General features: G+C 40.8%; 1 protein-coding gene and 1 non-coding gene across 4 annotated transcripts in view; one reads left to right on the forward strand and one right to left on the reverse strand.

Moving 5' to 3' along the window:
* The first annotated feature begins 8,566 nt into the window (after positions 1-8,566).
* Positions 8,567-37,580, forward strand: rgp1 (GP1 homolog, RAB6A GEF complex partner 1). 3 transcript variants are annotated; one of them, XM_043687137.2, is made up of 8 exons: positions 8,568-8,805; positions 17,469-17,605; positions 18,881-18,964; positions 28,201-28,350; positions 29,156-29,302; positions 33,806-33,933; positions 35,020-35,197; positions 35,726-37,580. In XM_043687137.2, exons 1-8 carry the CDS (start codon positions 8,690-8,692, stop codon positions 35,947-35,949), a joined length of 1,164 nt encoding a protein of 387 aa, XP_043543072.1. In that variant the 5' UTR covers positions 8,568-8,689; the 3' UTR covers positions 35,950-37,580. The 3 variants fall into 3 exon arrangements, with proteins under 3 accessions (XP_043543080.1, XP_043543072.1, XP_087845832.1); XM_087989706.1 differs by lacking the exon at positions 8,568-8,805 and adding an exon at positions 17,154-17,346; XM_043687145.2 differs by lacking the exon at positions 28,201-28,350 and having other exon boundaries at positions 8,567-8,805.
* A 24,096-nt stretch (positions 37,581-61,676) lies between these two features.
* Positions 61,677-72,089, reverse strand: part of LOC122554896 (uncharacterized) — a 13,233-nt gene continuing 2,820 nt past the window's right edge. Inside the window, exons 2-3 of the transcript XR_015759109.1 lie at positions 66,319-66,427; positions 61,677-62,391 (exon numbers count right to left, since the gene is read on the reverse strand). This is a non-coding gene — a transcript (uncharacterized LOC122554896). The remainder of the gene's footprint in view (positions 62,392-66,318; positions 66,428-72,089) is intronic.

Consider the following 72,089-nt stretch of genomic DNA (forward strand, 5'->3'; position numbering starts at 1 on the left):
CAACAAAATTTGAAATTGTTACTGACTATACGTGTTAATTTTAAATTCCAATCTGCCTTATTGTGGACAGTATCCAGAAATATGTGAAGATATTTTGGTTTGGTCCTCATTAAGCTATTTGCAAACATTTTTATAACAAATAGAAGCATTAAATAATTGAATCACCTAATTTTAACTGAGGTACTATTGCAGTTGGTTAATTTAAATTGCATAATGGATATGTGCCTATCCTACTTATAGTTTGTTACAAATAATTGACAATGCTTAATATCTGACTGTATCTGTTAACAGCAGGTGATAGTCTGTCTGACCTATAATCTACTCAAATGTATCTTCAAAATAAATAAAATGACCACCAGTGAACTGGTGTGTGTCACAGACCTTATTGTCCTTAAACAAATAAATGGTGAACATTATTACTACCATTTGTCTTTTGATGTTGAGCTGATGTTTGCAGATCCTATTCTCAATGGTTGGATAAAATGTCCTTGAGAACAGCAGATGACTGTCAAATGAAATTAGCACAGAATTAGCTAATTTAATCAACACGTTGAGATAATCCAGTAAATATTATGCATAAATTCTTGAAAACTGACGAATTATTTCTAAATTCCCTAGTGTTGAACAATTGATCCACTATTATATATCCACCAATGCAGCAGTTCATTGTAGGTCACTTTCAATTTAAACAGGGGGCATCATGAGCTTGCTACTGTTAAATTCATAAAACTTTCAGTAATAGATTTATTGATTAAATGTTAGCAAATTGACGGTGAAATTGATTACCTAGCAATAACCTCATAGAAGTTCAGATGGAATAAATCATGAAAGTACTTTATAATTCTATTTAGAGATTGAATCAATGCTTAGATATAATAGTCATGATTTGGAGATGCCGGTGTTGGACTGGGGTGTACAAAGTTAAAAATCTCACAAAACCAGGTTATAGTCCAACAGGTTTAATTGGAAGCACACTAGCTTTCAGAGCGTCGCTCCTTCATCAGGTGGTAGTGGAGGGCTCAATCCTAACACACAGAATTTATAGCAAATTTATACTGTGATGTAACTAGATATAATAGTTAATTTGTATGATCATTTTCAGCTTTTATGCTCTCCCTGCTGCCAATTTGACCACTATCAGAGTTATATAGTGTTATTGACACTGAAGAATTAACAGAGATATCGTAATAATACCATTTTTCAAAGAATCTTATTAAAAGCATTGAGTTTACTGCCCACAAATCTTTTCACAATCTATTTGGCGTTAATTATAACCTAATTATCACAAGTACAGTTGATTGAGATAAAGGTAAAATTGTCACAGACCCAAAGTCTTGTTAGAGAGAGAGATAACAGGTAATGAAGTTAACCTGAGGTAGGGTATGAGGTTGAGAAGACAGAACTTCATGATAACCTCAGCCAGAGCAGGAATTAAACCTGTACTATTAACATCACAAGCCAGCCAACTAGGCTAACCGACACCACTATAATTGCATGCGATAATGCACAAATTTTTGGTTCACTGTTGCTTTTGCATCAACTTGGTCTAGAATTTGCCAGTGTGGGGCATCTCTCGGCATGCCCCTTTACTAGAGTTTTCTTTTTCTTCAACTATCCACTCGAGATTTTATAACACAAATTGATGTAACACTAACAACAAGTTGGTAACTGTTTGGCAAAGTCAATGGGGAATCTGGGACAGTGATGAATGATACGAGCAAAAGTCTATTGAGTTAACTAATTAGATTTAAGATTGAAAGAAAGAAAGAAACAGAAACAACTGGGAAGGAAACAGAGAATAAGTAAAATTAGGCAAAGAGGGAAAACAAAACTCAGGGACGTTAAGAGAATGAAAGAAAGATTGAGTTGAGATGTAAAATATCCTATTGGACTTTACCAAAGGAGAGCAGGTAAGTTATCCTGGTCAATATTTATCCCTCAAAAATAGATTTGAGTCATTATCACATTGCTGTTTGTGAAACCTTACTGTGTGCAAGTTGATTGCCATCTTTCCAACATTATAATAGTGGCTACACATAGAAAGTTATCCTTTCCAAATATTTTACTCTGGAAAGATTTGAAGACTCAAATGTGGGTCTTACTTTCTTTTAATGGGTAGTTAAATTGAAAAGTTTTCACTGCATTTTAAACATTAGGCTGAGGTTCGTGAGAAGGATTCTGGGTAATGCAAGATGGAGGATGGGAAAAAAAATTGTGGCTATAAGAGCTGTTCCTTTTTTTGAGGTATTTAAGGAGTTGGAGGTAATTTCCTCAAATTCCAAGAGCGGCAATTACTGTTTTATATGCTGTTGCATTGTTTTGGAACTTTGGGGATAAAAGATCAAAACAACAGCACTTTTAAAAGCAGGAAAAAGGCAGCAACCACATGGTCAGTGAGGGAGAGAGAGAAAGAAACCTACACTGCTACCTGACACAGCAGTGAATCCGCACAAGGCAGTAGGAGTATACTTAAAAGGGAGGGTAAAAATGGGACTTGAGATAGCTTTGGTAAATAGGTTAAGGAGAATCCAAAGGGATTTTATAATCACTTAAGGACTAAAGGGTAACAAGGGAGAGAATAGGGTCCCTCAAAGATCGGCAAGGCAGCCTATGTATGGAGCCACAGGAGATGGGGGAGATACTAATTGAGTATTATGCATCAGTGTTTACTGTTTAGTGTTTCCTTCCCAGGACATGGAAGATATAGAATGTAGGGAAATAGATGGTGACATCTGGAAAAGTGTCCATATTACAGAGGAGGAGGTGCTGGATGTCTTGAAACGCAAAAAAGTGGATAAATCCCCAAGACTTGAACAGGTGTACCCTGGAACTCTGTGGGAAGCTAGGGAAGTGAATGCTGGGCCCCTTGCTGAGATATTTGTATCATCGATAGTCACAGGTGAGGTGCCGGAGTTTGGCTAATGTGGTGCCAATATTTAAGAAAGGTGGTAAGGAAAAGCCAGGGAACTATAGACCGGTGAGCCTGACTTCAGTGTTGGAGGGAATTGAGGGACTAAAATTATATGTATTTGGAAAGGCAAGGACTAATTCAGGATAGTAAACGTGGCTTTGTGCACGGGAAATCATGTCTCATGAATTTAAATTTTTTGAAGAAGTAACAAAGAGGATTGATGGGGACAGAGAAGTTGATATGGTCTGTATGGACTTCAGTAGGGCATTCAACAAGGTTCCTCATGGGATACTAGTTAGCAAGGTTAGATCTCATGGAATACAGGAAGAACTAGCCATTTGGATACAAAACTGGTTCGAAGGTAAAGATAGAGGGTAGTGGTGGAGGGTTGCTTTTCAGACTGGAGACCTGTGACCAGTGGTGTGCCACAAGAATCTGTGCAGGGTCCACTACTTTTCGTCATTTATATAAATGATTTGGATGTGAATACAGGAGGTATGGTTCATAAGTTTGCAGATATAGTAGACAGCAAAGAAGATTACCTCGGAGTACAATGGGATCTTGATCAAATAGGCCAATGGGCTGAGGAGTGGCAGATGGATTTTAATTTAGATAAATGTGAGCTGCTGCATTTTATAAAAGCAAATCAGAGCAGAAATTATATACTTAATGGTAAGATCCTGAGTTGCTAAACAAAGAGACCTTGGACTGAAGGTTCATAATTCCTTGAAAGTAGATTGTGAAGGCAGTGTTTGGTATGCTTTCCATTATTGGTCAGGGCATTGAGTACAGGAGTTGAGAGGTTACGTTATGGCTGTACAGGACATTGGTTAGGCCACTTTTGGAATATTGCGTGCAATTCTGGTCTCTTCCCTATCGGAAGGATGTTGTGAAACTTGAAAGGATTCGGAAAAGGTTTCCAATGATGCTGCCAGGGTTGGAGGATATAAGCTATAGGGAGAGGCTAAATAGGCTGGGGCTGTTTTCCCTGGAGCGTCGGAGGCTGAGGGGTGACCTTATAGAGGTTTATAAAATCATGAGGGCATGGCTTGGACAAGTTGGCAAGGTCTATTCCCTGGGGTGGGGGAATCCAGAACTAGAGGGCATAAGTTTAGGGTGAGAGGGGAAAGATATAAAAGGTACCTAACGAGCAACATTTTCACACAGAGGATGGTCGCATATTGAATGAGTTACCAGTGGAAGTATTGGAGGTACAATTACAGCACTTAAAAGGCATGTGGATCAGTATATAAATAAGTAGGGTTTGGAGGGATATGGGCCAAGTGCTGGCAAATAGGACTAGATTAAGTTTGGATATCTGGTTGGTATGAACAAGTTGGACTGAAGGGTCTATTTCTGTGCTGTGCATCTCTATGACTCTGTGACTATTGCCATGAAATAGTGCTCCACGTGCCTGTTCCCATTGTGCAGAAGGCAGTAAGACATATTTGTTTGCATATGTATAAAGTATTTGAAACTAATAGATAGCTATTTGGATATACATTAAGTCAATTAAGCTAATAAATTTGATATGTGTTTAAAAGCACATGTCCTCTTGTATTTATTGTGATCAGATCTTCAAGAACTCATTAGGTGCTTTCAGCCTAACAATACACACTCAGAGTCTGTTGGAAATACATCTCCATTGACCATTTTAGCCCGACAGCCAACAGCTCCAAAGGATGCTAACTGATTGGAGACAGGATTCATCCCTTCCTCTCCCCTCCCTTCCCTTCGCCTCAGTTCCCCTCACTGAGGTGGATATTGCACCTCAGAGTCACCACCCATTTTGATTCCCCTTCCCACTCTCTTTCCAATATGACCATCCTTGGTCTCCTCCATTGCCACAACGAACTACACCGCAAATTGAAGGAACAATACCTCATCTGCCACTTTGGCAGCCGACAGCCCGGAAGACTCAACATTGAGTTCTCTAATTTTCAAGTAACCTCCCTTCCCAGCCCTTCCCCCTCCCTTCCACTCCTCCCTGCCACCAACCGAATTCATTCCTCCCGTTGACCAACCAGGTCAGAGCTTCGACTTGTCTTCATCTATCCCCACTTCACCATCCTGCCCCCGTCACCCCCTTTGTCTGCAGCTCCCCCTATACCCAACCCCAGTCCTGAAGAAAGGTTACACCCGAAATATCGACTTCTCCACCTCCTGCCTGTCTACTTCAGAGAGCTTAAGGACAACAGATCCAGCATCACTAGTCACAAAGCCGGTCAGAAATTACAGCCAGAAAATATCTTCAGGTTTTGTGTCCTAGGACAGAATTTAAGATTTAGAGAATTTAAAATTTAAGAAACACCTAATAGGGTGTTTGCATGGAGAGGAGCCTGTCAAATGTATTCAGTATAGAACCCCAGGGTTGATTTGTCATTTAATGGTAATAGTAGATGTTATGAAGATGTGGGTGTACCTTTAAAAGAGTTAAAAGCAGCAGAACTACAGGACAAAGCACCAAGTGTTCTCAATAAGGCAACAATGTATGTAATACTGTTTCGAACAACTCAATTAGTTCATTGCCTGGAGACAAAAATTCGAAGTTGGCCAATTAATTTAAATTAGCCCCGAAAAAATACTAATTTCCAATCAAGTTTGAATTGATTATATTGACAATCTTAAAAGCCAATGACACAATCTGATGCTCTGGGGTATAAACCAGGGAAAATTGAACAGTTGAGATGAGAACTGCCAAGTCCTAGCATATAACAGACTGCTTGGAAAAAATCTCTCTCTTAAAAGTACTTTTCGATCAGTAACCTGGGACGCAGAAATTCCTAACAAGGAGAACAGAAGACACAGGAAGATCTGAAGACAAGAACCTACAGCTGCCTGGTTTTGTAATGAGTGTTGTTTTGTAAATTTTAATTGTGAGTTTTATCAGACTAGTATTATAGAAGGGAAGGTAAAAGGTAGGTTAGAGTAAGGACCTGTACATAGTTATTAGCTAATTATTCTCTGTTATACTTTAGGAAATAAAATTGTTAATTTTTACTTTAAATCATTCTTGGCCATCGAATTTTTACAGATTACTGCAAAGGATAAATCTTTTCTGTGCGGCTAATTTTAAATTAAGCAGGAGAGTTTACCCCGTGTCGTAACATCGAGCAGAAGATTTGCTATGCCATGAAGCTGTAGATTATGATGGCTCAAGGCACCTCATGGGCACCCAATTTTGAATTGATGGATCTATTTGAAATCTGTCTCTTTAACACAGTACACCACACAAAATGCTGGAGGGTGTCTTGATATGAAGATGTGTGATGATTACTCTTTCTCATACGACCATGGATGGATGATTCTGTAACAGGCAGATTGGTGAGTATGAAATGACGTAGATTTTTCCCTAAAGTTTGTTCTCTCACTACTTGCCACATACCTGGTCTAGCAGTGTTGTCCCTTAGGATTCAACCTGCTCAGTCAGTAGTGGTACTGCTGAGATATTCTTTGTGTGATGGACATCAAGGTCCTCACCCAGAGTACATTGAACTGTCTTTTCATGGAAAAATACTGATGCCTCAGCTGGCTGGGGTGGGGTGGGGGGAATGCTGGGGTTGAACACCTCATGTGGAAGTGGGACCCTTGAGGGAAGCAAACAAATACCTTCTCTCAAACATTCCTGCCCTAAAAGGGTGACCGACTGATTTTTCCCTCAACCTTAAAGTCTACCTGCCTGACTTAAGCAGCCTCAGTTTGAGCAAGGGTTGGCAGGCTTTTACTAAACAGAGAGCAGTGTGTTGAATGAACTATCTGTGAATATGGTGGATGCAGTACAGTTACAATGTTTAAAAGACATTTGGAAAGGTTTGGAGGGATATAGACCAAGTGCACGCAAATGGGATTAGTTTAGTTTGGGAACATAGTCAGCGTTGACTGGTTGGACCGAAGGGTTTGATTCCATGCTGTATTACTTAATGGCTGCCCTTGTTTTCACGTGCTACCTCCAAGTCCTCTGTTCTTCCAGTCTCCTTCTTGTCGACTTTGGATTCCAGCATCTGCTGGGTTTTGTTTGTCTCTCCCTGACACTCCACTCCTGATGTTACCCATTCCAGCTCCCTGGAATGCCACAGTAAACCAGGCAGCATCAGGAGGTACAGAAGCCAACATTTTGGGTGTAACTCTTCTTCAGGACTTGGGGTGAGTGTGGGGGGAGCTGCAGATAAAGGGGGAGGTGGGGCAGGGTGGTGAAGTAGAGATAGGTGAAGAAAGGTAGAGGGTACAACCTGTTTGGTCAATGGGAAGAATGAATACAGTTGGTGGCAGGAAGGAGGGGAGGTGTTGGGAAGGGAGTTGGGAGATGGGGAGGTTGGTTATTTGAAATTGGAGAACTCTACGTTGAGTCCTCCAGGCTGTAGGGTGCCCAGGTAGAAGTCAAGGTGTTGTTCCTCCAATAGGAACTGTGTTTTTTTGTGGCAATGGAGGAAGCCAAGGATGGTCATGTCAGAAAGGGACTGGTAAGGGGAATTGAAATCGGCAGTGACTGGGAAGTCAGGTCGTTCCCTTGTGGAGCCGGCTACAATGCGAACCATTCCCTAAGTTTATGTTTGGTCTCCCCGATGTAGAGAAGACCACATCTTCATCTATCCCCATTTCACCACCCATCCCCCACCTCCTTTATCTGCAGCACCCCGCCCCCAACCATTCCCAGTCCTGAAGAAGGGTTGAACTGAATTGAATTTATTGTCACGTGTACCGAGGGACAGTGAAAAGCTTTGTCTTGCGAGATTACAGGCAGAACACATAGTTAAGTAGCATAGATAGTAAATAATAGGTAAACAGCAGCAAAAACAAAAACCCAGGTACAGGCAAATGTTAAGAGTTTGTGAGTCCATTCAGTATTCTAACAACAGTAGGGTAGCAACTGTTTTGAAACCAGCTGGTGTGTGTGTTCAGGCTTCTGTACCTTCTCCCTGATGGTAGAGGTTGTAGAAAAACATTGCCAGAAAGAATAGATCTTTGAGAATGCTGGTGGCCTTTCCTTGACAGTGGGCCTGGTAGATGGATTCTATAGATGGGAAGTTGGCCTTTGTGATTGTCTGAGCCAAGTTCACCATTCTCTGTAACCGTCTCCGATCTTGAATGTTACAGTTGCCATACCAGGTAGTGATGCATCCAGACAGAATGCTCTTGATAGCGCACCTATAAAAATTGGCAAGGGTATTCGCCGTCATGCCAAATTTTATCAGCTGCCTGAGGAAGAAGAGACGTTGTTGTGCCTTTGTAACCAGAGTGTCCACATGAAGGGTTATCCTTAAACGTCAACTTCTGCACCTCCTGATGTTGCCTAGATTGCTGTGTTCTTCCAGCCTCCTGCATGTTTACTTGGATTTCAGCATCTGTGTTTTTTTTGCCCCAAAACTCCACTCGAGGGATTACCCATTCCAGTCTCCCCGAAACGCCACTCCAGGGTTTACCCATTCCAGCCTCCCCGAGACTCCACTCCAGGGTTTACCCATTCCAGCCTCCCCAAAACTCCACTCCAGGGTTTACCCATTCCAGCCTCCCTGCAACTCCACTCCAGGGTTTACTCATTCCAGCCTCCCCGAAACTCCACTCCAGGGTCTGCCCATTCCAGCCTTCCCGAAACTCCACCCCAGGTTTTACCAGTTGTCGCAACCCTACAGAATCCAGCCAATGCGCATGTGCAACGTCAATGACTTTACGTTGTCGCTTCTCCAGCGGATGTTTACAGAGTATGATTTATTTTAATGGAGGTTAAATGGATTGTGCTGCGGAAATTAATTTTAAAGAATTAATAGCGAAGATCTCAAGATGATTGAGGTGGTGGCAAAACTCCTGCGGGGCCCGGTGTTTCTGACCGGCGAAGTAATGGAGTGCGTTATAACTTTCATCAATCCCATCACCGCCCGCTCCACCTCTGCCAGCAGGTAAAGATCAGCGCGAGCGCCATTACCTCTGCCTGGCCGTCACCAGGCAACCAGCCCGTCACCCTGGTAACCAGGTGGCCCGGGCTGTTGGTCACCCGGGTCGCCAGGTAGTCCGGGCTGTTGGTCACCCTGGTAACCAGGTGGCCCGGGCTGTTGGTCATCCTGGTAACCAGGTGGCCCGGGCTGTTGGTCACTCGGGTCGCCGGGTGGCCCGGGCTGTTGGCCATCCTGGTAACTAGATGTCCCCGGCTGCTGGTAACCAGGTGGCCCGGGCTGTTGGCCACCGTAGTACCAGTCGATAGTAATGTTGTAAGCATCACTAGAATTTCCTCCCTAAATGTTTCTGCCTCTCTATCTCCTTAAACACATACCTTGAAACCTTACTTTAAAGGAAAAATTCAGCATGTCTGGCAACTCATGCAGAGAGAGGTCACAGTTAACATTTTGTTCTGAAGAAGGGTCCTTGAACCCAAAACGTTAACTGATTTCTTCCCACAGATGTAGCAAGACTTGCTGAGTTTTTGCAGCAATTTCTGATTTTGTTTCTGATTTCGTTTGGTCCCCAACCCTTAAAATCTTTTCTTTTATCCAGGCATTTGCCTGATCACTTTGCATGGCTCAATTTCAAACCTTGCTCCATATTCCTTGAAATGCCTTGACAAGTTTTAATGTGTTCATGTCTCCTGAGGTTCCCGTCTCCCCAAAGGCCAGTTTTCAGCCAATTTCCTTCGCTCTTCATAATATTGAGAAATAGCTGAAGTCTATGGACCGTATCACCATTTTGTCAATACTGCTGAAGGCATGTCTTCCAGAACTAGATGTATCCCAAGCCAAACTGTTCCAGTACAGCTACAATGCTGCCATCTATCCTACATGTGGAAAAAATGATTAGTTAGCCACAAAAAGGTAAAGTAAATCAAACCTAGCTAATTGCTGCCTCATTAACCTCCTCTCAATCATCAAAGTAATGGAAAGAGTCCACACTGATGTCAAGTGGCACTTGAACAACAATAACTGACACGGTTTGTGTTTCTCCAGGGCCACTTGGCTCCTGACTTTATTACAGTCTTGGTTCTAATATGGTCAAAAGAGTTGAACATGAGGGAGCGGGAAGTCACTGCTATTTACGTAAATACATTATTTGATTGAATGTGATACAAGCAGCCCCTAGCAAAATTTCCTGGCAAATAATCATTTCAGGAGAAAGCAGCCACTTTACTGGCACCCATCCACCAGCTTAAGCATTCATTTCCTCAATCCCCAATGCTTTCTGGTAGCTGTATATATGATACACACCATGCACTGCATGATCTCATAAGGCTCAATAGTGTTTTCCAAACCTATAACCTGTGCTACTTGGAAGGAGAAGGGCTGCAAATGCATGGTAGCATCATCACCTGCAAGTTCCCCTGCAAACCACATACCATTCTGGCTTGAGAACTATATTGACATTCCCATATGAGATGGAATGCATCCTTCAAAAAGGCAGGTTCTCAAGGATCAGTTAGGGATGAGTAACAAATGTCCATTGTCCTATGAAATAATTTTGAAAAAAAGTTTAAGGACAAGTTTGTCATGTTTTCTTGTCAGCTGGTCAAGGTTACTGATTTGTATGTGGTGCCAGATTGATCTGTAAAGTATATATGTGTAAGACATAACTAGAGAGAAAAAAAACAGACCAATGTTTTATGAAGATAAACTGAATTGTGAAACACCATGCATGCAGAAAATAATCTTTTATTTGGGTTTGGTAAGCTCAGTTGTCTGATGGCTGGTTTGTGATGCAGAGTGATGTCAACAGCATAGGTTCGGTTCTACACGGTGTGATTAGCTTGAACAATCTCCTTCTCAACTTTTCCCCTTGCTGGAGGTGACCCAAAAATTATGCTAACACTAAGTTGTGTCTGTCTTCTCTCACCAATCTCCATCTACTATTACTAAGCCAATTTAGGATCAATTATTCCATGTTACCCTGGATACCACATGCTTTGTCTGTCTTTTATGTGGGACATTGAGAGGTTTTGCTGAAATTTACATAAGCTACACTACTCTTTTCTACACCCTTGGTCACATCTTCTGAAAAATTCAATCAACTTTGTTAGGCATTATCTCTGATTGTCACTGGTTATCCCTGATCAAGTTAAGATTAATTCTCACCTTCAGAATTTTCTCCAATAGTTCCCCTACCACTGTTATGAGATTCACTGGTCTGTAATTCCCTGTTTTATCCCTATTGCCTTCTTGAAAAGTGGAACCATATTAGCTCTCCTCTAGTGCTCTGGCACCTCCCCTGTGGCCAGTGAGGGATTAAAAGTTTGGGTCAGAACCTCCTAGTTTCCTCCTTCATTTCCCACAACATCCAGATCCGGGGATTTGACCACTTTTTAAAACACTCCAATACCTCTTCAATTCTTATGTAAATCTGCTCAAGAACCTGACGGTTCCTGCTCCAGAATTCTGTATCTATATTTGTCTCCTCTAAAAGGTGTCTGCATTTTAAATTATATCTGCCTTATGCCTGTCCATGTTGCCCATCATTCTATGTCCATCTGGTGCCTGCTACTGTTTATCACCTTCCTATTCATATACCCATCCAGATGCCTTTTAAATGTTGTAATTATACCAGCTTCCACCACTTCCTCTGGCAGCTCATTCCATACATGCACCACCCTCATAAGTCCCTTTTAATTTTTCCCCTAACCCTAAAACTATGCCCTCTAGTTCTGGACACCCCCCAGCCCAGGGCAAAAAACCTTGTCTATTTACCCTATCCATGCCCGTCATGATTTTATAAATCTCTATAAGGTCACCCCTCAGCCTCCAACTCTCCAGGGAAAACAGCCCCAATCTATTCAGCCTCTTCCTGCAGCTAAAATCCTCCAACCCTGGTAACATCCTTGTAAATCTTTTACGATCCCTTTCAAGTTTCATAACATCCTTCCGATAGGAGGGAGACCACAATTGCACACAATATTCCAAAAGAGACCTAACCAATGTTCTGTACAGCAGCAACATGACCTCACAACTTCTATACTCAATGCTCTGTCTGTTAAAGGAAAACATACCAAACTCTTCCTTCACTATCCTATATATCTGTAACTTCATTTTCAAGAAGCTATGAACATGCACTCCAACATCTCTTTGTTCTGCAACACTCCCCAGGACCTTACCATTAAGTGTATGAGTCCTGCTGTAATTTGCCTTTCCAAAATGCAGCACTCACATTTATCTAAATTAAATGCCATCTGTCACTCCTCAGCCCATTGGCCCATCTGGTCAAGATCTGTTGTAGTCTGAGATAACCTTCTTTGCTGTCCAGTATACCTCCAATTTTGGTGTCATTTGCAAACTTACTAATTATAGCTCCTGTATTCACATCAAAATCATTTATATAAATGAAAAAAAGCAATGGACCCAGCATTGATCCTTGTGGCACACCACTGGTCACAGGCCTCCAGTCTGAAAAGCAACCCTACACCACCATCCTTTGTCTTCTACCTTCAGACGAGTTCTGTTTCCAAATGGCTAATTCTCCCTGTATTCCATGAGATCTAACCTTGCTAACCGGTCACCCATTCGGAACCTTGTCGAACGCCTTACTGAAGTCCATATAGATCACATCCACTGCTCTGCCCTCATCAATCTTCTTTGTTACTTCTTCAGAAAAACTCTATCAAGTTTGTGAGACTTGATTTCCCATGCACAAAGCCATGTTGACTATTCCTAATCAGTCCTGTCTTTCCAAATGCATGTAAATCCTACCTCAGGATTCCCCCCAACAACTTGCCCACCACTGATGTCAGGCTCACTGGTCTATAATTCCATGGCTTTTCCTTACCTCCTTTCTTAAATAGTGGCACAACATTAGCCAACCTCCAGTCTTCTAGCACCTCACCTGTGACTATCAATGATACAAATATTTCAGCAAGGGGCCCAGCAATCATTTCCCTAGCTTCCCACAGAGTTCTATGGTACACCAGAACAGGTCCTGGGGATTTTTATGCATTTTAAGACAACCAGCACCACCTCCTCTGTAATATGGACATTTTTCAAGATGTCACCATCTATATCTTCCATGTCCTTCTGCACAGTAAACACTAATGCAAAATACTCGTTTAGTATCTCCCCTATCTCTTGTGGTTCCACACATAAGCTGTCTTGCTGATCTTTGAGGGGCCCTATTCTCTCCCTAGTTACCCTTTTGTCCTTAATGTCTTTGTAAAAATCCTTTGGATTCTCCTTAACCCTATTTACCAAAGCTATTTCATGGCCCCGTTTTGCCCTCCTGATTTCCCTCATACTCCTTTATGCTTTTCTAAGGATTGACTCAATTTCTGCTGTCTATACCTGACATATGCTTACTGCTACTTCTTAAGCATAACCTCAATTTCTCGAGTCATCCAGCATTCCCTCTGCCTACCAGCCTTGCCTTTCACCCTAACAGGAAGATACTATCTCTGGACTCTCATTATCTCATTTTTGAAGGCTCCCCATTTTCCAGCCGTCCCGTTACCTGTGTTACGAAGTTATAGGTGTGTACTGTACCTTTAAGAGAGACTGGCAGCTGGCACGCCCTTAAAGAGGCACAGAGTGTGCTGCAAGGATTTAAAATGTAACATTTGACTGTGAAACCAATAGTGCAACTGAGTTGCCATGGTACACAACAAATTGGAATTTGGCCAATCAGTTTAAATTATGCCATAAGATACCAAAATCCAATTGAATTTGAATTTCCTGTTTTGATGACCTCAAACCAATGAAATGATCTGATGTTTTTGGGTATAAAACCTGATATTTTGAACAGTTAGAAGGAGAACTGCCAAGGCACCAACAAACAGACTGCTACCAGAACAGTTCTCTGAAAGATAGCTGTCTACAAGAAATTTGTGCAGCAGAACACCAACGTCGATCTAGGGGAAATCTACAGAGAAAGTTCAACATCCGAAGATTATACCTGGGTTTGAAATCGATTTTTGCTGTAAATTTGAGGGAATTTATCAAACCAGTATTGTAGAGTGGGAAGTAAAAGATAGGTTTCAGAGAAAGGAGTTGTAAATAGTTGTTTAATGTTCTCTTTTGGACTTAAAGAATAAAATTGTTAATTTTTACTTTAAATAGTAACCTCTGGCGATAGTCCTTTGCCTGTCAAAATTTAACAGATTATGGCGCGAGGTGAGCTTCTGTGTCGGGTTTAAAAATTAGCAGAGGGTCTTACCCCGTGTTCTAACACCTGTGAAAATCTGACCCCAATACAATCCCAATAAGGTGATCATCCCTTTACTATTTCTCAATTCCACCCAAGTAATTTCCCTGGATGTATTCCCAGGAATATCCTCCCTAAGTACAGCCTTATCAGAGACACTACTCACCCTCCTCTCTCGCCCCTCTTTCTATCCTTCCTGTAGCATATGTATATTCTGGAACATTAAGCTGGCAGTCCTGTCCATTCCTGAGCCACATTTCTGTAATTGCAAAGATATTCCAATCCCATGTTCCTAACCATGCCCTGAGTTCCTCTGCCTTCCCTGTTAGGCCTCTTGCATTGAAATAAATGTGGTTTAATCTATCAGTCCTACCTTGTTCTGCTTTGTTCCTGCCTGTCCTGACTGTTTGACTCACTCCTTTTCCCAACTGTACCAGTCTCAGGTTGATCTCTTTCCTCACTATTTCCGTAGGTCTTACTCTCCCACCTTACTAGTTTAAAGTCTCCCTACCAGTATACTAGTCCCCTTCCAATTCAGGTGCAATCCATCCTCTTTGTAGAATAGAGTAGCTTTTATTTGTCATTTCTACCATATGCAACTGATATAGTTTTTACGAGACAGCGTTCCTGCAGTACCGAGGGTGCTATGTGACAGCACAAACTACACAATCGTATACAGCACAAACTACACAATCGTATCGTGCAGAAGAAGTGCAAAATGCTTAAGTTACAGTTTAACAGAAGATTGATGAATAATAGACATTTTTCTAGCTGCAATACAAAAAAAAAATCAGAAGGGAAAGAGTCCAATTATACTGTGTTAAGGAGCCTGATGGCTTGGAGAAGAAAATGTTGCACAGTCTAGCCGTGAGAGACCAAATGCTCCTGTATCCTCTGCCAAATGGCAGGAAGGAGAAGAGTTTGAGTGAGGGGTATGGAGGGAAGAGAGACCCCGATGATCTCCACTGTCCTCAGTATCCATTGTAAGGTCTTGTGATCCGAGATGGTAAAATTCCTGAACCAGGCAGTGATGCAGCAACTCAGTGTACTCTCAGTGAGCTCTCTGTAGAATGTGGTGAGGATGGGGGCATGGGAGGTGGGCTTTCCTTAGCCTGAGCAGAAAATAGAGAAACTGCTGGGCTTTTTGGCTATGGAGTTAGTGTTGAGGGTCCAGGTGATATTCTCTGCCAGGTGTATGCCAAGAAATTTGGTGCTCTTCATTATCTCCACGGGGGACCCATCTATGTCTAGTGGAGAGTATTCGCTCCGTGCTGTCCTAAAGTCAACAACCATCTCTTTTGTCTTGTCCATGTTCAGAGACAAGTTGTTGGCTCTGTACCAGTCCGTTAGTCGCTGCACCTCCTCTGTATGCTGACTAGTCATTCCTGCCGATGAGACCCACTACAGTCGTATCATCAGCAAACTTGATGTGATTCAGCCCACGCATGGCTGCACAGTTTTGTGTCAGCAGGATGAACAGAGTGGACTGAGCACACAGCGCTGGGGAACCCCTGTGCTCAGCGTGATGGTGTTGGAGATGTTGTTCCAAATTAGGACTGACTGAGGTCTCTCAATCTGAAAGTCCCAGATCCAGTTACATAGGCATTTAAGCCCAGCAGATTTAACTTTCCAATCAAGTCACTTCTACCCCAGAAGAGATCTCCAAAAATGTGAACCCTCCTCCCCCTGCATTAGCTCCTCAACCATGCATTATCTTGCTCTATCCTCTTATCTGCATTATCTGCTCTACCCTCACTAGCTCATAGCACCGGGAGTAATTCAGGTATTACTACCCTTGAGCACCTCCTTTTTAAATTCCTGCCTAACTTTCTATATTCTACCCAAAGAATCCTATCCTTTTCCCTTCCTGTATCGTGAGTTCCAATGTTTACAACGAACATTTGCAGTTCCCCTCCCTTTTGAGAGCATTCTGCACCCACTCCAAGATATCCTTGATCCTGGCATCAGGGAGGCAACACATCAATCTGATTTTTTGCTGCCGGCCACTGAAACGTCTGTCTGTGTCTCTGACTAGACAGTCCCCTAGCATAATTGATTGTTTGGAAGCCAATGTACCCTTCATTACATTAGAGCCATTCTCGGTGCTAGAAACTGTTTGTGCTACATTCCCCTGAGAGTCCATCGCACTCTACATTTTCCAAAACAGCATACTTGCTTGAGATGTGGATAGCTACAGGAGACTCCGGCACTATCGGCTTACCTCTCCTACCTTTCCTGGAGTTAATCCAACTACATGACCGTATCTGTGGCTTTTCTCCCTTCCTATAACTGCCATCCATCACATCCCTTGCTCCTGTAAATTCCTTATTGTCTCTAATACCGCTCCACCTGATCCATGCGATATGATAGGATTCGCAACCAAAGACACTTCCTGCAGACATAATCATCAGTAACATGGAAACTCTCCCTAAACTCCCACATCTGACAGGAAGAGCACATCACTCTACTAAAGGCCAGCTTCGCTCGTTCACAATCTACAGACCCAGAAAATAGCAAAGTCTTGTTGCTCTAAAAGGACACTGCTCCAGGCTAACTTAATACTTATGATTTTATATTTTTAAAATTTAATCAAAGAGGGCCGAAGGGTCTGTAATGCGCTGTAATGATCTATGCTTTAAAAGACCGATCTCGCTCTACCATATACCTTCTGAAAATGTAGAGAAGTTGGTGGGGATCATTTGAGTTTATAATTTTTGTCAACATAATTTCCATTGGGCATGAACCTGTGTTACCTAACTACCCATTATTGGAACTAGTTGAACATGTAACTTTCTTTTGGTTAGCCTGTAATTGTGAAGTTGCTGTGATACATTCTTATCATTATTGTTTCAAAGATGCAGCTTGGAATACCTGCTGCTGTTTGTAACATAAAGCAGAAATCACACAGCATTTCTTAGATAGATTTCGTCTCATCAGTTGAGTGTATTTATTGGCTATTACAGTATCACTTCGAAATCATGTTATACTTAAACAGAGGAGTACCTAATACTAATTGTGAAATCTGTATAAGATCTATATATACTCAGCCTAGACAAAGGAAAGTCTGATTTATACTGGGATTGAATCATGTACAAAGTTCAGTGATTCTTGCTCGTGATTCATGTCTTTTTTTTCATGGTTTCAGGAATGGTATGACCTTGAACCCTAGGTTATGGAATGTAATATTAGCTGTCTTTATTCTTCAAACTCCGAAGTATTAGAGCTAATTTTGGAAACTTATAACTATTTGCCTGCTGAACTAATATTAAACTGACCAGGATTTGGAAAGCAGTTTGTAAAATATACCAAAGTAGTGCTAAAGCATTATTTTCTAAGCAGTGAGTGCATTTTGATTCTTCTGATTATCCTTAAAGTTTAATTGAACTTTACAACTTGTTAACTAGACTCCCTAAAGTATTTTACAACTTGAGCCTCAGGTTTTTTTTCTTTTCTTTATCAGTGAGATGTTGGCATGGGCAAGTGCTCAGATACATTGCCAGTTTCATACCAGTGAAAGTCGTGTTGCATTGCCTCCCTCTGAAGATACAAAGCATGATGTGCAGGCAGAGAATGAAACAGTGTTTGTTCCAAACAGAGGTAGGATTATTTTTGAGCTTCCTTCTGTTCTTGATACAAGAAGATCTGAGTTTTTTTTCTGTTTTTCAGATTTCAAATATTTTAAAATGTGGCAATGTATTATGACATGTTTACCATCTTGCAATTTTCCATATTTGAAAGTTTATGTTGAAGAGCTCACCATTAGAGTCATGGCGTCATACAACATGGAAATAGACCCTTCGATCCAAATAGCCCATGCTGACCAAATTCCTCAAACTAAGATTGAGCTGCTTTTGTCATATCACTCCCTTTTCCCCATGCAAAGCTATTTCTAAGATTCTGATTGAGGACGTGGCTGAAGAGCTTCAGCGCAGAGGAGATGGCCTGAGGGGTGCAGTGAGAGAGGGACTCACTGAGATCCTTGTAGAGTGAGGAAGAGAGCTTCTTCAAGGAAGGCATCCTTGCAAGAGGATTCGCAGTAGGTTAAAATCAACTAGGAGAAAGTGAGGACTGCAGATGCTGGAGATCAGAGCTGATTTGGCTGTGGTAGCGAGTCTGTTTGAGGACGTGGCTGAAAAACCGACTCACTACCGCAGCCAAATCAGCTCTGATCTCCAGCATCTGCAGTCCTCACTTTCTCCTATTTCTAAGATTCTCCCTACTATGAACTTTACTGTATCTACTGGTAGTTTCTAGCCTATTCTCTCCTTAAAAGTTATTCCTTTCTGAGCTTCTGTTATCTATGATTTCTTCCCCAGCCTCCAACACTGGAGGAAGAACACCTCATCTTCCGTCTTAGGACTCTCCAGCCACATGGAATCAATGTTGATTTCTCCAGTTTCCTCATTCTCCCCCCGCCCCCGGTTTCCTCATTCACCCCCCCCCACCCCGTTTCCTCATTCACCCCCCCCCCCCCCCCAAACCTTATCACAGATCCAACTCAGCACCACCCTCTTGAGCTGTCCTACTTGTCCATCTTCCTTCCTACCTATCCGCTCTACCCTCCACTCACACCTATTACCATCATCTCCCACCTTCATCTACCTATTGCATTCCTAGCTACCTTCCCTCACAAGCCCCTCCCCCTCCCATTTATCTCTCAGACTCCTTGGGGCCCGCCCACATCCCTGATGAAGAGCTTATGCACAAAATGTCGACTCTGCTGCTCCCCGGAAGCTGTCTGATCAGCTGTGCTTTTTCAGTGCCACATTTTAAAGAATTGTAGTCTCGTCAGCAAAGAATTTGCTTTCTTCCGTTTTTTAGTAATCAATTAAATATTTAGCACAATTATTCCAACTATTCATTTGTTTTCAGGTGAGCGAGGGAAATGTATTCTAGCTACTCCACCCAAGATACTCTTCTGTGACTTGCAACTTGATCCTGGTGAATCAAAGTCCTGTAAGTGCTTGTATATTGGTAATATGATCTAGATAAACTCTTAAATAAATAATTAACATTTCAGAAAAATATCCAATCCTTTGAACAGTTTGTTTGCATACTGTTAACTAGTTGACAAAATTTCAATGTATTGCATCATTTTATATCAAAGAGAATGTGTTCCTTTTCAGCGGAGTTGTGATCATTAGACAGATAACTTTATTTTCTGCCAGCATACCTCCTGGGATGTACTTGTGGTAAATACTGAGTGAGTATGGAGAAGCCAAAGAGTGAGGAATCGGGAAGATATATTGGTACTGAGTTTACTTTACCTGGAAGACATGGAAACAAAGCTGAGTTCAGGATTGTATTGGGTTAAAAGGCCTATAAAATTGTCAGAAATAGCAGTAATTCTGAGGATTGGGAACTTTATAGAATACAACAAAGGAGGCTAAGAAACTGGTAAGGAGACAATATAATATGAATATATTCTAGTAAAAAACATAAAAATGGACTGCAAATACTGTTTTTACCGTATGTAAAAAAAAACTTTTGGTTAAAACAAATGAGTCCACTACAGGTAGAGTCAGGAGAATTTATGATGGGAAATAGAGGAATGGCAGAGAAGCTAAATAATTACTTTGTGTCTGTTTTTGCTGCGAAAGATACCAAAAATCTCCCAAAACTAGCGAGCCAAATGGCTAAGAAGAGTGAGGAGTTGCAGGAAATTAACGTCAGTAAGAAGACTATACTGGAAATATTAATAGGGCTGAAAGTTGATAAATGCCTAGAATCAGATGGTTTGAGAGTATTGAAGGTGGTAGATATCAATACAGTCGACTTATTGGTGATTTTATTCCAAAATTCTACAGGTTCTGGAATTGTTCCTGCAGATTGAAACATATAGATGTCATTCCACTATTTAAGAAGGGAGTGAGAGAGAAAATAGGGAACTACAGACCTTTTAGCCTTATATTGGTAATAGGAAAAATGTTGGAATCTGTTATAAAGAAGGGGTAAATAGGTCGATAATGATTTTTCTGCTGTATCTAGTCAGCATGGACTTGCAAATGGGAAATCCTCTGACAAGCTTGAGAGGTTTTTGAAAGTGATACTAACAATTCAAAAAGGAGTGCAGATGGACATAATTTTCTTGGAATTTGAGAATGTCTTCAAATTGTGCCCCACAGGAGGCTGGTGAGGAAAAAAACAATAAATGCATGGTGTCACAATGCAGGTTCTGTTAAAAAAAAATTTACTCTGCCCTTGTTATTTACCCCTAAACATAAGAACTCGGAGCAGGAGTAGGCCAACCGGCCCTTTGAACCTGCTCTGCCAGTCAGTAAGATCATGACTAGTCTTTACACTGGACTCAGCTCCACTTATCCTTTTTCACCATATCCCTTAATTCCTTTATTTTTCAAAAAAGGTATCTACCTTAGCTTTAAAAGTGATTACTGAAGTAGCGTCAATTACTTCCCTGGGCAAGGAATTCCATAGATTAACAACCCTCTGGGTAAAAAAGTTCCTACTTAGTTCAGTTCTAAACCAGATTCCTCTAATCTTGAGGTCGTGCCCTCTTGACCTAGTTTCACCTACTAGTGGAAACATCATATCTACTTCTATTGTATTGATTCCCTTCATAACTTTGTTTCTATAACCTCCCCCTCATTCTTCTGAAGTTCAAACTGATGACACCTCAGACCAAAGGCTTTCGTGTTTTCGAAATAGCTTGTATACTGAAAGGGGGGTGGCCAGTCCTGGCAGCTGAGGCTTTTGGGGCAGCTTAGCAGTTGTGTGTGTGAAGAAAGGCTGCTGGAATCAGTCACAGTTGAGACTGCAACTTCTCTCTTTCCTTCGGCCCTTCTAACTTTGACCTGTAAGCCTCTGTTTCACTTTTACTGTTTTTAAGGGTTTTGTTTATTGGGACTGTTGCATGTATTTTTCGGAACAGTATAATTAAGCCGGGTTTGGGTAGGATAAGTTAGGCGGTATTCTGTTTTCAGTTCTTTGTTTAGATTAGATTACTTACAGTGTGGAAACAGGCCCTTCGGCCCAACAAGTCCACACCGACCCGCCGAAGCGAAACCCACCCATGCCCCTACATTTACCCCTTACCTAACACTACGGGCAATTTAGCATGGCCAATTCACCTGAACTGCACATCTTTGGACTGTGGGAGGAAACCAGAGCACCCGGAGGAAACCCACGCAGACACGGGGAGAACGTGCAAACTCCACACAGTCAGTCGCCTGAGGCGGGAATTGAACCCGGGTCTCAGGCGCTGTGAGGCAGCAGTGCTAACCACTGTGCCACCGTGCCGCCCACTGTGTTTCATTTAGCAATTTTGTAAATTAATCTTGTTTGATTAAAACCTGGCAGATGACCCAACTAATTTACACCGGGAATATCTACTATACACCTAGCTAAAGAAACAGCAAAGTTACGGTCTGGGCTACCTGCTTAAAAAAATGTTTTGAGGGGTCTGGCCTAGTCCATATCATATTGGAGGCTCTTTGTGGAATTTAATCAGCAAGTGGTGGGTGTTAGTGTCTTTTATTTCGGGTGTTGATCTGGTTGGTTTAAACAATAGCTCAAATAGCATTGGCAGTTTCGGTCATCAGGGAGTTTCTGGAGATGGAATTTGTGACTTTGATGGTTTTACAAAAAGTGAATAAGACCAAGCTATGGGAATTAATAGACAAGTTGAGGTTGATTTTACCTCCTAATGTGAGAAGAAATGTGATGATTTCAGCAGTGGCTCAGCATTTAAATTTGCTGGAAACACCATCGGGATCTGTAGAGATGGCAAGAATTCATTTGCAAATGAAGCAGCTTAAGTTAGAGGTGAGAGAGAAGGAAAGGGCGGCAGAAATGAAACCATTTGAGTTACAATTAAAAGCAGAAGAGAAAGAAAAATAGAGACAGTTTGAACTTCAGACATGGACACTTAAAAATGGAAGTCAGCATAAAATGTTGGAGATGCAGGCTGAAGGCAAGTTTAGTATGGAAAAACAGAGAATTAAAATGGCATGGTTAGCAGCTGAAGTGGATGATAATTATGAGTTGGTCCATAAACCACGGTTTGACCTCCAGAATCAATTTCAATCCATGAGGGATAGAAGTTGGGGAAAAGAAATCCTCACATAGAAAGGGTGTGGTAGATCTCAGTGAAGATCATAAGGAGAACTTACCACAGGGTGAAAAGGAAATCTTTGAGGGGGACAAAGAAGTTAAAAAGCTCTGATGTTTTCATTGCAATAAAGTAGTCCCCATGAAATCAGTGTTGTTGGGCTAGAAAAAGCACAGGAAAGCCAGACATGGGAAAGCAGGATCACCTTGGAAATTTTGTTAGCATGGTAACAGAAAGCTGCATCAGAGTGTACAAACTGATCAGAGGTTGATTAAGGAGGAAGTGCCAGATCTGCTTAAATGTACCTGCAAAGGTAAACTTTATTCACGTAGGCCAGGAGTAGCAAGTGAAGTGGTTACAATATTAAGGGACACAGGATCCTCTCAATCTGTGATGCTGAAGGATGAGGAGCTATGTACTCCTGAAGGACTATTGCCAGAAAAGGTATTGGTAGCAGGAATGCATGGTGAGACAAAAAGTGCTCAATTATGTAAAGTGAGACTAAAGTATCCAGAAAAGAGTGGAGAATTTGTGATAGGAGTACTGGACAAATCTCAGCTCCAAGAATATAATTGTCCATGCGGATGATATAGCTGATTAACCAGTAGGCACGCTGCCTACTCCAGTTGAATAGTCATTGGAGAAGCAGGCAACTGAAGCAATGCAGGATGTTATTCCGGGAATCTTCCCTGATTGTGTATTAGGAGGTCACAGAGTCACAAGCTGAAGCAGGAGAGATCAAAGGGCACAGATAAGGAAGCTGAAGTATCATCCAGAATTGCAGGGAGTGCTGGAAACATGGCATCAAACACTAATGACCATGTTGAGGGCTTATAGTCAGGATTATCCAGATGATTGGGATAAGGGAGTTCTGTTTGTGCTTTTGCGATCAGAGACACCAAATTCAGTCCATTTGAATTAGTTTTTGGGCATGAAGTAAGAGGACCATTAAAATTGATTAAGGAGAAATGAGTAAGTCAGAATTCAGAGACCAAACATTTGGACTATGTGTCAAATTTGAGAGAACTATTAAATAGAGCTGAGGAATTGGTTGGCTCGACAGCATTTAAAAGTATCGCAGCATGTAATGAAATAGGAAGTGGATAAGAAATCAAAAGTTCGCAATTTTGCTATTGGGGGTAAGGGATTAGTGATACTTCCAGTAATAGGTGAACTTTCAAAAGCAAGGTTTAGTGGACCTTATTAAATCAAAAGGAAATTGAATGAGGTGAACTACTTGATAAGGACTCTAGATAGGAAGAAATCTCAAGTGTATCCTGTGAATATGCTCAAAAGATATTTTGACAGGAAAGGAAAGCAAGAAGAGATGATGTTAATGATTACAGCACAGAAGGAAGAACCAAATTCAGAGGATTCTGAATTGGACATTCCTCAAATTAAATTGTCAAACATTGGGATAGATTATTGGGTTGCCTTTCTGAGAAAAATCAAAATGATCTGAAAGTTATTACTATCACATGGGGAGATATGCAGAAATAAACCAGGAAGTACTAACTGAATTGTGCATGGTATAGATATAGGAGATGCTGTTCTGATTAAGCGACATCCTTGTAGGCATAACCCTCTAAAATTGACACAGGTTCAGCAGGAGATAGATTGCATGCTCCAAGATGGTATCGTCAAAGTGAGTTACCGTGACTGGAGTTCATCCATAGTCATGGTGCCAAAGATGGTACCCAATGGTTATGTGTGGACCATCGCATAGTCAATGCAGTTACAAAGATTGATGCATTGGAAGACTTTTGAAAAGGTGGAACAAGCAACTTGCATTTCTAAGTTGGATTAATCAGAGGCTACTGGCAGGTACTTCTGTCAGAAAGAGCAAAGGCAATTTCAGCTTTCATAACGCCAAATGGTCTGTATCAGTTTAATGTCTTGCCATTTGGTATGAAAAATGCTCCAGTCACATTTCAGAGACTAACTAATAAGGTCATTGCCAGATTACCCAACTGTTTTGTGTACACTGATGACCTGGTGATTTTTAATCACTCATGGAAGGAACATTTAAAATATCTATCGGACTTGTTTGATTGACTACAGAAGGCAAGCTTGATGGTAAATGTGAATTTGCTAAAGCTCAAGTCACCTTTCTGTGCCGTGTTATTCGACCTGGACAGGTGACCCCACAGGATGCAAAACTGAAAGTAATTGGGGAATTTCCCACACCCTCGACAAAAAGAGCTGCACTATGGTTCCTGGGATTGAGTGTATTTTATCGAAAGTTTATGCTGAATTTTAGCAGTGTGGCAGCTCCACTCACTGTCTCACTAAAGAAAGGCAAGAAGTTTCAATGGACAGCAGACTGTCAGAGGGCGTTTGACAGCCTGAAGACTGTGTTAACCACTGCCCTGGTATTAGACACACCTGATTACACAAAGCTCCAGTCACTGTAACTCACTTTCGAGGTGGCTATCAATGACAGCAATGTGGGTGTCAGTGCTGCGCCCCTGCAGGAAGATGACAAGAAGATAGAAAGACCTATCTGGTATTTCCCCAGGAAGTTGAATGTTCATCAGCAGAAATGTTCGACAGTTGAGAAAGAGACTTTGAGCTTGGTGTTGACACTACAATATTTCAGTGTTTATATTACCGGCAACGCATCTGAGGCAATTGTAAACACTGATCATAACCCATTGAAATTTGTGGAGAAATTCAAGGACAAAGATGCCAGACTGCTTAGGTGGAACTTGTTATTGCAGCCATTCAATTTGACAATTGCGCATGTGGCAGGACGAGAAAATGTGATTGCCGATGAATTTTCGAGACTCAAATGATATACGGGGGCGTTCAGTGGTGGGAGTACCATAGTCTGAATCCGCATATAGTTGGGCATGTTTGCATGTGTATAGTCAGTGTACTGTAAACGTATACTAACTAAATTTTTTTCAGGGGTTTTAAAAATGAGGCCATCGTTGGATATTGATGGTTAATTTTTTTTAAACGGGAGGTCTCACAATTCTGGTTCTATTACAAGGTTACTATGCCCTTGATTTTTTTTCAGAGGGATTGTAAAACAATCCAGGCTCCGAAAAGGCTGAGTTGATGCAGAGATGAATGGCTTATTTTGGCCCTTGTTGTTTACCCCATAGGAGATGACACCTCAGGCCAAAGGCTTTCATGTTTTAGAAATAGCTTGTATATTGAAAGGGGAGCGCCAGTCCTGGCAGCTGAGGGTTTTGGGGCAGTTTAGCAGTTGTGTGTGTGAGGAAAGGCTGCTGGAGTCAGTCAAAGTCGAGACTGGAACTTCACTTTCCCCTTCTGCCCTTCCAACTTTGACGTGTAAGCCTCTGTTTTATTTTTACTCTGTGTTTAAGGGGTTTGTTAATTGGGACTATTGTACATATTTAAAGAACAGCATAATTAAGCCAGGTTTGGCTAGGATAAGTTAGGTGGTACTCTGTTTTCGGTTCTTTGTGTTTCATTCTGTAATTTTGTAAATAAATCTTATTTGTTTAAAACCTGGCAGACGACCCAACTAATTTACACTGGGAATATCCACTATACACCTAGCTAAAGAAATAGCAAAGTTACGGTCTGGGCTACCTGCCTAAGAAATGTTTTGAGAGGTCTGGCCTAGTCGTCCATAACAATGGGATAGGAGGTAATGTACTGGCATGGATTAATTATTAGCTAATTGACAGAAAATGGAATAGAAATAAATGGGTCATTCTGACTTCGGCTAGTGTAAACTGCAAAGATCAAGACCAAAGATGATAATTCCAAATTTGTGGATGATGCAAAGCTAAGTAGGAAGTGTAATAAACACAGAATGCTCGAGAAACTCAGCAGGTCTGACAGCATCTGTGGAGAGAGAAAAACAGAGTTACATTCAGCCAACTGAGTGGAATTCAAGTGGGAATATTTGTTGAGGAAGATGACATGCAGCTTCAAGAGGATTCAGGAAGACTTAGTGAATAACTAAAAACATGACAGCTGAAATATAGGTGATAAATGTGAGGTTATGCAATTTGGTAGGACAATAGATGTGCAGCATATTTCTTAAACAATAAGCTGGAAAGTATATGTATACAAAGAGCCTTAGGTGTCCCTGTTGATAAATCACCAAAGGCTAACATGCACACACAGCAGACTAATGGAATGTTAGCCTTTGTTCCATGATAATTTGAGCTCAGAAGTAGTGAAATCCTGCTACAATTATTTAGGAGCTTGTTTATTCTACACCTGGAGTACTGTGTGAGCTTTTGTTCTCCTTATCTTATGAAAAATATTATTGTCGTAGAGTAAGCACAATGAAGATTCACTAGACTTGTTCCCAGGATGGCAGAACTGTCCCATGATGAGAGATTGGGCAAAGTAGGCATGTATTCTCTAGAATTTTGTAGAATGAACAATGATTTAATTGAAACTTACAAAATACTTAAAAGGAGATTAGGGTAGATACAACCTAGGTTAGGTTGTGGAGTCTAGAATGGGGGACACATTTTTAAACTAAGGGGTGATGTCATTTAGTTCTGAGATGAGGAGAGATTTTGGGAACCTTTTAAAGTCTCTGCCACAAAAGGCTGTGGAAGCTCAGTCTTTGCATACGTTTAAGGTAGAGATTTCGGATTAACAGTGGCAGATAGGTTTATGGTGATAAGATGGATACAAGGCACTGACGCATTTGATCAGCCACAATTATATTGAATGGCAGGACAGGTTTAAAGTACTGAATGGCTTACTCCTGTGCCTATATCCTTTATGTTCGTATATTACTTGGAGGCCGTGAAGTGCTGATTGTATAATTGCCGTTATAAGGTGCCATTAGCAATTGGTATAATGTGACATAGGAATTACATGGGACAATGGGGATCGGTAATTGTGCTTAATTGAAATTGGGGATATTAAGGGCTTTGGAGGCTGTGTACATGGGCAGTTGACACTGTGGGTCATGGGGTGGGTTAAGGGCATAGGTTGGCATGGGACTATGAGTGGCCCAGAGAGCATTGTAGTAGCATTGGTTGGCATGGAGATTGCAGGGAACGTGACGATGAATAAAGGACATTAAATAGCATGTGTTGGCATGGGTATGGTATGGACAGTCATGGAGTAAAAACAGGAGGGATATTTTAATGTTTTAATCAACCAGAATCCACCTCAATTGCTCCTGGTTATCTGCTCATCTCCCAAACTAATCCATTGCTGAAGATGACCATTTTTAAAGATCGGGGCCTTGCTCTTGCAGGTGTGTAGTCTCATTCCTTAAGTATTAATTACTGGAGATCTCTTTAAAAATAGTAAATTTTCTTCAGTCTCTTGCAAATCAATTCTATTTTTTCATTACTTCTGTTTTAGTTTCTGTAAATCCATTTTAAATTGAATTAAATATTCTAATTTAGGCTTCCTGGTTTAGATTCTGCATGGCCCAGTGACGACTCTTCAACAAAAGTGTAGCTATATCCACTGTTCATGTAGGTATTGATTCCTTGTTAGAGCGAGGGCATCATACTACTTTTGGCTGTTTGACAACTGCAAATCACAGTGTAAAGGCCCTCAGAAACACAGGAGACATGTGAAAGCATAATGGACAGCAAATTCCACAACTGCAAAATCAGAGTTAAAATGGATGTCTGTAGCATCTGATTAAAAAGAATTTCACATAATATGTCATTTTTAATAATTCCTTCATGAGATAAGGACTAGACCAGCATTTATTGTTCAATTCTAATTCCTCAAAGAATTGTTAATGGTCAGTTACATAACTGTGAGTCTAATGTCAGTGACGCTAGACCAGAGGAGAACAGCAGTTTTCTTTCCTGTAAAAGCATTAGTGAACCAGATTGATTTTTATGACAGTTGATAGTGGTTGCGTGATTACCATTAGGCTAGACTTTTATTCTAGTTTTTTTTAAAATTCAAGTTTCACCATCTGCCATGGTGGGGATTGGAACCAGAACATGAGCCTGAGGTTCTGGATTGCTAGTCCAGTGACACTACCACTTCCTCTCCCAAACTCTGTTTGTTGGCTAATCAAAATTTAGATACAAAAATTCATAGAAGTGCTTGAAATATAGCAATAGTTAATATTAGCAGTGTTTATATTCCATTTTACAATGTGATTTTCTGAACTGATATATGATTTCATTTTGCTGGAAACTTTCAGATTCTTACTGTGAACCTGTACCACTTGATGGTCCACCTTCATTCCGTGGTCAGTCAGTGAAGTATGTTTATAAATTGACAATAGGCTGTCAAAGGGTCAATTCTGCAATCAAACTCTTGCGGGTTCCTTTTCGTGTTTTTGTTGTTTATGGTAAGTCTGTGGTAACGGTAGCTTAACTTTCAGGAACTGCATATATAATGATGTTTAACTCCACAGTCAGTGCAATATCTGTAATTGAAAGTTAAAATGCTGTATTTGGGACAAGAGACTTTTTAATTATTTTCCTTTAAATTGGTGTTAAGTTACTCGATGGCATTGTTGATGATCTAGTCCTAGCTTCTATAAGAATAGGCATCTGATGACACAAGATTTTCCCCACTTTTTTTTCGTCATGGTGTTTCATGTTGAACCAGTTAGATCGATTAAAAATGACCATCCATAATCTGAACATAATTAGAGATAATTTACATTTTGGATAAGAAATTATGAGCTTACATATTAGCTTGTTAATAGAAATTAGAGAAAAATTAACTTTACAGCAAAGAAGTAAAATTTTTCTTGAAGTGGAAATCGGTGTTGAAGATTGAACTTTGAGGAAAATTGAGTTCCAGTATTTGGTGTACTCAAGCTTCATTAGGATCTAGTCATTTTAAGCATGGAGGAATTGTAGAATCTAGCTACCAATCTAAAAGAAGCTATATTTCTAAAAAAAAACTCTGTATTAATTTCCGAAATTGAGCAGAAATTGGCTGGTATTGGGCCATTATAGATGTTCCCCGATTTTTAATCCTATTGACATTGTGCAAATCAGATGACTGATTTGATTGGTGCTGTCCAGTTTCTACAAGGAAGTGGTAGTGAAAATTTAGCAGCAATATGGATGTGAGCGTTTGAAAAAAACTAGTTTCTATTCATGAATTTATTTTGTAATGAATTGTAATTTTTACTGAATCAGGGTTGGAAGATTACCAGTTTCCTCCAGATGAAGCTGTTGCTCCCACAAATCCATTTTTGGATGAAGATGAAAACATTAAAAAAGACACTCGATTAGTAGACCTGGCAACAGAAATGCTGATGACCAGCACATCTCGCCGTAGTCTGCGTGAGTATCGGCGTTGGAGCTTCTGTTTCTTCCGGGTATAATACCATTCAAATGTAGACCTTCTCCAACCTATTAATGAAATTATTGAATTTCTCTCCACTGGATGAATGGTGTCACTAAGGTAAGGAAGGAGAAGATGATTGCAATAGTTTAAAATAATAGGTATTTTTGTGTTAAGAAAGCAACTTATTCAGGTAATTTTGTTCTGCTAAACTTCTCAAATTAAAGTTTGTCCTGAACAATTCCACTTTAAATGGATTCTTTCTTGAGCAATACTTTCCCTATTATTTTGTGACTGCATAATGTGGATGCAGCATCAAAGGATTTTAAAAAAATTATTCAGAAGAAATAATTTTCTTCCAGATGCGGCTGCATCTGGAATATTGTGTGCAGTTTTGGTCGCCATACTATAGGAAGGACGTGGAGGCACTGGAACGGGTGCAGAGGAGGTTTACCAGGATGTTGCCTGGTATGGAAGGAAGATCGTATGAGGAAAGACTGAGACACTTGGGGCTGTTTTCATTAGAGAAGAGAAGGTTTAGGGGTGACTTGATTGAGGTGTACAAGATGATTAGGGGGTTAGATAGGGTTGACAGTGTGAACCTTTTCCCGCGTATGGAGTCGGGTATTACAAGGGGGCATAGCTTTAAATTAAGGGGGGGTAGATATAGGACTGAAGTTAGGGGTAGGTTCTTCACTCAGCGAGTCGTAAGTTCATGGAATGCCCTGCCAGTAGCAGTGGTGGACTCTCCCTCTTTATGGGCATTTAAGCGGGCATTGGATAGGTATATGGAGGATAGTGGGTTAGTATAGGTTGGGTGGGCTTGGATCGACGCAACATCGAGGGCCAAAGGGCCTGTACTGCGCTGTATTCTTCTATGTTCTATGTTCTAAATGGGCATTACTGGCTGGGTCAGCACTTTTGACCCATCCCTCGTAGCTCTTGAAAAATTGGTGGTGAGCTGGCTTCTCGAAATGCTACAGTTCATTTGCTGTAGGTAGACCACATTGCCATTAGGCAGGAAATTCTAGGATTTGACCCAATGACACTGAAGGAATGACTATATATATTTCTAGGTTAGAATGGTGTGTGACTTGGAGGGAAACTTGCAGTTGGTGGTGTTTGGATTATCCTGTTGCCCTTGTCCTTCTAGATGAAAGTGCTTGTGGGTTTGGAAGGTATTGTCGAAGGAACTTTGGTGAATTCCTGTAATGCATCTTGTAGATGATGCACACTTTTGCTACTGAGAGTCAATGGGGGAGGGAGTGAATGTTTGTGGATGTGATATCAATCAAGTGGGATGTTTTGTCATGAATGGTATAAACTTTCTTGAGTGTTGTTGGAGTTGTACTCTGCAGGCAAGCAGGTAGTATTCTGTTATACTGCTGAGCTGTGCATGTAGATAGTGGGCAAGCTTTGAGGAGTCAGGAAGTGAGGTACATGCTGCAGTATTCTTAGACCTGCTCTTGTAACCACAGTACATCTATGACAAGTTCTGTTCCGTCTTTGGTCAGCGGTATCCCTCAGGATGTTGCTAGTGAGGGTTTGGTGATGGTGCTACCGTTGAATGTCTAGGCATAATGGTTAGACTTTCTTTTGTTGGAGATGGCCATTGCTTGGTGGTTGTATGGCATGAATGTCACTTGTCAGCCCAAGCCTGGATATTATCCTTGTCTGGCCGTGGGCTGTTTCTGTATCTGAATATTCCAGATGGTGCTAAATGTTCTGCAGTTGTCAGCAAACATCCCACGGTGGCTCAGTAGTTAACATTGCTGCCTCACAGCACCAGGGTCCCAGGTTCAATTCCAGCCTTGGACGACTGTGTCTGTGTGGAGTTTGTACATTCTCCCCATGTCTGTGTGCATTTCCTCTGGGTGCTCTGGTTTCCTCCCACAGTCCAAAGGTGTGCAGGTCAGGTAAATTGGCCAAGCAAAATTGCCCATAGTGCTATGTGCATTAGTCAGAGGGAAATGGGTCTGGGTGGGTTACTCGTCGGAGGGTTGTTGTGGACTGGTTGGGCCAAAGGGCCTGTTTCCACACTGTAGGGAATCTAATCTAATGTAATCTAAATCCCCATGTTGGAGGAAAGATAATTTATTGAAGCAGCTGAAGGTGGTTAAACAAAGTGCACTCCCCTGAGGAACTCCAGCAGAGATTCCTAGAGCTGAGGAAACTGACCTCAACCACCACAAGCATCTTCCTTTTTACCAGGGATGATGCCAACCAGTGGAGAAATTCCCTCAGTTTGCATTGACTCCAGTTTTGTTAGGGCTGCTTGAAGCCTCACACTATCAAATGTGGCTTTGATGTCAAGGGCAGTAACTCTCATCGTGCTTCTAGAATTTACTTCTTTTCTCCAAGTCTGTAATGAGATCAGGAACTAAGTGACCCTAGCAAAATGTAAATTGAGTGTCACTGAACATTATTGCTAAGCCAGTGCTGCTTGATAGCATTATTGATCACTTTAGTGATACTCGAGAAGACACTAATGGGGCAGTAATCGGCTGGTTGGATTTGTCCTTTTTAATGCTGCGCAATTTTCAACATCGTCGGTTAGATGATAGTGTTGTAACTGTACTGGAACAGCTTGGCTGTTGAGCACAAGATCTGGAGCACAAGCCATTGGTACTATTGCCAGAATGTTGTGAAGGTCCATAGCCTTTGCAGTATCCAGTGCCTCCAACTATTTCTTGATATCACATCTTGATATCAAGATATCTTGATATCTTGAATCGAATTGGCTGAAGACTGATATGTGATGCTGGAGACCTCTGAAAGAGGCCCAGAAAGATTATCATCCTTCCGCAGTGAATTGTTTAATTGTTTAACACCATTCATGACTAGATGTGGGAGAACTGCAGAGCTTAGTTCTGATATGTTGATTGTGGAATCCCTTGACTCTAGCTATCACTAGCTGCTTTTGTTGTTTGGTAAGTAAGTAGTTCTGTTTTGTGGCTTCACAAGGCTGACACCTCATTTTTATGCTTGGTGCTGCTCCTGCTGTGACCTTCTGCACTCGTCTTTGAACTGGTGTTGGTCTCTTAGCATATCGCCTAATCAGTATGGACAAGCTGAATCATGAGGTTGCAGATTGTGTTGGGGTACAATTCGGTTGCTGCTGATGACCCACAGCACATCGTGAAAGCCTAGACTAGAGTTGCTAGATCTGATGGAAATCTATCCCATTTAGCATGGTGCCACGAGGGTATTCTTTATAGTGAAGACAGGACTTTGTTGACGGTCATTTTTACTAATACTGTCATAGACAGGGTAAGACATATTGGTGAGGATGAAGTCAAGTATGTTTAATTTGCTTGTAGTTCTGATCCTGCTTCAGTGAAATAACATATAATGCCAGAGCATAGGGTTACTCGCTTAAACTGCTTTAGCACTTTAACCATATCTTTTCGTTTTCTTCCGTAGCCAATATCTCCCTCACAGTAAACAACTGCACCATATAACAACAAAAGTGATTTTGCTAGATTGATGGAGAAACAAGTGAACAATCCGTAATAACCAATAACAAAGAATCAATAAATCATTGTTAAGAAAGACAATCTCAATTTGAAACATAAACTCTGCTCTCTACACAGATGATACCTGACCCGTTGAGTATTTCCAGCATTTATACTTGTGTTTCAGAAACTTTGATTAAGTTGATTATAGTTGTAAAGGCAAAAAGGATCTTTTAAAAACCAGGATTGTGGAAAGGATTACTGCACTTGCTATAAGTGCTGTTTATACTGCTGTTTGTTGAAGAATAGTGGGGAAAGTCTAATTGCAGACAAGCTAAAGCCAAGGGGCATGTGTGAATGGGGATTTGGCCAGCATCAAGGAGTTGGTGGATTTGGGAAATGGTGACCTGTTGTTGATGGAAAAAGCCTTCTGCCTGTCAACAACTATGTGATTGGCTCCCAAGTAGCTCAACAGTTTGTGGGTGTGAATATTTAGTGTGAGCCATTGGACCTCTGAAAAGGAAGTAGCTAAAATTTATTCTGCCATAATGAAACACCTTAAGCCTGACGAAAGCCAGTTTACTTTTCCCCATTAATTACTGTAAGCTGTGATTCTTAACCAATAAGTCTGAGATCTGTATAAATGTGAACCTATCTCTCTGTGCCTCCTGCAAGCAAGGAGAAGGAAAATTTGAGGAGTAGCAAGTCAAAAACTAACACATCCTGTTGACAGGAACCATTTGATCTGCCCACCCAAAATTTTCTTCTGCCCATAACACTCATATTTTTAATCTGTTTTTCTCTGTGTGTGGGGTTAGAATTTTAACTGATCAAATTATAGATAGACATTTTTTAAATTATAGGTATTTTTAAAAATACTCTAAATATTTATTGCATTCTAAAGAATTTTAAAAAAGAAGGTAATGAGTCTTTGCTTTTTTCCTGTTAAATGATCAAACTTCAGAGTTTAAATTTATTATTATCATGGTAATATTGTGCTTCTACTTAAATTTTTTTTATTAATATTGCTTTGTGTATTCTATTCAGATTTGTATAACATTACTAATATGCGAGGGAAGGTAGGGAAGTTTTGCATCTTCAAAACCATCTATAAAATTGGAGAAGATGTAGTGGGCACATTTGATTTCTCTGAAGGAGATATTCCATGTTTGCAGGTCAGTGTATTTTATTCTTGCTAATCTTGGTATTTTAACCACTGTAAATTTGTGGTCCATTGTTATAAAAGTATTTTGATATTGTCTTAAGTGTGAAATTAAAACAGCTAATGCAAATTCAATTATATGTATATATAATATATACGAGCTAGTTGCTGGCAAACTGGGGGAAAACAAATTAAGTCCTGGGATGAGTTAAATTATCTGATGCAGTCGGTGCAAGAGTTAGTGATTAAAATGAGCTTTAGCACCCCTGAGATAAACAATGTGGAGAGAAGAGAAAATGATTTGGATTGGCTATTCCACATGGCTTTTCAACACAGTCCAAAGTTTCTTTTTGCAACATATCCATAATGTTAGCCAAAGCTGAGATCCATTGACAAGTCTCCGTAACTTTCCTGATGAAGGACTCCTGCCCAAAACATCGATTTTCTTGTAATTCGGATGCTGCTTGACCTGCTGTGCATTTCCAGCGCCATTCTAATCTTGACTCTTAATCTCCAGCATCTGCAGTCCCCACTTTCGCCTATGCCTCCATAACTGAACCTAGTCAGCAATTGTTCAGTCACTTGAGCAAGGTACTGATGGATTATCAATATCCCTGACACAGTACCTCATGAAACATTTGTACCTTCAGGATAAATTTTTATAATTCTCTAATTGGAGTGATACTGCTGGATCAGTGCATAAATCTGATGCTTCTTATGAATATGGACAGAAGTTAATCCAAATGTATTTATCATCCTCCACAGATGAACTATTTTGCATGGGAAAAAACTGAAACTATCAGATCAAAGAGAGCAATCAAGGCACAGACATGTCTTTCAGTAATTTTTCATGATGCTTCTACAGGATGATGTTTTTTTTACGCTTTATTCATCCCTTCTTTTACCTTTCAATATTAAATAGTAACAACTTGCAGATAGATGTGACTACAGGGTTTAGAATCCACCAGTGCAAAAGCATGAGATGCCAGTTAGGAGGTTTCAGTGTAGAACATTTACTATTTATGGGAATTAAAATTTATAAAGTTATCTATTTATTTTGTACTCAGTCATTTGACTCTGCATCTGTCCTTATTTGCAGTTTTCAGTATCTTTACAAACTGAAGAACATGTACAGGAAGAATACCAGAGAAAACCAGGGCAGCCTGCTTCCCTTAGCACACATGCTCGACACCAGGAGTCATGTTTGCATACTGCTAAGACTCACTTCAGTTTACCTATTCCACTCAGTGCCACACCCAGCTTTATCACCACTGTAGGTAAGCATTTCTTTGTTTTTGTGGTTGTGGCACTCATTTGGACTGGTAATGCCATGAGATAACCTGTCTTGTGTATTTATGGAAACCAGAACAGCACTGTGGGTGCACCTAAATTTTATGGGGACTACTACAACTCAAGAAGGCACCTTACCACTACCACCTCAAAGGCACTTATGTGGGCAACAAATGCTTGTCTAGCCAGCAATACTCGCATTGTGTGAGATTTTTTTCAAACGTCCACATTTCTGTTCTGGAAATAAATCAAATGGTAATGTTCATCAGGAGCATTGCAAGTAAGCCCTAATCAGAGTACTTACTCATATTGCCTGTTTTCTCCCTTCATACAGTGATTAGATGATCTAATAAATTTGGTTCCCACTACCTTGAAATGCAAATTGCTGGGCATTATTCAAATCTATACGCCACAACAAGTAATCTTAATATTTAAGTTTTTTTATACAATGATTTTAAGATTGTAAACAATGTTTTTTTTTAATATAGTGATTAATGCATACGTTTTAATTTCAGTATCCTTAAAGTGGCGCTTGCATTTTGAGTTTGTCACAGCTCGTGACCCAGTGGAACCACCTACCGTACTTGAGAACCAATCAGAAATAATTACTTGGACTGGGGCAGGGAAGATAGATGTGGATACATTCAGCTGGGATCTGCCCATTAAAGTGCTTCCAACCAATCCTGTACTTGCATCCTATGTCTCACAGTTTGCATCTTCTAACTCCATCACTATTTGAACCAAGTTAATTTCACTTCAGTTGTGGAATGTTCTTTGAAAAATGTTCAACCACTGAATTTAAGTTTAAATTTTAATAGCAGTAATGATACAACAATAACAAATGGAAAAATCAAGAAATAATATTGTCATTGCTACTGGTAACATCAATTTTTGTACTGCTAATGAGGGGTTACTGGAATATATCACAAAGTGAGACATCAGAACATTGTTCAGAAGCGAGCAGTATTATTTTATGGAACTAGTATTTCAAGAGCAGGATTTCCAGTGACTAAAATTTGTTCTATTAACTACATTGAAAGACGTCAGTGGAGAAAAACAAGTGCACTTTCATATTTTCTTCTACTTTTTAAAAAACTGACAATTTCAAAGTTCTTGAATTGAAAACTGCTTGATCTGAAGATTCTTTCTCAAGTATTTTGTATGTACAGAGTGATTTTATGGTTTTTGAACTACAATGGGTAAACTCTAAGGGCCAGCAAGAAAAATCATTGTTGTGGATTTTCTGATTAGTTGTGGACTTTAATGTCATTTGTTTGAAACCCATGAAGCAAGGGTTCTGGGACTTCACAATTTATTTTAGTTTACAGCTGTATAACTTTCAACTCACACTCAAGATTGATAGCATGCTGTTCTTGAGAATTGTACATTTTATGTTCAAAGTACACTTATATTTACTGAATTATAACACACCAGTAAAGAAATTGTTGTTAATTAATATGCCCATTACCCAGCTAGTATCCACAATGCTTCCATTACATTTATGTACTATTGCTTAAATACTCAGCATAAGCTATTGTTCAATCTGGCGTTGGCACCGGGCGAAATGTTGGACACTGGCAGTTAAAACTCTTGCCGCTGCTGACAAGCCTCTTGTTACTAGATCTTGATCATTTTTCTTTTATTTTTTAAAGAAAATGTCAAATTATATATTTCTCAGCTTCTTTCACAAATAATTTCCAGGAGAAGCAAACTGATAAATTCTGAGAAACTTGGCAGAAAATATTTGCTTTAATGTGTCTTGTTTTATATGAATGAAACAAATTCACTTTTTAAAACCTATGTGTGTTTGGAATATAATGTAGCCTTCATCTTAATTAGGATTAGAAAATTCCCATTCATTTTGGAATGCATTGTTAATCTTTAGATCCTGATATCTCCTGAAGGCTAACAAGTTTTTGTTTTAAATATAAGGTTTTAAATCTTGCTGCCTGTATTTAACCAACTACTTTTAATAGTTATCAGATTTGTATCTTGACATTTGTTAAGGTCATTATTTACTCTTTTTTGTACATGGCTCTATAGCTGAATCATTCAGGCATCTGGCCTTATTTAAAAGTTATTTACTTTTTGTCCTACCCTGGGCCATGTGCTCTTTAGCAACATGCAGAAGTAGAAGCTTAGTTAGAAAATCTCAGCATGGACAACATACTAGACACTGGGCTTTCCATGTGGGATGTAGTCTGTTTATTTCATTAAAACTACTGTGGCAACTGAGGCAGTTTGTCGCAGATGATTATTTGGATTGTATTTTAAAATGGAAAAAGTGCATTAATCACTTGTGAAAGCTACAATATTTGCTGTATTCCAGATGTTACCTAATAAAGAAATACCACATTTAGGTAAATCAAATGCTTTGACATCTTTCAAAATTTAAGACATACTCATTTTGAGAATGTTTAATTGTACATTTAAAAACCATATAGCATTTGCTAATCTTTTACTTTTTGAAAGAATATTCTGTTTTACTATTCTTTTGATGGTTAATGGATAGTTTCCCATTTCCCCATGTTAACTCATTTGACACCATCCTGCACATTCATTGAAACTGTATATATTCTTTCACAGTATCTTTTTTTTTAAACCTAGTTTTGGGAATCCAATCCCTCATTTAAATCATTGATATGGTTTTTAAATGGAAATTTCTAGCATTTTAAAAAAAGCCATTCAGTCCATCAAGTTTATGCTAGCTCTGTGGAGAGCAATCCAGTCATTTCCAACAAGTGCTCATCCAATTTCATTTGCAGTCATTTGCTTCTGCTTCCACCATCAATATTCCATTGAATTTCATATCATTACCATTCAGTATACAAAAAATGGTGGTTCCTCATATTGACCCACATTTCTTGCCTCAGACCTTAAATCTTGCCTCAGACCTTAAACGGTGGCCCAGTGGTTAGCACTGCTGCCTCACAGCGCCTGTAGACCCGGGTTCAATTCCCGACTCAGGCGACTGACTGTGTGGAGTTTGCACATTCTCCCCGTGTCTGCGTGGGTTTCCTCCGGGTGCTCCGGTTTCCTCCCACAGTCCAAAGATGTGCGGGTCAGGTGAATTGGCCATGCTAAATTGCCCGTAGTGTTAGGTTAAAGGGGTAAATGTAGGGGTATGGGTGGGTTGCGCTTCGGCGGGTCGGTGTGGACTTGTTGGGCCGAAGGGCCTGTTTCCACACTGTAAGTAATCTAATCTAATCTAATCTAATCTAATCTGTGTCCCTTTTTCTGCTACTTGCAGCTAATGGGAATAGTTTTTCATTGTCTACCTTTATCAAAGCCTATTCTGAGCTTGTCTATCAAATTGTCCCTCCTCTTCTCCAAGGAGAATAGTTTGCAGCATTTTAAACCTAGTCTTGTAACCAAAACCATTCTCATAAATCACTTCTCTATTCTCTCAGGAGCCCTTACATTTTGTAGGACTTGAACAAAAAGAAAATATAGTTTGATTTCTATACAGCTCTGATAGTGTAACAATCCTTCAGAATAGGTTTACAGAGATCCAGTCTATTCAGATGAATGCAAAATATTGCATAGCACTTTTCAAAGATGAGATGGGAGTTTCATATTATGTTTTTGGATTTTTCAGGGGATAAAGGGACTAGGTGTAAAAGCAGAATTGAGGCATGAGATCTGCCATGATCAAGTTAAGTAGCAGAGCAGGGTAATTGAGTCATGGAGTCTCCACAGCATGAAAAAGGTCCTCTGGCCCATTGTGTGCATTCTGGTCATCACACATCTTATCTATCAATTCTCAGTGCATTTTCCAGCACTTGGCCTGTAGCCTTCTGTGCTATGGTATTTCAAATGCTCATTTAAATTCTTCTTAAATATCTTAAAAATTCCTACTTCTACCACTCTTTTAGGCAGAGAGTTCCAGATTCCCACACCCTTGATATTTTCCTCAAATCCCCTCTAAGCTTCCTGCTCCTTACATTAAAATTGTGCCTTTGCTTATCAATCCCTCTGCTAAGCGCAAGTTTGCATTACAGTCAGATTCTCCCACCCACTCCCCATCCCCACCCTCACCCCCACTCCAGTCTTTCCTGCTCAAAGCAAAACAATCCCAATCTGTGTAATCTCTCTTTATAGCCAAATTGCTCCAGCTCAGGCCATGCCCTAGTGAATCCCCTATTAGTGCACCCTCTTTCGTGCATTCACATCCTATAGATCAGTTCTGCAGTCATGGGCTATATGATCTAGAAGTATTTATAACATTCTGCTGTGCTTAGCACTAAGATAATAACAAAGCTATTTACCTTATTTACTATTGATAAGGCTTTGCAGAGTGTGAACTGATCCTGTATTGGACCGTACAGCTAACGGAAATTAAAAATAGCCTATCAGCAGTGAAGGATTTTAGGATACATTGTATACATGAAAAATGCTTATATAAACACAAGTTCTTCATTCAAAGCAGTTCTTCTCAAACACTGACTATCTTGAATCAATTGAAAACATATACTCCAATTCTTATTAATCTTTTTTGGCCTCATTGGTCAACGTCACAAGCTTTCAACAGACGTAAAATAACAGGATGAACAAAGATAAAACGCTTTTGAAATGCGTGCTTGGTTATATTGTGACATGAACACTTTCTTTGTGAGTGAACATTATTTGAAACACAATTTGTTCCTAAACATTTTTTTAAAAGTCACAAGGTTGAAGCTTTTCACCTTGCAACCATCAAGACTAACATACAAGAAATCAAACTTTGAAAGGAATAATGTTTATAGAGCAGGAGGAGGGTGTTATCTGCTGATCCATGGTTAACTGTCAATTTTGGTTGATAAAACTTAAATCAGACAGGTGGATTGATTTGGCAGGGTGTTGCTATAAGGAAAAGCTGATTCTTACTTGAAATGACCTTGTACATTATATTTTTTTAATATAATTTTATTTTACAATTTGGAATACTTGCGTTTGCTTATTTAACTCCTGACAATTTCTAGGCTTTTTAGACAATAAGACTATATTTCAATATATATAGAGCATAGAAGATTTCATTTTGCTAATGGAGATTGCCCATTTGTAAATTCACCAATTCTCCTTGGAGTGCCCCTTCTAACCCATGACCACTACCATCCGGAAGCACAGCAGATACATGGGAACACTACCTAAAAGCTCCCTTTGAAACTACTCACCATCCTGACATGGAAATATATTGCAGTTCCTTCAGTGTCACTCGGTCAAAATCATGGAACTCCCTCCCTAACATCATTGTGTGTTACCTGCACCAAATGGTATGCAGCAGTTCAAAAAGGCAGCTTTCTACCATCTTATTAAGGAAGATTGGGCAACAAATCTGGCCCAGCAAGCAATGCCCATATCCCATGAATAAGTTCAAGAAATGTTTCTCATGAAATATTTTCCGCTCCTAAAATATGGTAAAACTTGCATCCTGTAAAAATAACTGCGGTCTGAGCCCCCTGATAAATGTAGCACTCCATTAATTACAGCCTCTTAATCTGAAATTGACTTCTTGATCCCTAACGTATTTCCTATCTGTTAGCTTCAAACCTCAATCCAAGCTATCTCCTAGAATCTCACATTTTCTTCCAAATAGGATTTTAATAGTTTAGGAGGCCAGTGATGGAAAAGCCAAGTCTACTGAATATTGGTATAAACATGACCGAGGTTTTTACTCTGAAGTTTAGCTGTTACCTATTTTCCATCTACTGCCTATTTTCCATCTACTTCCTACTTCCCATTTATTTCCAGGGTTTTATTAATTTTACTTTTTAAAACAGAATATGCTCTATAGCTTGAGCTTTTCCTCTACATTTGGCTGTCCAATTTTTTAATGTTGTATGGATGCCATCTTCGGTATGAAGATTCAACGTCGGCCATTATCTACCTCAAATCAGGCAGCTTCTGAATAGCAAGGTTCATCAGGGTTCATCTTCAACACATGCTTTCTGGCGATCAGAATCTTCACTGAACAAATGCATGGGATCCATTGCACCAGAAAAAAAATGGGATGGAAGATATCCACTTTTCAAGTGGCAAACTTGAATGTCAAGGGCACGTGCCCTTGACAAACATAAGATTGACAAACATATGATATACCGTATGACATAGGAGCAGAATTTATCCCATCGAGTCTGCTGCACCATTTGATTATTGATGATGTATTATTCAAACCTGTTCTCCTGCTTTCTCCCTGCAACCCTTGACCCCCTTACTAGTCAAAAAACTATCTATCTCTATCTTAAATGCACTCAAAGACTCATATTTTCAGCTGATCAATAATGTGAGCAGGATGATTATAATTGACGTGCTACTTGTTAGGCTGAACATTGACAAAATGTCCTCACAAAACACCAAATGCACCTAGAATGGATCACAGAAAGAAAATCATTATAAGTTTATAGAACATAGAACATAGAAAAATACAGCGCAGTACAGGCCCTTTGGCCCTCAATGTTGCGTCGATCCAAGCCCACCTAACCTACACTAGCCCATTATCCTCCATATGCCTATCCAATGCCCGTTTAAATGCCCATAAAGAGGGAGAGTCCACCACTGCTACTGGCAAGGCATTCCGTGAACTCACAACTCGCTGAGTAAAGGAAAGTCAGGGTAAGTAGTTGAGAGAAGATATGTGAGGAAGATGTAGGCTTAGTTGATAGAACCCCTCAGAAATATGTTCTTTCCATCTTGTCAACTCAAACAGGACCAGTTAACCTCTTGAGTATCTGTATTCCAGAGCTGTGCTTCACTACTGATGACAAAGATCAGTTGTGTGAAAAGCTTGATACTGCTAGCAAAACCCTTCCAAGTAAGAGCCAGTTGGGGGTTTTAGAGTTGATGCAGATTGTGAGGTGTGACCCTATTACCTCAAACATTACACTGGAATGATTAAATAAGAATGGACAGAGATGCCTCAAGCTTTGCTGCTTTCATGAGCTTTGTGAAACCGTTTTTAAAAAATCTGCCAGTGTGTGTTGGAGACATCTAAGATCTGGGCATTGACACCAAAGGGATCTAGTAATCACCAGGTGTGACTCTCTAAACAGTATTCTCAACAAATACATTTAGCACAGGGCTGACTATAGTACAAATCACTCCCTGGTGTGAACCAGGTTAGGGTTAGAATTCCTGATGAAAGGCTTATGCCCGAAATGTCGATTCTCCTGCTCCTCGGATGCTGCCTGACTGGCTGTGCTTTTCCGGCATCTCACACACTCCAGCATATGCAGTCCTTACTTTCTCCTTGGGTGCAACACTCGAATTATTCACATTCAAAGCATAAAAACCTGGCATATTGCCTACCAAGATAGAAATCAACAATTACCCAACTCGATTGAACAAGACACTCTCCAGCATTCTGAGACAGAGTGGAGAAACAAAATTGAACATATTTTGAGACGCTATCCACAAATTTGCACTCAACACTTGGGGAGCAAGAGTGGAAAAATGCAGACTGACTTGAGGCTAATATCATTGTGATAGCTTTCCAGCATTCATAGTCTGTTTTTGTTATTGTCATACAACTTATCATTGAAGTTGAACAGTACACTCCCATTCATAACAAAACAATTCCAATGAGATGGCTATAAATAGAACAAGAGCTTCATGTAAAATTCAGGTAGCTAAGCTTATTATCAGATTGTCCAGATACTCTTCTCAGCTTTCTTCAGAGTCCCCAGCTTCACAGAAGCCAGTATTCAGTTATTTCCCTGGAATTCCCTCCCTAACAGCATTGTGGGTCTACCTACAGCATATGGACTGCAAGAATTCAAAAAGGCAGCTCACCACTAGTTTCGTAAGGCCAACTAGAGATGAGCAATAAATGCTGTTCAGCCAGTGATGCCCACATACAATGAGTGAATAAAAATTCAATTCACTCACCTTTAGGGAATTGGAACTGGAGCTGGAACTGGATGAACTTCAAATCATTCGTGAGGCAGAGGAGATTATTGAGAGGAATTATAGGGAGGTAGTCACTCCTCAGATTCAAGAAAAAGGCAGATGGGTTACAATCAGGGGATGGAAAGGGAATCAGCAGAGAGCGCAGTGATCCCCTGTGGCCACTGCCCTCAATAACAAGTAAATTGTTTTGGATACTGTTGTGGGGTATGACTTACTAGGAGTAAACCATGGGGTACAGATCTCTGGCACAGAGTCTGCCCCTGTTGCTCAGAAAGGAAGGCGGAAGAGGAGCAGAGCAGTAATCATTGGGAACGATAGAGGCTCATAGTTGATGTGTTGCCTCCCAGGTGCCAGGTTCGTGATCCATGAGGGGGAGCAGCCCCAAATCATGGTCCACATAGACACTAATGACATAGGTAGGAAAAGGGATGGGGATTTCAGACAGAAATGCAGGGAGCTAGGGTGGAAGCTTGGAGCTAGAACAAACACAATTGTTATCTTTGGTTTGTTGCCCATGCCACAAGCTAGCAAGGCAAGTAATAGGGAAAGAGAGGCATTGAACATATGGCTACAGGGATGGTGCAGGAGGGAGGGTTTCAGATACCTGGATAATTGGGGCTCATTCTGGAGTAGATGACACCGCACCTGAACCAGAGGGGTACCAATATCCTGGGGATGGGGGTTTGTTATTGTTCTTCAGGAGAGTTTAAACTAATTCAGCAGGGGGATGGGAACCTAAACTGTACTTCCAGTGTCCAGGAGGTTGAGTGTAGTGAGATCAGAAATAAGGTTTCAAGGTTGCAAGAAGTGTCCCTACTTCAACACCAGGTGCATCCGGAATAAGGTGGGTGAACTTGCAGCATGGATTGTTCCTGGGACTTTGATGTTGTGGCCATTTCAGTGACATGGATAGAGCAGGGACATGAATGGTTGTTGCAGGTTCCACAATTTAGATGTTTCAGTAAGAACAGAGAAGATGGTAAAAGAGGGAGAGATGTGGCATTGTTAGTCAAGGATAGTATTACGGTGGTAGAAAGGATATTTGAGGACTCATCTACTGAGGCAGTATGGGCTGAGGTTAGAAACAGGAAAAGAGAGGTCACTCTGTTGGGAATTTTCTCGAGGCCTCTGAATAGTTCCAAAGATGTAGAGGAAAGGACAGCAAAGATAATTCTGGACAGGAGTGAGAGTAACAGGGTAGTTGTTATGGGGTCTTTAACTTTCCAAATATTGGCTGGAAATACTATAATTCGAGTACTTTAGATGGGTCAGTTTTTGTCCAATGTGTGCAGGATGGGTTCTTGACATAGTATGAAGAAGGCCAACAAGGGGCAAGGCCACATTGGATTCGATACTGAGTAATGAACTCGGCCAGGTGTTAGATTTGGAGGTAGGTGAGCACTTTGGCGATAGTGACCACAATTTGGTTATGTTTACTTCAGCGATGGAAAGGGATGGGTATATACCGCAGGGCAAGAATTATAACTAGGGGTAAGGCAATTATGATGCGATTAGGCCAGACTTAGGATGCATAGAACGGGGAAGGGAATTGCAGGGGATGGGCACAATTGAAATGTGGAGTTTATTCAAGGAACAGCTACTGTGTGTCCTTGATACGTATGTACCTGTCAGGCATGGGGGAAGTGTTCGAGAGAGGGAGCTGTGGTTTACTAAGGAAGTTGAATATCTTGGCAAGGGAAAGAAGGAGCCTTATGTTAGTATGAGATGTATGAAGGCTCAGGGCACTTGAGAGTTAGAAGCTAGCCAGATAAGACCTAAAGAGGGAACTAAGAAGAGCCAAGAGGGGTCGTGAGAAGTCATTGACAGATAGGATCAAGGAAAACCCTAAAGCTTTCTATAAGTATATCAGGACTAAAAGAATGACAAGAGTAAGGTTAGGGCCAAACAAGGACAGTAGTGGGGAGTTGTGTGTGGAGTCAGAGGAGTTAGGAGAAGCGCTAAATGAATATTTTTCATCAGTGATCATACTGGCAAAAGACAATGTTGTCAAGAAGAATACTGAGATACAGACTACTAGACTAGACGGGATTAAGGTTCACAAGAAGGCGGTGTTAGCAATTCTGGGAAGTGTGAAAATAGATAAATCCCCTGGGCAGGATGGGATTTATTCTAGGATTCTCTGGGAAGCCAGGGGGGAGATTGCAGAGTCTTTGGCTTTGATCTTTCTGTTGTCATTGTCTACAGGAATACTGCCAGAAGACCGGAGGATAGCAAATGTCCCCTTGTTCAAGAAGGGGAGTAGAGTTAACCCTGGTAATTATAGACCAGTGAGCCTTACTTCAATGGTGGGTAAAGTGTTGGAAAAGATTCTAAGAGATAGGATTTATAATCATCTAGAAAGGAATATATTGATTAGGGATAGTCAGCATGGTTTTGTGAAGGGTAGATCATGCCTCACAACCTTATTGAGTTCTTTGAGAAGGTGACCAAACAGGTGGATGAGGGTAAAGCAGTGATGTGGTGTATATGGATTTCAGTAAAGCATTTGATAAGGTTCTCCACAGTACACTATTGCAGAAAATACGGAGGCATGGGATTGAGGGTGATTTTGTGGTTTGAATCAGAAATTTGCTAGCTGAAAGAAGTCAGCGGGTGGTGGTTGATGGGAAATGTTCATCCTGGAGTTCAATTACTGATGGTGTATTGCAAAGATCTGTTTTGGGTCCACTGCTGTTTGTCATTTTTATAAATGACTTGGATAAGGATGGGTTAGTAAATTTGCGGACGACACTATGGTCGGTGGAGTTGTGGATAGTGCCGAAGGATGATGTAGGTTACAGAGGTGAAAATGTGTTGCTGGAAAAGCGTAGCAGGTCAGGCAGCATCCAGGGAACAGGAGAATCGACGTTTCGGGCATAAGCCCTTCTTCAGGAAGCCCTCCTGAAGAAGGGCTTATGCCCGAAACGTCAATTCTCCTGTTCCCTGGATGCTGCCTGACCTGCTGCGCTTTTCCAGCAACACATTTTCAGCTCTGATCTCCAGCATCTGCAGTCCTCACTTTCTCCTCGTAGGTTACAGAGGGACATAGATAAGCTGCAGAGCTGGGTTGAGAGGTGACAAATGAAGCTTAATGTGGAAAAGTGTGAGGTGATTCAATTTGGAAGGAGCAACAGGAATAAAGAATACTGGACTAATGGTAAGATTCTTGGCAGTGTAGATGAGCAGAGAGATCTAGGTGTCCATGTACATAGACCACTGAACGTTGAAAGGATCGTTAAGAAGGTATACGGTATCTTAACTTTTGTTGGTAGAGGCATTAAGTTTCGGAACCACAAAGTCATGTTGCAGCTGTACAAAACTCTGGTGCGACCGCACTTGGAGGATTGCTTATAGTTGTCACCGCATTATAAGAAGGATGTGGAAGCTTTGGAAAGGGTGCAGAGGAGATTTACTAGGATGTTGCCTGGTATGGAGGGAAGGTCTTACGAGGAAAGGCTGAGGGACTTGAGGCTGTTTTCGTTAAAGAGAAGAAGGTTGAAAGGTGACTTATTTGAGACGTATAAGATAATCAGAGTGTTTGATAGGGTGGACAGTGTGAGCCTTTTTCCTCGGATGGTGGTGACTAGTATAAGGGGACATAGTTTTAAACTGAGGAGTGATAGATATAGGACAGATGTCAAAGGTAGTTTCTTTACTCAGAGAAGAGTAGGGGTGTGCAATGCACTGCCTGCAACAGTAGTAGACTCGCCAATGTTAAAGGCATTTAAGTGGTCATTGGGTAAACATATGGATGAAAATAGAGGAGTGTAGGATTGATAGGCTTCAGAGTGGTTCCACAGGTCAGTGCAACATTGAGGGCCAAAGGTCCTGTACTGCGCTGTCATGTTCTTTGTTCTTTGTTCTATGTATTATCAAGAAACAGTTTGAGGCACTGGGTACAGCAAAGCTGATGGGTCCTGATAATGTTCCAGCAATATTACTGAAGACTTGTTCTTCAGAACTTGCTGCATCCATAGCAAAACTGTTTCAGTACAGCAACAACATTGTCCAGGTATGTCCTGCACATAAAAACAGGACAAATCCAACCCAGGAAATTATCGTCCCATTAGTCTACTTTCAATCATCAGTAAGGTGATGGAAGGTGTCATCAACAGTGCTATCAAACAGCAGCTTGGCTTCCACCAGGACGTCATTACAGCCTTGGTTCAAATTTGGAAATCCAGGGCTGAGATGAGAATGGCTACCCTGACATCAAGGCTACATTAAACTGAAAGTCGTATCAAGGAGCCCTAGCAAAATAGAGTCAATAGGAATTGGAGTAGAAAACTCTCCGCTGGTTGGAGTCATACCTGGTACATAGGAAGATGGCTGTAGCTATTAGAGGTCAGTCATCTCAGCTCCAGAACATCCCTGCAGGAGTTCCTCAGTGTAATGCCCTAGGCCCAACATCTTCAGCTGCTTCTTCGATGGCCTTCCCTTTATCAAAGATTAGAAGTGGGAAAGTTTGCCAATGTTTGCACAATGTTCACCACAAATCCCGACACGTCAAATACTGAAGTAATCCATGTTGAAATGTAAGAAGATTTAAACAATATCCAGGCTTGGGCTGAAAAATGGCAAATAATAAATACCAGGCTATGGCCATCATCAATAAGAGATAGTCTAACCACCACCTCTTCCACCTCTTGACACATAATAGTCTTACCACCACTAAATACCCCAGTATAAGCATCCTTAGGGTTACTAATGACTAGAAATTGAACTGGACTAGCCATATAAACACAACAGCTACAAGAGTGGCTCAGAGTCTCGGAATGCTACAATGAGTAACTCGCTTGCTGTCTCCTTAAAGCTGGTCCAGCATTTACAAAGCACAAATCAGGAATGTGATGGAATAGTCCACACTTTCCTGCAGTTCCAACATCATTCAAGAAGCTAGATATTATCCAGAATAAAGGAGACCCACTTGATTAGCAACATATCCTGAAACATTCACTCTCTCCTTTGCAGTAGCATTAGGAACTATCTGCAAGATTCACTGCAGAAATTCACCAAGGCTTCTCAGACAGCATCTTCCAACCCACAACCATCGACAAGGACAAGAATAGCAGGTACATTGGAACACTGCCACTTGCAATTTCCCCACCAAGCCACTCACCATCCTGACTTGGAAATATATTGCTGTTCCTTCACTGTCACGGGGTCAAAATCCTGGTAGCCCCTCACTAAGGACATTGTGGGTCCCCTACAGTGCATGGACTGTAGCATTCAAGAGGCAGTTCAAAACCACTTTCTCAAGGGCAACTAGGGATGGGGCAATAAATGCTGGCCAGCCAACAATGTCCATATCCCACAATGGAATTTAAAAAAAATTTCCATCGAAGGAATGTGAGGTGCATTTATGCAGGTATCAAAAAGACAACAAGTCTGTCAGCATTGACTTCAGGAAGAAAGGAAGAGCCACACTCTTATCTACATCAACAGTGCTGAGGTGGAGAGGGATGAGAGTGTCAAGTTCTTACGAGTGAGGATAACCAACAATCTGTACTGGACTTCACATGTCAAGAAGGCATAACAATGCCTCTTCTTCTTCAGGCAGCATAAGAAATTCAATATATCCAAAAGGATCCTCACCATCTCTTACAGATACATCAGATAAAACATATTAACCAGGTGTATAATGGCCTGGTATGGCAACTGCTCTGCCCAAGAAACTACAGAAAGTTTGTGCATAGCCCAGGCCATCTCAGAAGCCAACCTCCCATCCATCGACTCCATTTACACTTCTCATTGCCATGGAAAGGCTGCCTACATCATCAAAGGCCCCTCCAACCCTGGTAATGCTTTCCCACAGCCTTTTCCGTCAGGCAGAATATACAGAAACTTGAACACACGTACCAATGGGTTCAAGAACAGCTTCTTCCCTGTCGTTATTAGGCTGATGAATGGACTCAAATAATATTGATCTTGCTAATGATGATCTAGATTTGTGCATCTCCTGTGCAGCTGTAACTTTATATTCCTCTCTTTGTTTCGGGTGCTATGATCTGTAAGACCTTGTTTGCTATGAACTGCCTGTACTGCTGGCAAAACAAAGCTTTTCACTGTACTTTGGTACATGTGATCACAATAAATCAAATCAAATCCCCCTTCTTGGCCTTATAATCTCTTCAGATAGTTCCTGTTGTTTAAATGTGCCATTATCACCTCTCTCCTCTATAATCCAATCTTGACCCTACTGTTTTTGCAAATTACCAGCACATCCCTAACCTCCCTTTCCTCTCCACTGTCATTGGCCATCTTGTTGCCTGCAAAATCTCTGTCCATCTTTCCCATAATTCCATGTTCAAACTGTTCAATCAGTGTTCTGTTCCCCAAGGGTGTATTCATGGCCCCGTCCTGTTTTTATGGACATGCTGCTTCTCAGTGGCATCATCTGAAAGCACATGCACCATGACAACAATTCTATTTCATCACCAACATTTTCAACTCCTCCACTATTTATAATTTATCAGAATACTTACCCATTATCCAATACGGTAGGTGAAGAAGGTTCCTCCAATTAAATAAAACATAGAACTGTAGATACTGGAGATCTGAAACAAATGAAAACAGAAATTGCTGGAGAAACTCAGCAGGTCTAGTCGCATTCGGAACTGAAGTTCTGAAGAAGGATCTCTGGACTTGAAATGTTAATACTGCTTTCGCTTTAGAGATGCTACGAGATCTAATGACTTTCTCCTCCAATTGAATATTGGTAAGACTAGTGTCACAGTGCTTGGACTGGTGACCAAACATTGTCATAAATTTGATTCTGAGGTCAGGTTCACACCTCACAGTATGGTTATGGAAATTAGGAAGAAAAAACAAAAAGCATTACAGGGAGAAAGTGAGGACTGCAGATGCTGGAGATCAGAGTCGAGAGTGTGTTGCTGGAGCAGCATCCAAGGAGCAGGAGAATCGACATTTTGGGCATAAGCCCTTCATCAGGAACCCTTTTTGATGAAGGGCTTATGTCTGAAATGTCAATTGTCCTGCTCTACGGACGCTGCCTGCCCTGCTGTGCTTTCCCAGCAACACACGCTTGACAAAGAGCATTACAGCACAGGATCAGGTTCTTAGACCCACCAAGGCTGCACCAACACATGATGCCTTTCTGAAGTAAAATCCTTTTACCTCTACGTAGTCTGTGTCCCTCTATTCCCCATTCCTGTCAAATTGCCTCTTAAACGTTGCTATTGCATCTGCCTCCACCACCTCCTCTGGCACTGCATGTCATCACCCATCTTGTAAAAAAACTCCCTCTCACATCTCTTTTAAACTTGCCCCCTTTTACCTGAAGCCTACACCTCCTAGTAATTGATATTTCTACTTTGGGAAAAAGACTCCAACTATACATTCTATCTGTGCCTCTCATCATTTTGTAAACTTCTATCAGGTTATCCCTCATCCTTCGATGTTCACATGAAAACAAACCAAGTTTGTCCAATCTCTCCTCATAGCTAACACCCTCCAAACCAGGCAACATCGTGGTAAATGGCTTGTGCGCCTTTTCCAAAACATCCGCATTCTTCTGGTAGTATACATAATATTCCAAATATGGCCTAACTAAAGTTCAATATAGCTACAACATGCTAATTTTTATACTCCATGAAGCAATAAAGCCAAACACGCTTTATCACTTTTTGATCACCTTATCCACTTGTATTGCTATTTTCAGGGAAGTGTGGACCCATATGTTTATATCTCTCTGCATGTTTATGCTATTAAGGGTTCTACCATATGCTCCCTCCTGCAGTAGACCTTCCAAAATTCATCACCTCGTATTTTTCCAGGTTAAACTCCATCTGCCATTTCTCCACCCAAGTCTCCAGCCTATCTATAACTTGTATTCTCTAGCAAACTTTCTCACTATCCACAGGTCACCCAATCTTTGGTTGTCCACAAACATACCAATCAATCCATCTACATTCTCCTCCAAATCACTTATATATACTACAAACAACAGGGGTCCCAGCACTGATCCCCTGGAACACCACATGTGACAGATCTCCAGTCAGAAAAGTACCGTTCTATCGCTACTTTCAGTTTTTTATGACTAAAACAATTTTGCATCCATTTTACCAGCTCACCATGGATCTCAAGACTTCACCTTCTGTATCATCCATGAGGGACCTTGTCAAAGGCCTTGCTAAAATGCAAATAGACAATATCAGTCTTGCCTTCATCAATCATCTTTGTCACTTCCGCAAAAACTGCAATCAAATTTGGAAGACAGAAACTCTCCTGCACACCATGCTGACTATCACTATTAAGTCTATATTTTTAAAAACATGAGTAAATCCTATCCCTAAGAATCTTCTCTAAGAATTTCCCTGTCACTGGCATAAGACTCACTGGCCTGTAATTTCCCAGGTTATCCCTGTTGCTCTTCATAACCAAAGGAATAACATTGGCTATTCTCCAGTTCTCTGGGATCTCTCTGTGACTAAAGAGGAGACAAAGATTTCATGCACGGCCCCAGCAATTTCCTCCCCCATGTCCCTCAGCATTCTGGGATAGATTGCATCCGGTCCTAGGGACTTGACTACCTTAATGGTTTTCAAAACACTCAATACTTCCTCCTTTTTTACATTGCCATGTCCCAGAATATCAACAGACCCGTCCTGAAACTCTCCATCCATGTCCTTCTCCTTTGTGAATACCAATGCAAAGTATTCATTAGCAACCTCACTGACTTCCTCTGGCTCCATGTGTAAATTCCCTCCTTTGTCCATGAGTGGACCTGCCTTCCCTAGCTATCCTCTTGTTCCTTATAAATGGCTTGAGATTTTCCTTAATCCTGTTTGCCAAAGTCATTTCGTGGTCCCCTTTAGCCCTTAATTCTTTGTTTTGAGTCCTTTCCTGCTAATTTTGTATTCTTTGAGGGCTCTGTCTGTCTTCCATTTCTTAAACCTTACATATGCCTCCTTTTTCTGTTTCACTAAACTTCTCTTGTCATCTGACATTCACAAATCTTGCCATTCTTATCCTTCGTTTTCACAGGAGCATGCTGGTCCCGAACTTCAATCAACTGCTCTTTAAAAGATTCCCACATGCTACATGTAGATTTATCCTGGAACAGCTGATTCCAATCTACAGTCCCCAGTTCCTGTGTAATACTGTGGTTATTGCCTTACCCCAGTTTAGTACTTTCGCCTGAGAAACACTCTTATCCTTACCAACAAGTAACATAAAACTTACTGAATTATGATCACTATTCCTGAAATGGTCTCCCACCTGAAACTTCGATCACCTAGACATTCTCATTCCCAAATATTAGTTTTAGTATGGCCCCTTCCCTAGTTGGACTATTTACATTTTGTTTCAAAAAACTATCCTGGACACACCTAATAAAGTCCACCATCCAAGGCCCTGGCATCAGGTGAGTCTCAGGCAAAATAGCAGAAAATCAACCAATGCAACAACCTTGTTATTCTCACATTTTCTGTAATCTGTCCAGACATCTGTTCCTCTATCACCCGTTAGTTATTAGGAGGCCTGTAGTACAAGCCCATCAAAGTGACTGCACTCTTCCTATTCCTGAGCTCCATCCATATGGGCCTCGCTGAATGAACCTTCCAAGGTATCCTCCTTAGTACAGCTGTGATATTCTCCCTTATCAGGCTTTTACATCTCCTTGTACCTCACCTGAAACATCAAAATACCAGAATGTTAGGCTACCAGTTTCGTGCTGTTCTCAACCAAGTCTCTGTAACATCTGCAACATCACAGTTACATGTACTAATCCAAGCTCTACGCTCATCTGCCTTACCTGTCAGACGCCATGAATTAAAACAAATACGTCTCAGACCACCAGTTCCACCATGTTCAGTAACGTCTCCATGGGCTGTTCTCCCTCTCAGCTTTACAGGCCTTGGTCTCTGACTTCTCCTCAGTCATTTTACTTACTCTGGTTCCCGCTTTCCTGCCAAACTAGTTTAAACCCTCCTGAGTGGCACTAGCAAACCTCCCTGCCAGGATATTGGTGCCTCTCCAGTCAAATTAATGAGATTTGGAAATGAAAGCAAAAGCAGCAGAAATAAATCTAGAATCAACCAGGATCAAGTTACAGAAAGATGTTTAAAAGGCAGACTTTAAAGCACTCTGTCTGAATGCATGTGTATTCATAACAAGACAGATGAATTGATAGTGCCATCAGAAGTGAAAAAGCATGTTTTATTTGCCATTATGCAGATATAGCTGCAAGTGACCATGAATGTGAACTGAACATTAAAGTGTGTTTGACATTGAGGAGAGATAGTCAAGAAGGAAAAAGAATAGTGCTGATAGTAAGGGAAAGGCGCAGTCGATCAGAAGAAAAGTATGTAAAATGTGTTTGGGTGGAGCTAAGAACAAGCAAAGGGTAGCAAGGATTGGTGGGACTAAGTAATGGGACTAAGTGTTGACAAATACCCAGGTGTCAATGATCTTCACTCTAGAGTGCTGAAAGAGACGGCAATAGAGATAATGGATGCATTGGCGATTACCTTCCAACATGTTATTCATTCTGCAGGCATCATTGCAAATTACATGGTTGAAGTGTTAACCGCATCGTTTAAGAAAGAAGATCGAGAGAAAACAAAGAACTATAGGCCTGTTAGTCTGATGTCAATGGTAGGAAAAGAGCCAGAATCTATTATAAAGGAAGTAAGTACTGTATATTTCGAAATTCATTGCCTGGTTCGAAATGGTCAGCATGGAATCATGACAGAGAAATTACCCTTGACAAAGCTGAGAGTATTTTTAGAGGGTGTTACTCGTAGGGTCGCTAAGTGGGATCAGTGTATGTGATGTATTTGGATTTTCAGAAGGCTTTTGGTCAAGTTAAATATAAGAGATTAGTTAAAAAAAACATTAAATCTCATGGGAGTGCTGTCAATATAACTAACATGGATTGAGGATTGATTAACAGATGGAAAACTGAGAATAGGAATAAATGGTCAATTCCAGGTTGGGGCAGGCTGTGAATAGGGGGTACCATAAAAATTAGGGTTTGGGCCAGCTGTCCACAACATATATCAACGATTTGGGTATGAGGCTAACTGTAATATTTCCAAGCTTGTAGACAGTACAAAATTTGCAGTTTTGAAGAGAATATAAAGAGATTTAAAAGAGATGTAGATAGACTGCCTGAGTGGACAAGTGTATGGTAGCTGTTATATATGTGGATCAGTGTGAGGTTATCCACTTCGGAAGGAGGAATGAAAATGTAAAGTATTTCTTAAATGGTGAGAGATTAGAAAGGAACAAGAGGTCCTTGCTCATAAATCTATGACTCTACGACTCTAAATCACCAAAAGCAAGCATGCAGGTGCAGCAAACAGTTCAAAAAGCAAATGGTATGTTGGCCTTTATCACAAGATGATTTAAGTACAGGAGCTAAGAAGTCTTGCTTTATTTCTAGAGAATATTGGTGAGACTGCACCTGGTGGGCAGTTCTGGTCATCTTGCTGAAAGAAGGGATAGTAAAGGCCAAGTGGTACTATCATTGGACTGTTAATCTGGGGGCCCAGGTTCAAAACTTGCCACAATGGATTGTGAATTCAATAATAAATCTGGAATTAAGAGTTGATTATTAGGAAAAAAAAAACATCATTTAGAGAAGGAAACTGCTATCTTTACCTGGTCTGGTCTATATGTGACTCCAGACCAGGGATGGGCAATAACTGCTGCCTCAGCTAGCAACGCCCTCATCCTGTGAATGAAAGAAAAATAATATTGACCTACAGGAAGTGCAATAAAATTTTGCTAGATTAACTCCTGGGATGTCATGGCGAAAGAGATTGAGAAAATTGAGTCTCAGGAGACACAGATCCCAAATAAAAGGCAAACCATAAAGGACTGAGATGATAGGACCTTCAAACACAAGTTAAGAATCTTTGGAATTCTCTACCCCAGAGAGCTGTGGAAGCTCAGTCATTAAATAACTTAATGACAGAAATTGATAGCTTTCTAGTTACTAATTACATCAAGGAAGTGGGAACTAGATGGGAATATAGTGTTGAGGTAGATGGTCAGTCATGATATAGAATGGTAAGCAGGCTTGAGGGGCTGAATAGCCTACTCCTGTTGATATGTTCCTCTTCTTCCCATCACAAAGATCATCCATTTCCACTTCTGAATTCATGCATCCCTCTTCATTTGCTGCTGAAACTCTCATTGGTGCCCTGTTAATCTTGAGACTTATCCAAATCCAGTCCTGGATGGTCTGCCATATTCTACCTTCTGCAAACCCTAAATCATTAAAACTGTTCTTAGGTTGCACCAAGTCCCTTTACTTATCACCACTGTGTTTGCTGACTCCACTGGCTCCGTGTCAAGGGACATCTTGTTTCTGAAATTCTCATACTTATTTTCACATCCCTCCATAGTCTTTTCCTTCTCAATCTCAGTAGTTTCCCCTAGATTCACAGTCTCCTGAGACACCTGGACTCATCTAATTTTAGCTACTTGAGAATCCCAACTCTATTCACAACATCACCAGTTGCCTAGGTTCTAAGCTCTTCATTTCTGTCTGTCTCTCCTCCTCACTTTCTTCTTATTACTTTTAAGTTACACTTTGACCAAGCCATCTGATCAGATATCTCTTATGTAACTTGGTGTCATACTTGTTTTATGGTAGTTGTGAAATACCTTGAAACATTTTACCAAATTTAAGGTGCAATTGATTCCTTACTGCAGTCCTACTTAGGAAACCATCCACAACTTTTTCTCCAGTATATTGATGACATAATCTCTTCTGCTCCTTGCTCTCATCCAGGACTGGAAAAAATGATCAGTTTTCCCTCCAATTTTTATCCTTCTGTCATCTATATAATGTTTCTATCACTACAGGAAATGACATCACCAACCCAAAGAAACCCAAACATATAAATAGAAAGCAGGAATCATCAGCAATGCTTCGTCTGGTGGCCCACTGAAGAGGTTACCTAGTAGGGTGACGAAATGTCTGGAAATGAACCTTCCAGCTCAACAAGCAAACCTATATCTCAACCTGAACTACAAACCTTCTCAAACCTTGCTAATATATTGTTTATCTCTGGCTCTTCCCTCACCTTTTTTTTACTTCTTTGTTTCCACATCTAGATATAGGCTAACCACCAAAATCCACTACAAACACATCAGTTACCTTGAGTACACTTCCTCACACTCTACTGCCTTCAAGGACTGCATTTGCTTTCCCTGTTTCTCTGATTCAATTGCATGTGTTGTAGTTCTGTTCGCCGAGCTGGGAATTTATGTTGCAGGCGTTTCGTCCCCTGTCTAGGTGACATCCTCCTGTGAAGCGCGTCTGTGATGTTTCCTCCGGCATTTATAGTGATTTGTATCTGCCGCTTCCGGTTGTCAGTTCCAGCTGTCCGCTGCAGTGGCTGGTATATTGGGTCCAGGTCGATGTGCTTATTGATTGAATCTGTGGATGAGTGCCATGCATCTAGGTGACACTCAGATGACACGCAACATAAGTTCGACTGGGACAACACTACTATTATAGGACAAGCCAAACAGAGAACAGCCAGGGAATTCCTACAGGCATGGCACTCATCCACAGATTCAATCAATAAGCACATTGACCAGGACCCAATATACCAGCCACTGCAGCGGACAGCTGGAACTGACAACCGGAAGCGGCAGATACAAATCACTATAAATGCCGGAGGAAACATCACAGACGCGCTTCACAGGAGGCTCCCAAGCACTGAGGATGTCACCAAGACAGGGGACAAAACGTCTGCAACACAAATTCCCAGCTCGGCGAACAGAACCACAATAACGAGCACCCGAGCTACAAATCTTCTCCCAAACTTTGATCAATTGTATGTGTTCCAATGATGGGGTGTCTCTGACACATTCTCCTTTTTCCTCAACCCAGTATCAAAGCCCACCCCACTACTCATCCACCTTGGTTGACAGGGTTGTCAGCTACATCCAATTCATTTCCTACACATTTGTTTTCACCCCTTCCCCTCACTCCCAGTACAACATTGGGGTTTCCCACATCTTCACTTTCCACCCCATTCTCCATTTCCAGCACCTCTCGCAGGATACTACCAAATCTATCTTGCCCTCCCCTCCACTGTCAGCCTTTCCACAGTGACTATTCCCTATACCACACTATGGTCCACCTCTCCATCACTCCTTCAACCCCATTGCACTTCCCATACATTTGAATGCTTACCCTTTTACCTCATCCCTCCTCATTGTTCAGTATCCCAAACACACCTTCTTGTTGAAACAGTGGTTTATTTGCACTTCTTTCAATCTAGACTGTTTATTCATTGTCAAATGCTGACGCGGTGACCTGTTTGTAGAACATTAATGCACAGTCCATAAGAATGACCCTGATCTTCCAGTCGCTTGCCATTTCAGTAGACTATCTTGCCCCCATACCAACATTGTTGGCCTAGGCCTGCTGCAGTTCGCCAGTGAAGCTCAACACAAGCTGAAGAATAGCACCTCATTTTCCACTTAGCCACTCCATCCCACCCCACCCCATCTCTTGTTTGTTCTCTTTTCAGCAAAATCTGTCTCTCAGTCTTGAATATAATTAACAACATAGTTTCGATCGTCCTCTTGTGTTAAAGAATTCCATAGATTCACTACACTCTGAGAGAAGAAATTCCTCTTTGTCTGTGTTAAATGTGCGACCCTTTATTCTGAGACTATGCCCTCTGGTTCTAAACTTTCCCTGAAGAAGGGCTTATGCCCGAAACGTCGATTCTCCTGTTCCCTGGATGCTGCCTGACCTGCTGCGCTTTTCCAGCAACACATTTTCAGCTCTGATCTCCAGCATCTACAGACCTCACTTTCTCCTCTAAACTTTCCCACAAGGGGAGACATCTCTCTGCATCTGCCCTGCCAAGTCTCCTAAGAATCTTGTATGTTTCAATAAGGTTATCTCATTCTTATAAATTCCAATGAGGACAGGTCTGACCTACTCAACCTCTCCTCAAAAGACAGTCCCTCCATAACTGGCATCAGCTTAGTGAACCTTCTCTGGATTGCCTCCAATGTCAGTACACCATTCCCTATATAAGGGGGCCAAAACAGTTCACAGTATTCCAGCTGTGGTCTGACTAATGCCTTACATAGTTTTAACAAACTGTCCCTGTTATTTTACTGATACAATCATAGGATCATAGAACTGTACAGTGCAGAAGGAGGCCATTCAACCCAATATATCTGTACCAGTTCCCGATAGAGCTACCCGGTCCCACTCTATTCTAGTTGAAATAAAGGCCAACATTCCACCTGCCTTCTCTATTACCTCTGAACTTTTAGACTAGATTAGATTCCCTACAGGGTGGAAACAGGCCTTTCGGCCCAATAAGTCCACATCGACCCTTCGAAGAGTAACCCACCCAGACCCATTCCCTCTGACTAATGCACCTAACAATATGGACAATTTAGCATGGCCAATTCACCTGACCTGCACATATTTGGATTGTGGGAGGAAACTGGAGCACCCGGAAGAAACCCACACAGACACGGGGAGAATGTGCAAACTCCACACAGTCATCCGAGGCTGGAATTGAACCTGGGACTCTGGTGCTGTGAAGCAGCAGTGCTAACCACTGAGCCACAGTGCCACCCCTGGATGCTAAGTTTTTATGATTCATGGACAAGGACTCTCACAGCCATCTGTTCTGTAACTTTCTGCACAATTTCTCTACTTCAATAACATTCAGTCCATCTATTCTTCCTGCTAGAGTGCATAAGCCTAATGTTTTCCCAGATCATATTCTATCTTCCAAGTTTTTGCTCATTCACTTAACCTGTCTATATCCCACTGCAGACTCATTGTGTTGTCCTTACCAATTGCCTTCCCGTCTATCTTTGTGCCCTCCACAAATTTGGCTATAGAACATTATGCTTCCGATCCATGTCATATATATATTGTAAACAATTTCTGGCCAAGCACTGTTCCCTGCAGCACTTCACTAGTTACAGGTTGCCATCCTGATAATAATACCCTTATCCCAGCTCTCTGTCTTTTATTACATGGCTAATCCTGTATACATGCTAATATGCCACCTATGGGCTCTTATCTTATTAAATTGCCTAATGTATGCACCTTATCATACACCTTCTTAAAATCCAGATGTATTACATACACTGCTTCCCCTTTATCTATCCTCCTTGTTACCTCCTCATAGATTTCTAGTGAATTTGTCAGGGTGATATGCCCTTCATGAAGCCATGCTGACCTTACTGAACTTTATTATATATTTCTAAATGCTCTGCTATTATATCATTTGTAGAAAATTTTCCAAATAATGGCATTAAGCTAACTGGCCTATAGGTATTCATTTTTTGTCTCTTACATTTTTAAGTAATCATGTCATATTGGCAGTTTTCCTATCTCCTGGGACTTTTCCAGAATCTGTAAGGATTCCTGGGAAAGTATTAACAATGTCCATTGTCTTTGTAGCTACTCCTTTTAGCATTCTAGAATGCATCCCGTCAGGTCCAGGGGACTTGTCGATGCTTAGCCCTATTAGTTTCCCTAGCACTTTTTCTCGAGTCGTAATTACTTATTTAGAGTTTGTTCAAGCTATAAGTAACTTCACTGTCTTCTGTAGGTCTGTGATGGCTGAACAGTCAAATGCAAGATCAACATGGACATCTTCAAAGCTTACAAAGGAACTTCTGCAGCTGTACCACCTCTGGCTGTCCTTTGGGTATGTTGCAGGTTGTGAATGTAATGTGGATAATCATTGAAATATGCTGAACCAAATTTTAACACTTCTGTCCACATGAGCAGTTGACTGTTTTCCGAAGAGAGGGAGTTTACAATGCTCGTGTTTATGAAGCTGCTTTTGAGGGTATTCCTATATTGTTTGTACTGATCACCTTGATGTAATTTACCCTGAGAGAATAGCCTACTGAAGAGATACTGTTTGCATTTCTGTAGTTATCCTTGAGGGAGAGGACTGGCCATTGAAGTTACATTTTCTGGTAGCTGTTCTCCATGCTGTTGATGGAATGTAATGAAGGACTTCATTGTTTTTGACTTTGTTCCAACAGTATCTCTTCAGTAGAAGTGTATTGCAGAACTTTGATGTGGTGTCTGTAGCAAGCCCAGGATCATTCAGCATACAGCAGAGTCTTAGGGACAGTGGCCTGTTAGAGTTTGATTTTAACCTTTAGTTTAATGCCATGCAGCTTTGAAATACAATCAACACTGATATCTTCATTACTTGCATTCCTGTGAGCAGATGACAATGTTTTCTATAACTTTGAGACTGGTACCACCAACATTTGTGTTTACCTTGTGCCAACTGAAACACAACCTCGGTTTTGGAGGCACTGATTTGAAGGCCAAGTTTTTGGAGGATTTGTTTAAGTTTGGACAGTTTCCTTTTTATGGGCAGTTGCATTCAGAAGCTCTCTGATTACTCTCTGTGACTTTGTTGGAGGCACACAGTCTGGAGAGCTTTCCTGAATGAAACCTAAAACTGATTTCTGCAGTGGCTTCCTTAAGCACTGCGAAGATGGGGAGGCATAGTACATCCTTGCTTTATGTCACTAGTTACTGCAAAGAAATACTGCTGGCAAAAATACATCCAAACATGTCATCATGCTATAGACACTGATTGGTGACAAACTTGTTTGGACATGTTTGCTTGGACAGAAGTATTACAGACCAGGATGATTCACATTGTCTAAAGTTTTAGTTAGGTCCATGAACAGCACACACAGATCATAAAGCTGCTCTGCCCAGCTGCAAACATAGACTGGCTGTCCCTCATTTAGTTCTTAAACTGCCCCATGATTTCTGAAGGAGCTCACCTTTATGGCTGCCTGATTCATGTTTAATAGGATCCTGTGAGGATCTTTCTTTGGTTGAGATGAGTCTTATCCTTTGATAATTCCTTCATGAATTTTGATCATTTTTGGATCCAGATGTTGACTATGTTGGCATCCCTGAGGATATGTGGAACCTTTTTCCTGATCCTAGATACTCCAGGCTGCAGGAGGAAGAGACAGAATTTATTTTTCAGGCAATTGCTCAATTTGATCCAGAGGATCTGTGAAATGTAGGAATGCCGACTGAGGAGCTCTATGAGGTGTTCACACCTTCTTTCCATTTGAACTTCCTCCCATTTGAACTTATTCATCAGTGATTGGTTCATTTCCATTAATTATTACAAGAGGAGCAGCAAAGGTTGCAGCTGTTAAGCCATAGAGATGATAGTAAATGCTTCAGCTTCTCAGTTTTTGTTTTCCGCCAATCATTCTGCATTTATTTTAAAACATGCTACAGATAACGTTATATTATTGAAGCTTGGTTTTTAACTGTGGGATTTCCAGAAGACTCACACTTGTGAACTGTTACTATTACAGCTTGGGCATATGCCCATTTGCCATTAAAGTGAAGCTTGCATTATTTGAAGAAATGAAGTTTCAGCAGCAACTGATTGATTCTTGACAACGTTGTCATGGTGATCCTTTGATATTGGATCAGATTTGAGGTGTGGATTTTTGCATTCTATATCTGGGAATTGAATAAGCATCCTTATGCAAGCTATACAATTCACCAATTTCTTTTTAATGACAACTGGGTGAATTCTACAACAAGTGAGCAAACCTTTTCACAAGATACCTCCTTTAGGGATGAAGACAATAATCCCTCAAAACTCACAAATACTCCCAGACTATACTCAGTCTTGCAACTTGTAATAATTTATGAGCTGCATTCTAAAGAAATGAAAGATTGAATGATTTTTAAAAATGGAATGCAGAGTAAGAGTATATCTGGATTGATAGTCATTCGTGATACCATGGTTAATTTAGTTGAGGAACAGAAGTTAATTTGGAAAATGGGGACATTTGTCAAATCTGCTTCTGCAGTTCACCCAGCAGCAACACCAGTCCTTTGAGTCACATTAATTTTAAAAGTACAATATCCTAAAGACTTACGCAATGGTTTTATGTTACAGTCATATTCCATGGAGTTATAACGCTCAGATACAATAAAGACATCATTATGAAGTTCTTATTCCAGCCTAATAAAAATAATTTAAATAAAATTAACAATTTATTGCATACATATTTCATGTAGAATGTTTATATATAACATTTCTTTTCTTTATTCAAAATATGATTTTTTTCAAGATTTTAAGTCATTGGATGAGCTGAGTGTGAATCTAGCTTGTTATTGAATGGCACATCTGATTTAATGGAGCGTTTCTGTATCTTCATCAAGCTGCGGCCACAGAGAAGGGAGAGTTGGCAAGTCGATGGATCGTACCAAACATCACAATGATTACTAAGGTCAACTGAGTAATTTACCCTGAATGGAAATCAATTCTAATTAACTTTTCATTCAATATACACAAGCCATTAAATACATTTTAAAAAATTCAGTGAATGACCAACAAATGGCATAAATTGTAACTGATGAAAACTGTGTAGACTACTTTGTGAAGCCAAACCATTACAGAAAATTATTGTTACATTCTTTTTTGGATCTTAGTTGAGAAATCCACAGCAGTATTCATTAATTATGAGTTCATAACTTAAATTTTGTTTCTGAATTTCAGAAGAACATAAGATAATTAAGGGAAGATAAACAGAGTAAGTAAGTTTACTATGATGCAATATTAAATATTAAACAACATTCAAATCATACAGTTATATGATCCAGCCCATTAGTAACACAATGTTTTTTGCTCACCTTCCAAATCATTAAAAACATACTTTCAAGAATAGTCACTAGTTTAATTGAATTTTCCAATGAAGTAACAGGGAATATTGATGAAGGGAGTCTGGTGGATGTTATGTATACATGTTTTAAGAAAGCATTTGAAGATGTTGCACATAAACGACTCATTAATAAAAAATAACCATCATGGAATAGGAGAATGCAATTGGATAAAGGGATAGCAGCTTAATGACAGACAGCAACAAGTCACGGTAGATTTTTTTATGGACAGCAGAATGGTAGACAGTGTTGTTCTGCAAAAGTCAATTCTAGGGACATTCTTCTTTACTTTTTGTGAATGTTGTGAAATTTGTAAGATAGGATAAAATTTCAACATTTGATGATGATAAAAAGTTGAAGGAATGCTAAACAGTGAGGAAAATTTAAATCACATTTAACAGCACATTAATAGCCTAATATAATGAATAAAGAAGTAGCAGATGGAATGCAAAACCGACATGCATTTTGGCAGATGGGATAGGAAGAGGATAGAGTGAATGTCACATGGGGATGTTTTCAAATAGTTTCATACTGTTTAGCACCATTCATAACTCCCTAGATACCGGAGCTGTCACGTCCATATGCAGAAAGACTGGAACAACTTACAGGCTTGCACTGAGAAGTGTCAATTCACGTGAATACCAGACAAAGACCATCTCCAACAAGAGACAATCCAGCCTAATCTAATCTTTGACATTCAAAGACATTATCACACTGAGTCCCTCACCATCAACAATCTGGGGGTTGCCATTGAGCAGAAACTCAACTGGACAAGACATCTAAATACCATGACAACAAGGACAAGTTGTTGTCCTCAATCATCCAAGAAGAAACAGTGAAAAATAGAATAAAGAAGCAGGAGTAGGCCACTCGGCCCTTCAAGGCTCCTTTGCCATTCAACTTGCTCATAGTTGATCATCAAACTCAGTATACTGTTCCCAATTTTTCCCCAAATCCTTTTAATCTATTTAATTCTAAGAACTACATCCACATATTTTTTAAGTCTTCAATGTTTTGGCCTCAACAATTTCCTATGGCAGTGAATTCCACAGGCAGTCTTTGAGTGAAGAAATTCTGCCACATCTCTGACCCTAAAGGCCTCCCTCTTATCCTGAGACTCTGTTCTCTGGTTCTGGACTCCACAGTCATCGAAAACATCCTTCCCACACCTACTCTATTTAATCCTGTTAGAATTCTCTAGGTTTCTATACGATCTCCCCTCATTCTTCTAATCTCTAGTGAATAAAGCCCTAACTAATCCAGTCTTTCCCCATATGTCATTCCCATCATCCCAGGAATCAGTCTATAAATCTAGTTTGCATTCTATAGCCAGAACATCCTTCCTCAGATACGGAGACAAAAGCTGCACACAATTCATTAGGTGTGGTCTTACCAGTGCTGTGTACAATGGCAGTAAGATAGCTAACTTATGTGAGCCCCAGTACTCAAATTTGCTTGCTATGAAAGCCAATGTACCATTTGCCCTCTGTACCTGCACACTTCCTTTCAGTACAAGGACACCTATGTTTAGTACCTCCCCCTTTCCTAGTCTATTGTGATAATCTGCATTCCTGTTTATGCTACCTCACATTTATCCACATAGTACTGCATCTGCCATGTGTTTACCTACTTGCTTAACTTGTCCAAATCACACTGAACCTTCCCTATATTTTCCTCACAGTTTGTCCTCCCACCCAGCTCTATGTCATTCGCAACCTTGGAGATACGACATGTTGTTTCCTCATCTAAACCATTATTATTGTGAATAGCTGGTATCCAAGCTTTGTTCCCTGCAATACCCCACTTGTCACTCCGAAAAAGACCCATTTCTTACTACACTTTGTTTCTTGTGTGCCAACTAGTCCCAAACCATTTCAGTACACAACCTCCAAACCCAAAGAATACCTTTGCTGGAAACAAAGAGAAAATTATGTCAATAAAAATGTGAGCTGCCTGTGAGCCGTGGGTTTGAGGTTTGCAACAGTACTAAATGAAGGGGGAAAAGCTGAAGTAGGGTTGTGTCCTAATTGATACAGATTGTTGATGGGTGAGTGTTGTGGTTGTTGCAAATTGAGAAGACCCTGAAGGAAATGGTGCAGCTGGGAGGAAATGGCATTTGAGTCTGATCATTCACTAATTCTGGCCACTTTTGTGAGATAATCAATTTATCGCCCGCATTGCGACCACATTTTTGGAGATACACCCTAGCATTATATTCCTATGCTAGCTCTTGCTATTGCCTTCTGAGTACACACACAGGCTGAGGGACAGGAAACCTCTCCTTCTTTGCACTCTTTCAACTCAGAAACTTTGGTGTCTGCTCTCTCAAATGGTCAGCCATTCTTCAGTCTTTCCCAGGGCCAGAGTCACTTTTAGAATGAGTCCCAGTATTCATTATAGCCATAATGCACTTCCCTTTTAGAAGATGCAGGATTGTTTCAGCTACTCGCAATGTTGTAACAGTTAGTTTCAGGGCCAGAGAGGTTATTTGACAGGCAGTAATATAAAACCGAGACAGAAAGTGTAGTGCTAGAAAAGCACAGCTGGTCAGGCAGCATCCGAGGAGCAGGAGAGTTGACGTTTCAGGCATAAGCTCTTCGTCGGGAATGTGATGCCCCTCAGATGCTGCCTGACTGGCTGTGCTTTTCTAGCACTACACTTTTTAACTCTGATCTCCAGCATCTGCAGTCCTCACTTTCTCCTATTAATATAAAACAGACTGCTAAACATTCACTTATTCTTAAATGGACAAACTCTACTCTTTTGTGAGTATGTATTGGATTTGTAATGGATAAGTACCACAGTTTTACCTCCTGTATTTTATTGCTGCATCTTTTGGCAAATTACCAGTATATCAAAACCTGTAAAGGAGCAGGTGGCAATATTCTAATTTCCGTGCTTTACCACCAGTGTGCAGACTGCAGCATCTACTACTCATTTTATTTCTTTATAATGATGACCATGGGTAAATAACTTACATTTCTGTAATATTTTAAAATTGGTAATGCATCCCAAGGTGTTTAACAAGAGAATTACCAAACAAACTTTAGTTGGTCACTTAAGGAGACATTAGAAGAGATGTTTAATGAGGCAGGTTTAAAAGAGGAGGAAAGAGAATTCAGAAGCAGAGAGGTTTAGTGAGGAAATTCCAGAACTTTGGAAGTTGAAAACGTGGCTGTCTCATTGGCTGGGTAATTAAACCCAAGAATGAACAAGATATCAGAATTGGGGGAGTGCAGAACTATCAGAGGATTTGAGGGTTGAAAGGGGACTTCAGAGATGTGAAAAGGTTTCATCACAATTATTGTTATTACAAAATCCAGGACACTGTAAATATTTTCTGATTGATTTTTACAGTAAGTGTGGGAAATTTAATCTAATCCTGGTGGATGGTGAAACTGGTTTCACATTAGTTTGCTTGGCTGTTTGGAAGTATTTCTGAAGGGATTTTCTGTATTATTTTGTATCACTCCGGTGACTAATTTGTAGTGATCCAGAGATCATTAAATCACTCACATGTCACAGCAAATAACTTTGTTTTCCTTCACACAGCTGCAGTGAAAACAGTCGACGGTCTTCCAGGATTCACCAACTTTATAGTGATTCTCATGGTACTCACATATATCTGGAAAATGAAAATACGTCATGTCACAAAGCAGGCAGTAAGGAAACAATGCCCCAGCAGCTATAAAACTGTTTAGCCATAATGAACAATAATTTCAGATGGCTTACTTTTATATAGTGCCTCCAAGGTAATAAAACACCAAATGTGGTTCACTCTAGATTATAAATCAAAGTTGAACACCAAGCCATGTAAGATAATGTTAGGGCAGACAATCAAAAATTGGTCAAAGGGGTAGGTTTTAAGGAGCATCTTAAAGAAAGAAAGAGAAGTAGAAAGGTGAGGGGTTTCCAGGAAAGAATGAAAATAGGAAAATCAAACTTTCAAATGGAATCAATGCTAAATAGTTGTCTGAGAGGCCTGGATAGAGTGGCCGTGGGAAAGATTTTCCACTAGTAGGAGAGACTAGGACCTGAGCACACAGCCACGGAGTGAAGGGACGTCCCTGCACTGAGATGAGGAGGAATTGCTTCAGCTGGAGAGTGGTGAATATGTGGAACTTATTGCCACAGAAGAATGTGGAGGCCAAGTCATTGAATGTATTTAAGACAGAGATAAATAGGTTCTTGATTGGTAAGGGGTCCAAAGGTTATGGGGACAAGGCAGGAGAATGGGGTTGAGAAACATACCAGCTATGATCAAATGGTGGCCTAATTCTACTCCTATATTTTATGGTCTTATAAGCCAGCTAGTATAATTCCATGGTGGGAAAGCTTTTGGAAATGATATTTTGCAACAAAATTAATTGTGACTTGAACACCTGAGAGAATAATTCAAAAGCAAATCATGCTTAACTAACTTGATTGAGCTTTTTGATCAGATAACAGAGGGGGTTCTGATGGCAATGTCATATGTTTTTGATAAAGTGTTGCATAATTTGACAAAATAAAAGTCCATGGAATAAAAGGGGCAGAGGAAGTGGTGGAGGCGATTGCAACATTTAAAAGACACTTGGACAGAAAGGGTTTCGAGGGATATGGGCCAAATACTGGCAAATGAGACTAGGTCAGATTGGGATGTCTGGTTGACACAGAGAGGTTGGACCGAAAGGGTCTGTTTCTATGCTAAATGACTCAATAAGTGACAACATATCTAAGAGTTAGGCTGAAACTCATAGTGAACAGTTGCATTTGTCAGACTGAAGTAAGAAATATAGTGAGATTTCTTAGGAGTCTGTGTCAGAACCACTTATCTTCCTGATACATATTAGTGAAGCATACAAACATATCTTTTACGAGCAGAAGTAGGACATTCAGTCACTTGATCTTATTCTGCCGTACAATAAGAGCATTGCTGATGTCTTTAATCTTGTTCATATTGGAGATGGATCATAATGCTGGATCACCTAAAGGCATATCGAACTTCTGAATTCCAAGGTGTGCTTTTTGAAAGCGGACCAATACTACCAATATGACTTCAGATGTAAATTCAATTGACTCTTTGGAGGATATACAGACAGGCTGAGCTTGAACTTACAGGAGGGTGAAGTCACTTGTTTGAAGTGTATAAGGTGTGACTGGTTTTGACAAGGCAGACATGGGAATGATGTTACCTCGTGTGGGTCAGTCTAAAATGGGTTGCGGCCTTTCAGAACAGGAATGGGATGTTTTTCTCTCAAAGGGTTGGACAACTTTGTAACTCTCCCCCGGAAAGCAATGGGGGGGGTCCTTGAATATTTTTAAGACAGAGGTAGACAGATTCTTGTTACACAGGGGAACCATCAGGGGTAGATGGTATTGGGGAATTCAAAACTAGTGAATTTTGGAAAATTAACATGAGCACATCTACTACCTTATCAACCAGCTCTTAAAACTCTCGAGTGAAGTCCATCGGGATCTGGAAATTTGTTAGGCCACAGGTCTATCAGTTTGTTCAGTATGGTTTCCCTAGTGATTGCACCAAGTTCCTCTCTCCTTAATTTACAGCTATTTCAGAATGCCTTTTATATCATTGATGTCAACAAAAGCAAAATACTTGTTCAAAAGGCTCAGGTTGGTTCCAATGACATAGGAAAGATTATGAACAAGGTTGTGCATAGCAAATGTGAGGAGCTCATCACCAAATTAAGAAACAGAATCTCTAAAACAATAATCTCTGGATTATAATCCAAGCCACGTGAGAATTGGTATAGGGTGAACAAGGTCAGATAGATCAATGCATGACTGAAAGACCGGTATGGGAGAAGTGAGCTCCAGTTCATCGGGGACTGGCATCAGTACTGGAGAAAGTGGGATATATACTGGGCAGATGTCTACATCTGAACCATACTGGAAACAGTGTTTTTGCAACCCACTTAACTAGGGAGTAGAGCAGATTTTAAATTAAATAGTGGGGGAAAGGGCTCAAAGTTGGGATGTTATGGTGAATCAAAGAGTGGAGAAAGGATGTGGGAAACAACCCTTCAATTAAAGCAAAAAAAGTGTTTTATTAAGATTCATTATAAACTTTTCATTTTTGGCATCAAATGAAGAGTTGTGTCTTATTCTGATCACACTTTAGGAAGGAAATGGACGTGTGAGATAGCATGGGGAAAAATGTTTCTGGTGACTTCAGGTATATGGACAGATTGTTTTTAATTCACTTAGGAGATATGAGCTTTTCCAGCTGAACTAACAAATACTGCCCATCTCTAATTACCCCTAAGTTGGTGGTGACGAGCTGTGTCCTGAACCACTGCAGTCTATTTGGTCTAGGTAGAGCGCTATTCCCGTTAGGAATAGAGTTTCAGGATTTTACCCAGCAAAACTGAAGGATTTCCAAATCAGGCTGGTGAGTGGCTTGAAGAAGAAATTGCAAATGGTGGTGTTCCCATTTGTCTACCATCTTTCTCTTTTTAGATAATAATGATCATGGATTTGGAAGATACCATCCAAGAAACCTTGTTATTTCTTGTAGATAGTATACAGTGCTTCTACTGTGGTTTGATGGTGCAGGGAGTGAATGTTTGAGGCTATGGTGCCAATCAAGCCAGCTGCCTTGTCCTGAATGGTGGGAAGCTTCTCAAGTGTTGTTGGAGTTGCACTGATCTAGGCAGTTGGGGAATTTGAGTCAGAAGGTGAGTTACCTGCTGCGAAATTCATTGCTTTGACCTTCTCTTGTAGCCACAATATTTATATGACTTGTCAAATACAGTTTCTAGTAACCTCCAGGATGCTAATAGGGGTGAGTTTTGCAATGGCAATGACATTGAATGTCAAGGGATGGTAGTTTGATTTTTCTCTTGTTGAAGATGTCCATTGCCTGGCATTGCACTAGCAAATGTTACTTGCTACTTATCAGACCAAACTTACATATTGTTGAGACTTCAGCTGGTTCATCTCTGATTTCTTGGCTTCCCTGTTTATTTTTCTAGGAAAAAACTATACATCAATATCGACGACAAACTCCCTAAATCCCATTTATCTTAGCAGTAGCTTCGCACTCCCTGTTTCCTGCAAGGACTCATTCCATTCTCCCAGTTTCTCCATCTTCATTGCTTTTGCTGCAATGATGCCATCTTTCAGAGGGATGCTTCAGCCATATTTCCTGTTTTCCTGAACTGAAGAACCTTGCCCAATGCGGTTGACAGGGTCCTCGGTTGTGTTCAGACCATTTTCCACATTTCTGTCCTGTCCCTTTCCCCTTTCCTCCCAAAATAATGATAGGGTTTCTTTTATCTTCACTTCATACATCCATAGTCTCTGCATTTGAAGGATCATCCTCTGTCATTTCTGTTACATCCAGCAGGAAACCACAAGAAATAGAACTTTGTCTCTATTGTCAACATTCCACAGGGACTGTTCCCTCTGTGACACACTGGATCACTTCTGCTGTCACACCCAACACCTCTTCATCTCCACAGCTCTTGCCCCACCATAGCAAATTCTCATGCAATCGAGCAAATGCATCTCCTACCCCAGACTGCCCAAGGTCCAAATATACCTTAAAGCAGCAATTCGCTTATATTTCTTTCATCTCAGCTACTGTACTATCTGCCTCCTCTACACTGGTGAGAACAAAGACAGGCTGGGTGACCACTTTCATTCCTGATGAAATGTTTATGCTCGAAATGTCAACTCTCCTGCTCCTCAGATGCGGCCTGACTGGCTGTGCTTTTCCAGCACCACATTTTTTGACTCTGATCTCCAGCACCTGCAGTCCTCACTTTCTCCTCACCTTTCAGTCACTGCCATTTCAATACACCAACTTGCTCTCATGCTAATATTTCTGTCCTAAGTCTGCTGCAGTGTTCCAACAAAGCCCAATGCCAACTGGAGGAAAAACACCTCATTTTCCACTTAGCCACTCCACAGCCTTCAGAACTCAATACTTGAGTTCATCAAATTCATGACCAAACCCCATGATCACTATTTTCCATTTTGATTGCATCCCCTTCATCACCAGCAGCACCCAAGTTTGGTTTTACCAGAACTGACCTACTTTCTACTATTAACCTGCAGGACAACACATGCTCTTCATCTATATCACTGCTCTACTACTACTACCACCCCACCCTGTGCTTTTTGCTCTGAGGATCTTCACCATCTGTTCAACTTGCTCCTCCCCCTTTATCAACAGCATAAAAGCTATCAATTTCCAGCTCCCGGCAGTTCCAAAGCAGAGTCAGATTGGACTTGAAATATTATCTCTGTGTCACTCTCCACAGATGCTGCTGTACCTACTGAGATTTTCCACTACTTTCTGTATTTATTTCAGACTTCCAACATCTGTAATACTTTGCTGTTAATTGAATATTGGCCAGTTCTTGCTACATTTAGATATGTATCCTGTAATTTAGACAACTTTAGTATCCAAGGAGTTGTGAATGGTGCTGAACACTGTGCAATCATCAGCAAACATACCCCTTCTAACCTTATGATGGAGAGAATGACATTGATGAAACAGCTAAAGGTGGTTAGGCCGAGGACACTGCCCAGAGATGGCCTGAAGCTGAGATCATTGACCTCCAACAATCACAACCATCTTCCTTTGTGCCAGCCATAACACCAACCAGCAGACAAGTTCACCCTAATTGCCATTGGTTCGTATTTTACTAGGACTTCTTGATGCCACACTTACTCAAATATGCCCTTGATGTCACGGGTAGCCTCTCTCTCTCTCCTCACAATTGGTGTTCAGTTCCTTTGTCCAATTTTGCATCAAGACTGTAATGAGATCAGGAACTGAACAGCCCTAATGTAACCCAAACTGAAACACAGTGAGCAGGGCACTGCACAGCAAATGCTGCTTGGTAGCGATGTTGATGATACCTTCAGTCACTTTACTGGTGATTGCTAGGTAAATGTCCGTGCTGTAGCTGTACTGAAACAGTTTGGCTCCACGTACAACAGGTTCTGGAACACAAGACTGGTGACCTTGAGAAGAGATTGTGGAAGAGATATGATAGCAGTTTACAGAAGTTTATAAAATCACGAGGGATCTCAACAGAACAGATACAGAGCCCACCTTCCGAGGACCCCTTCGCTCACCTCCAACACACTGCATCCACCTGGACACCCCGCGCTGGCCCCTTACCTGCCCTCGACCTCTTCATTTCCAACTGCCGCCGGGACATTAACCGCCTCAACCTGTCGACCCCCCTCCCCCACTCCAACCTCTCATCCTCACAACGCGCAGCCCTCCAATCCCTCTGCTCCAATCCTGACCTCACCATCAAGCCAGCGGA

This window comes from Chiloscyllium plagiosum, unplaced genomic scaffold, assembly GCF_037043375.1.
Source record: "Chiloscyllium plagiosum isolate Xiang-an unplaced genomic scaffold, Cpla_swu_hap1 HiC_scaffold_1, whole genome shotgun sequence".
Taxonomy (NCBI): domain Eukaryota; kingdom Metazoa; phylum Chordata; class Chondrichthyes; order Orectolobiformes; family Hemiscylliidae; genus Chiloscyllium; species Chiloscyllium plagiosum.

Excerpts from the sequence above, each read along its gene's own strand:
- rgp1 (XM_043687137.2), top strand. The coding sequence starts at position 8,690 with ATGATTGAGGTGGTGGCAAAACTCCTGCGGGGCCCGGTGTTTCTGACC. Across the intron at positions 33,934-35,019 it reads GAGATATTCCATGTTTGCAG|TTTTCAGTATCTTTACAAAC; the intron begins GTCAGTGTATTT and ends CCTTATTTGCAG. Across the intron at positions 35,198-35,725 it reads CAGCTTTATCACCACTGTAG|TATCCTTAAAGTGGCGCTTG; the intron begins GTAAGCATTTCT and ends TTTTAATTTCAG.